This window comes from Crocuta crocuta, unplaced genomic scaffold (assembly GCF_008692635.1).
Source record: "Crocuta crocuta isolate KB4526 unplaced genomic scaffold, BGI_CrCroc_1.0 scaffold179, whole genome shotgun sequence".
Classification (NCBI taxonomy): Eukaryota; Metazoa; Chordata; class Mammalia; order Carnivora; family Hyaenidae; genus Crocuta; species Crocuta crocuta.
This window is the reverse complement of record NW_027551568.1, coordinates 17,826,645-17,898,395: the sequence shown is the minus strand read 5'-3', so window position 1 is coordinate 17,898,395 and position 71,751 is coordinate 17,826,645. Positions and strand designations below refer to the sequence as shown.

At 39.5% G+C, this 71,751-nt stretch overlaps 1 long non-coding RNA gene across 1 annotated transcript; it reads right to left on the bottom strand.

Annotated features, from left to right (window-relative positions):
* Positions 1-24,301: 24,301 nt before the first annotated feature.
* On the bottom strand, positions 24,302-71,440 carry LOC144220257 (uncharacterized). The gene is made up of 3 exons (XR_013331668.1): positions 71,367-71,440; positions 28,227-28,342; positions 24,302-24,368 (listed from the first exon to the last, which is right to left on the bottom strand). It is a non-coding gene; the product is annotated as an uncharacterized LOC144220257 (long non-coding RNA).
* Between the last annotated feature and the right edge of the window lie 311 nt (positions 71,441-71,751).

Sequence of the window (71,751 nt, the reverse complement as noted above, 5' to 3'; positions counted from 1 at the left end):
TCTCTCTCTCAAAAAATATATATAATCTATATATATTTTTTATATATATATTTAAAAATATATATATTAAATATATATTTATATATAAATATATAAATATAATACATAAATATATATTTATATATTTTTAAATTTATTTATTTATATTTTTTATTTATTTATTTAAATTTTTAAATATATATATAAAAATATATATATAAAAAAAAATACATTAAGTGTAATTGTACCATAAATAAATGTGTGTGTGTATGTGTGTGTGTGTGTGTGTGTGTGTGTGTATGTACTGTCTATGGAGATTTACTCATGATGCATCCCCTCTACAGAATGCCTTCTCCTTCTTCTCTAGCTGGTTCATCTGTACCTACTTCCAGAACAGTTGAAAGTTAACCTCAAAGAGAGAAAATCACATTCTTTTTTCTCCAGCACATACATTGTACCTCAGTTAGGGTACACACCACATGCTGTAATTTAGAAGTTTATATAGCTATAGCTATCTCATCTACTTAGAGCACAAAGAAGATATTTAGTAAAGATATGCTGATTGAATAAATGTATGGAATGTGGAGAGCCTGATTGAATAAATGTATGGAATGTGGAGAGCCAAAACCTCATTGCAATCGTCTTAGCCTTACCATGAGCTGGCTAAGAGGGTTAACAAACTATGGCCCCAGAGTCAAATCTGGCCTATAGTCTTTTTTTTTTTTTTTTTCCAATTAAGACTTCACATTTTTAGAGCAATTTTAGGTTCATACTTCACCTTTTTAGAACAGTTTTGGGTTTGTAGCAAAATTGAGAGGAAGACACAGAGATTGCCCATTCATTCCTGCCTCCATGCAGGCACAGACTTGGCCTTTATCAACCAGAGTGATGCATTTGTTACAACTGACAAATCTACATTGATACAACAAAATCACTCAAAGTGGCCTGTTTTTTCATAGCCATCAAGCTAAGAATAGTTTCTGCATTAAAAAATAATTTTTTACACTTATTTATTTTTGAGAGACAGAGCATGAGTGGGGGGATGGGCAGAGAGGGGGGAGACACAGAATCTGAAGCAGGCTCCAGGCTCCCAGCTGTCAGCACAAAGCCCAACGTGGGGCTTGAACTCACAAACCATGAGATCATGACCTGAGCCAAAGTAAGACAGACACTTTACTGACTGAGCCACCCAGGCACCCCAGGTTTTTGCATTTTTAAGGAGTTGCTAAAGAAAGAGAGAGAGAGGAAGAGAGACAGAGAAAGAGAGAAGACATGAAAGAGATTGTGTGTGGCCCTTAAAGCCCAAAATATTGACATCTGACCCTTTACATAAACTTTGCTAATCCTCAATAGCTAAAACAAGTAATCAAGATAGATCAATTGATATAAAACACTGATGAAAGAAATATAGGACTGACACAAAGAAATGGAAAGATATTCCATGCTCACGGTTTGCAAGAACAAATACTGTTAAAATGTCTATACTACCCAAAGCAATCTACAGATTTAATGCCATCCTTATCAAACTACCAACAGCATTTTTCACAGAAGTAGAAAAAAACAATCCTAAAATTTGTATGGAAACACAAAACACCTTGAATAGCCAAAACGATCTTGAAAAAGGAAAACAAAACCAGAATTATCACAATTCCCAATTTCAAGTTATATTACAAAGCAGTAGTAATTAAAACAGTATGGTACTGACATACAGATCAATGAAATAGAACAGGAAACCCAGAAATAAATCCATAATTATATGGTAGCAGTACAAAAGAGGAGCAAATATACAACGGGGAAAAGACAGTCTATTCAACAAATGGTGTTGGTAAAACCAGACAGCTACATGTAAAAGAATGAAACTGGACCACTTTCTTTCACCATACACAAAAATAAACTCCAAATGGACTAAATACCTAAACTGTAAAAAAAAATATTCTTGAAGAAAGCACAGGCAGTAATCCCTCTGACATTGGCCATAGCAAGATTTTTCTAGATGGGTCACCTGAGGCAAGGGAAACAAAAGCAAAAAATAAACTATTGGGACTACATCAAAATAAAGTGTCTGCACAGTGAAGTAAACAATCAGTAAAACTGAAGGGCAACCTACTGAATGGAAGAAGGTATTTGCAAATGATATATCTGATAAAGTGTTAGTATCTACCATATATAAAGAACTGATACAAACTCAATAACCAAAAAACAAATAATCCAACTTAAAAATGTGCAGAAGACATGAACAGCCACTTCTCCAAAGAAGACATTCAGATGGACAACAGACACATTAAAAGATGCTCAACATCACTTATCATCAGGGAAGTGCATATATAAACTACAATGAGATACCACCTCACACCTGTCAGAAACGCTAAAATCAAAAACACAGGAAACAGGTGTTGGCAAGAATGTGGAGAAAAAGGAACCCTCTTGCACTATCGGTGGGAATGCAAATTGATACAGCCACTGTGGAAAACAGTATGAAGTCCAAAAAATTAAAAATAGAATTACCCTGTGATCCAAGAATTGGACTTACCCGAAAGATACAAAAGTATTAATTCAAAGGGATACGTGCACCCTGATACCCTAATATTTATTGCAGCATTATGTACAACAGCCCAAGTATGAAACAGCTCATGTCCATCCATAGATAAAGAAGTAGTATACATGGAATATTTTTCAGCCATAAAAAAGAATGAAACCTTGCCATTTGCTACAACATAGACGGAACTACAGAGTATAAGGCTAAGTGAAACAAATCAGTCAGAGATAGACAAATACCATATCATCTTACTCATATATGGAATTTAAGAAACAAATGAATAAAGGAAAAAGAGACAGAGAGGCACTTGAGTTGTTCAGTCAGTTAAGTGTTCAATTCTTGATTTTGTCTCAGGTCATTATCTCACAGTCATGAGATTAAGCGCTGTGTCAGGATCTGTGCTGGGTACAGAGCCTGTTTAAGAATCTCTCTCTCTCCCTCTGCCCCTCTCCCCACCTCATGCTTTCTCTCTCTCTCTGGAAACAAACCAAGAAACAGGCTGTTAACTAGAGAAAACAAACTGATGGTTACCAAAGGGGAGATAGGCGGGGTGATGAGGGAAATAGGCGGTAAGAATTAAAGAATACAATTTATCATGAAGGGAAAAAAATAAAAGTATCTAGATCACAAAAATAAAATAAAATACAAAATAAACAACAAAAAAGATTGATCAACTGATTTCATAAATATAATATATGTAAATAATTTTTCTTCTCAACTCTTGTTTTTCAACCTAACCCTGTTTCTGTCCTCAATTACACCATGGTTTTTCCTATTATTCCTCCACTCAATATTTCTTAACTTATTAGTGAACTACAACACACATACAAAAGAAGCAAAAACCATAACTGCAGAGCACAGTGAATTATTACTAAGTGAGCACAACCATTTGACTACTACCCAGGTTAAGAAATATAAGATTTCCAACAAATCAGAAGCCCTCATACCCCTTCTCAATTATTCCTTAAAAGTAACCATATCTAGGATTTCTAACTGCATAGATTAGTTTTACCATTTATATAAAAATCTTTACCCTTATATAAATGGAATAACATAGTATGCAGTTATTCCTATCTCAGTTCCTTACTCATAATTAGGTTTGTGATATTCTCCTACTTGGTTGTGGGTAACAGTTGTCTGTTGATTTTCATTGCCGTATAATAGTCCAATATGCAAGAAAGAGAGAGAAAGAGAGACAGAGAGATTAATTTATTTTACTGTTGCTAGACATTGGCCTATTTTTCTAATTTGGGATGATCGTGAATAATTTTGCTTTAAACATTCATTTGCATGCATTTTGAAGATGTCTGACCACTCTTCATACTTGGTTGAGCTCCCATATGATCAAGGGTCACTACCTCACCTCCTTCTGCTCAGCTCCTTTCCTATCATTACAGATCCTAGCATCATCTCAGGGAGGAAGAACAGCATGTAGTCAGAAGCTTGTAGTCTGGAGCTAGACCACCTCAATTTACATCCGGATCTCCCAGAGGCACCTGGGTGGCTCAGTCAGTTAAATGTCCAACTATCGATTTCCACTCAGGTCATGATCTCATAGCTTGTTGAATCGAGCCCTGTGCCGGTCTCCTGCATCGATCTCTCTCCCTCTCTCAAAGTAAATAAATAAACTCCAAAATATTGTATAAAAATTTATAAAATAAATTTGGATTTCCCATTACTATCTACGTCATCTTAAGTCACTTAACCCTTTCTTCATCTTGGTTTTTATAGCTGTAAAAATCAGGGAATTAGAATTAATTGAGTTAATATCTGTTACTGGCCTAGAGAAGCTTTTAGTACATTTTAAGTGACACACAAACACACACATACATGCACACACACATATGTATATATTTCATCAATACTTAAATCCTTGCACTGAAACAATCATTTTGCATTTAGAAAATTACCTTCAACTTGAACTGTTCACATGATACAAGTTCACTATTTTCTTCTATTTGAGTGATATAAAAAAATCTAACTGTTCAGGAATTGGAAATCCAAATTAAACACAAAAAATTACCATAGCCTCAAGTTTTTGTTTGGGAATATATTCTTTATATACTCTACCCTCAATGTTACAATTGAAAAGCCAGACATCTTACAGCTGCTCAATAAGAATTTACTGAGTAAATGAAATAGATACCACATCCCTAAAAAAGGAATCAAAATATTCTGATGATTGTAGTATCATAATTAAAATCAGTTAACCAAATATCCAACTGTTTAACTTAACCAGTTTGCTAAACTACTTGAGAAATATTCTCTATTCAAGTTAAAAACCAAGTATGTATTTATTAAATCATATTCTTAGCGCTGTTCTGAACTCTCTGAAAGAACACAAGAGAACTATAATATACCATATTTTCCCTCAAATACTTGTAATTTTGTTATTTACTCATTTGTCCTGTATAGACATATGTTGTCCTATCAGGTTCTAGGCACTTGTAAAGTTATCCTTCTACATATAAAGTGATCAAAGAATATATGATAAGAGCTAATCAGGTACTAAAGTAGGGCTGTTTTTGTTCCCAAACCAAAGTAAAATGCACTTCACAGAATTAGACAAGCTGAAACAGCACCCCTGAACCTCATTTTAATTAGACCCATGTTCTACATGGATGACATTAATTTTCAGATCACATGATGCAATATGTTGATTTGGAGGCATGTTTATAAATAAAATTTTCATTTTATCACATGTTGTTCCTAAGTCGGTGGAAAACTTCCATTTCTCTTGAGTCTGATCCCAAGCTAACCTATTTAATAAGTGAAAGAAACTAGAGGGACAAAGAAGAAAAGGAGTATAGGCAGTAGTGTGCTAGTAAATGTTTAACACTAGCTCTCTGAAGCATAGGGCCTGATTTGTATCATTTCCCCACTTTAGTGGAATAAATACTCTGAGCATGGCTGTTTTCAAGCAAGCTCCCAAGGAAGATGTCACTCAACATGGGGTTGGAAAGAGTTGCCCACCATCAGCTTTCATGAGCCAAGGCAAGCTGGTCCCAGTGCACTACTGAGTGCAGGGGGAAAGAATTTCAAATTCCCTTTGAAGAACTACCCATCCTCCTTTGCAAGATGGACCTGACAAGGTGTCCCACTATTGTCTGGAAAAGTACTCAAAGAGCTAGGACTGGTCAAATAGATTCTCTCTCCCAAGGATCTGAATCTTGAGTAAGACACAAATAAAGAACAAATGCTTTCTCCAATGCTTGGAAAAAAGTCCTTAACAGTAATTGCTCTCGAAACTTAGCCCCCTACCCAACGCCCAGGCTCTAGTCCACCTAATTTATGATGCCTAGGTCTTTCATGTTTTCCCATGATTATATGAACTTTCTTAACTCTCCCAATACATGTTTCCCCTTACTCTGCCCAGAGTAAGTCTCTGATTTATACAAGGAATAAAACAACAGACTTAATATGTATTAGTTTGTGATAATGTGTGTTTCAATACTTGCTTCACAATGGTCTTCTCCCTGACTCATTCTGAGTCGTACCAGGACAGAGGCAGCATAAGAGCCAAATGTAATTTATTCACAAAGGCACAAGGTGACACCCTATCTTTCCCACCTTTTCTCATTATGCCAACTAATTATATCTAACATTAATAGAGAGTGGTTTGGGTGGTGGAGGAATGCTATGTTAGAAACTAACCTATATTAAAAGCTAAGCTGCTGTAACATGGGGCTTGAAACATCATGGAAGCTTAAAGTGAAAAGGACTTTATCTCTTTGTCACATAACAGGTCCAATGTGGGTGATAGAGTAGGGTGAGTTGCTCTGCTCCACTTGGTCATTCAAACACTCTGTCTTCTACCATCTTTCTGTTCCACATTTCCTTTGACATATTACCCATGAAGTTGGGTTTCTATCATAATCCATTTCCAGCCATCAGGAAGCAGATGGAGAATAGGGAGAAGCAGGCTCACATCCCAAGTCAAGAACTTTGTCATGAAAAAATGTCATTAACTGGTCATCCAAGTATCTAGATACAATTTAGTTACAATACAAGAAGAAAAGGAAGCCTGCATAGAGAACTAGCCATCTTAGAGTGCCTGGGTGGCTCATTCAGTTGAGCATCTGACTCTTGATTTCAGCTTGGGTCATGATCTGAAAGTTCATGGGATCAAGCCCTGTGTTGGGTTCTGTACTGACAGCATGGAGGGTACTTGGGATTCTTTCTCTCTCTCTCTCTCTCTCCCCGCCCCAACCTGTCCCCCATGCTCTATCTCTCACAAAATAAACAAATTCAAAAAGAAAAGAAAAAGAAAAGAAAACTAGCCATCTCTCCAACAAGAACATTTTAGAGCCATTTGCTGCTGCTGTCTTTAAAAAAGAGCCCAAGCACAGACCACAGATACGAAACGTGTTCCAAAAGATTAAAGTAACAATAGTTCTAGGGTGCCTGGGTGGATCAGTTGGTTGAGTGTCCAACTTTGGCTCAAGTCATGATCTCACGACTCATGGGTTTGAGCCCCACGTCAGTCTCTGTGCTGACAGCTCAGAGCCTAAGGCCAGCTTGGGATTCTGTGTCTCCCTCTCTCTCTTCCCCTCTCCCCCCTGCACACTGTCTCTCTCTTTCTCAAAAATAAATAAACATTAAAAAATTTTAAAAAGTATTTCAACAGTATACATACACACCTTAGGTAATAAGCTCACATAGGCCAACAGTTTTAAACCAGAGTAGAATAGTGCTCTGGGATATCTTAAACATTTATAAAATATATCATAAAGTATTTGTTACCAATAATCATCAAAGTATTATAAATTGAAAATAATTTATTTTTGAAAAATTAGGGCCAATTCAAGATCATTCTGATACCAGTGTTTCCTAAACTTTGAGCATATAGTAATATCAGAATTTTCTCTCTCACCATATTATTACTGTAGCATATCTGTACTATTATGTATTATGAGACACTACTGTTATTTACTTACATCTTCTCCTTTAAATGGACTCATTTTTTACTTAAATACACTCATCTATGAAATAAACTTTTTACTACTATAAATGAAAAACAGGTTATCACCTGACAAAACAGAAAATAAACTTAAAAATAAATACAATTCCCAGGCAATATGGTTACATTTTAGCTAGATGCTGTTGCTAGCTGACAACTCTGAATCAGAGCTTGCTCTGTTCAGAAGGGAGATACTAAGAGCTGAGAGACACTTAAAGAAACACTAGCAACAAATTGAGTCTTTTCCCTTGATGTAATCTGAAGAATTGAAAGAGAATTTAAATAGGATTAAGTGACTATGTGCATCAATGTTATTCAATTCCTATCTACGAACTACCTCAAATCACTCTTTGAGGAACCCAGCCCTAAGGAAAATGACTTTCGCATATGCATTTTTTGCTCATGGTTATGCTTTTTTGAGTGAGAGTGAGGGGTGAAACTATAATTAGCACGTTGAGAAGTTCTAACAACCTGCCAGTGCTACCAGCTTTGAATAGCATCATTCATGTGTATCCAGGTGGCAGAGGGGCAAGGCAATGCTGCCCTAATCCAGCTTCTGTCTCAGAGCCATGAGGGGTTTGGGGGAGGGGGAGAAGAAGTCACAGAAGATTTGTCATTCGTACACGTGGGTCCCAAGTCTGAACCATCCTTCCCTTGTAGATGCTGTTCCTTTGGATGAAGTTGACTTCCTGACTTCAGAAGACTGTTTTCCACTTCCAGATCTCTTTGACATGCTCTCTGTAATGTTTACATTAGAGGCTGCCTCAAATGTTTAAGTCAGCCAACCCCTCCTCCCATGAAAAGAAGATGATTTGAATATCTGGTCAGGGAACCTGACCTATAATTATGCTGAATATCTGACTGTCTTTGATATTCCTAAATGTATATGGCATCCTAGGGAAATATTTCCTTTCAGAAAAAGGCCGTCAGTCCCTTCAAGTGGCATCTGGCTATTGCAAGTCATAATGGCTGCAAAGAGGATGCCTTCGATTCCCCCCAAAACTGGAACAATAAAACTCTATGGCCACAGATAGACCAGATGATGAAGGTACAATGGAGCGGAATACACCACTCCAAACTACAGCACTTTGGTGTAAGTATTATCCTGAGCTGAAGGCAAGTGAGAGGCAGCAGAAGTAAGAAAAAGTTTCTGCCCTCCCTCCATTTGCCTAAAAGCAGCGTATAACATGCAAAGGTGTTCCCATCCCCCCTCACCCTCTACCAGGAAAGACAGCAGGTAATCACTGCAGCTCCAGACTTTTATCAGCCCAGAGACTGCACCAAAGGAATCTACACAGCAAACCTTGCTAAAACTTGCCCTTACCTGTCATTAGTTTTCCGTATATTTACCTTCCCACAATGGGCCATCCCTCAACGCTCAAAGGCCTTTCTCTTTGTGTTGTCATTTCTCCACAAAATTATTGTGCTTTACAAAGATGGTACTGAGCTTAAGTTCTAACCACCCTCTTGAATTACTCATTCCCAAAGCTCTTGTGTGTAGTGTGACACATATGTTAATAAACTTTTGTTTTTTTTTCTCTTGTTAATCTGTCTTTTGTCAATCTAATTTATAGGGCCCTAGGCAATCAACCCAAGACGGGGAAAGGAGAGCAGAATTTTTGTCTTCCCCTACACAAGGTTGCATGGACTGGATGTATAATTTCTTAGCAATAAATCAAGTTTTAATTTAAATATCTGGTTATCATAGTGAGGCACAAATTTAAATATGAGTAAATTGCTGCATCTGACAATGAGATGCACTCAGAGGTACCTGAGGAAACAGGGGTGATGATGGAGATAGAGGATGATATCATGTATTATATGTCTACTCTGTTCTAATTATCGTGCTATGTACATTATAAAGATCAGCTCATTTGTTTCTCTCAATTCTTTGAAGCTTCATAAAGGAACGTGATGATGTCTTACTCCGTTTTTACTCCACAATGCTAAGTCAATTAGACATTCAGGGTCAGCATCCTCTGTAGGTTTCAGATACTGTCTCAGTTTCGAACATCTATCATTTGCCCCCTAAACCACTACCTTTCAAGTTGGAAGTGATGAAGAGGTTATAGCAAGATCATATATAACACACTCCTCTGCACCCTCAAGATCCTGATGTCTCTAAGGGTTCCCCTTCCTCACCACTGAGAATCGTTATTTGGTAAGTTGCTGTTACAAAGGGTAGTTTGAAACATGCTTCAGGTAAATACTGCAGTTAAATGGACAATCACTTCAATACCTGGATCAGTAAATGGCCCATGAAGATCTAATATCTCAGAGACCTGGACTGCATATCTAAGATTGTTCCTTACATTTAGAAGTGGTAGGAAAACCTTGTTAATATCATGTTACGCTCTCTACCTTTCTGAGTAGAGCCAAGCTCTCAAATTTTATGTGTCTCTCCATTCCTTCTAAAGTAATTTTCTTGGTGTCCCAGGGACATAAAGAGGAGGACATCTCAACATGCCCTCTGCCTTTAGAATTCTGTGATCCCATAATATAATCAGAATAGAAATCATCATTACTATCTGTCAGGTAACAGGCCCCAAAATCTCAAAACTTGAAAGAATCATATTACAGCCTTTCCAGTACTTCTCAAATGAGAAGAAATGGCCTTATCTATAGAATTATTTTCCGCTGCAATTTTTAGCCAATATAAATAAACCATCCTCAACACCCAGAGCAATTGTATGGAGATCCTTAATTTACATTTAGAAAAATATATTTAAATCTCCTCACACATGTGTATGTATTTATTGTGTATAACTAAATTGCCTGATGACAGAAGGCTTAAAGAATGTGAGCAGTGGGGAAGAGCTGTAAGCGGGAAAATGTTGCGTTAGTCTGGTTCTTTAATTACAAGCTGTTTGCACTGTGGGTTGTGTATCGATGTATTTTTGTTTGTGTGTATACAGGTTGATCCTGGTTATTTGCAAATGAACTTGTGAATAGGAATAATAAAGATGGTTTCATTATTCCTTCTAAAGGGAATCTTGTGATTTGATCCTTTTTCCAAAATCACGGAGATGTAAAATTTCAGGGTTAGAGAGGAGGTTATGTAGTCTAATTACTCACTCAATTATTGAATCTTTCCTACAACGTATGTGACAAGTAGTCACCCAATGGCTATCTGGGTGCATTAAGTGAAAGGGAATTTCTGGAAGAGCCAAGGCATTTGCAGTAGATGACTAATGCTTCAGCTCTGCATCTTGCTTTCTCTCTTTTCAAGAAGGCGCCTTGGTTTTCCTTTGGAGAATTTGCTCTTCCCCATTTAATGCTGTCTTAATGAGACCATCAGTCGAAGTGTCCTCTTCTCAGTTAGCCAAGGAGTGCTCATGTGACCCAAACTATGACAATTCAAATCCATCTCCTAGGGATTTAAATTCTTAGTGTAAGGGAGTAGGAGAGAAAACTGGTTTGAACCACTTTATCCTAATGGCAGCACCATAAAGATCCCAGTTTCCTAAAATACCAGATTCTTCAACTTTAATTTCAAATCTGCGAGCATCAAACACCTTCTCATAAATTTTATTTTTGCCTAGACCTAGGCAAAGGCAATTTATATTAATTACAATCAGAAATTTTTATCTGACACCCCACTGTATTTATCCATCTGAAGGAAATATAGACAGGCAAAATCCCTCTTCAGTATTATAGTCCTTCATATGTGTAACTGCTTAGAATGTTCCTCTTCAATCATTCCTTATTTCTTTATATAACCTTTTAAGAGACCAGCTCACCTTTCCTCAGCTTCTGCTATGTGTCATGTTTCTTAGTCCTCCCTCATTCTCCTTTTCTCCCACCGCCATCAGGTTCTACTGAAAATATCTGAAATGCAGAACAATAAATGGTTGGCCAGTTGCTATTCCAATATGTTTATAGCAATTTGTTAAGTTTATGCAGAAAGAAGCATGAAATTATACATATAATAACCAATAAGTTGACATGTAGTGAGTGGAAGCCAGAATTCCCCATACCACAAAATTTCACCCTTCTGCATATCCTGTCACTCACTTGTGGTGACTGAGGTATCTCAGGCGCCTTTCACCTGGCTTACATTTTGATATGTGTATACAGTGTGGTACTTCTTGCCCTCCTCATCCTCAAGGTCTCAGTTATTGGCATTACTTTCTAAGACCTATGGAGAAAATCCTTCCATTTCTGGCATACATCCAGTGTTTGGCTATCTGAATTTCTTTCAAAATATATGGACATATGTTGCCAAATAACTGGGAAGAGGGAAGAAAACTCCCTTACTGTCTTTGCATATTATAATTGTTTTCTCCTGTTAGCTCTCTCTCTCTCTCTCTCTTTTTCTTACTTTTTTTTAAATGTTTTATTTATTTCTAGGAGAGAGAGAGAGAGAGACAGCGTGAGCAGGGGAGGGTCAGAGAGACAGGGAGTCACAGACTGAAAGAGACTCCAGGCTTTGAGCTGGCAGTCAGCACAGAGCCCGACGCGGGGCTCGAACCCACAAACCGCCAGATCATGACCTAAGCGAAAGTCGGACGCTTAACCAACTAAGCCACCCAGGCGCCCCTCTCTTTTTCTTACTTTTGAGACAAGGTAGAGAGTTGCTTCTGGCTTGCCTTAGAGTCTCTCTTGCCAGTCAGTCCACAGACCCTCTCTGTGGTACATTCTTTGAGCCCACTACTAGTCAACTTGCTCACTATAGCATGACCTGATTCTGGATGGATTTCAACATGATTTCAAGTCCTTTCAACCCTTCCACTTGATCTTCTCTAAACATGTTCCAGCTGGTCTGTTCTACTCAATTCCATAAATATGTACTGAGTACCTACTAAGTGCCAGGCTCTGTGGGTACAAAATTGAATTGGACATGGATCCTGCCCTTTAGGGCAGATGGACACATAAGCAATGTGGCAATGAAAAGTGATGAATGCACACATCATCACTTTTGTGATGGCACAACATGGCAGTGATTAAATCTGCCTGGTGAGCATGGAGTGGAGAAAGGTGTCATAGAAGAGGTGACCTTGAGCTGGCTTTGGAAAGATGAATAGGAACATACCAGGCAGACAACAGGGCATGCCACACACTTAAAAGTGAATGTGTCATTCCAGGTGTGCATAGAAAGGGGAATGCTCGCTTTCTTCTATCCTCTGTAATCGCAGACTCTGATCATATTCGTCTTTTTGGCAGCCCCAACGCACGGCAGGCTCACAGAGAGCTAAAGCCACTATCTTTCTCGCATTGTTTGGTCACATTGACCTTCATCGCTCATGCCAGTGAGTCATTACTCTTTATCAAGATATGAAAGCAAGCCCTGAGCTCCTTCATCTGATCACTGCTCCTTGCTTTTGGAGAAGCAGCCTTGTCTCTCCTGCACTCAGCAAGAGAACTCGTCCGTCTTCACCAATTTTCCCTCCTCTCTCCTTCACACAACCCCTTCTAAGACAACATCCTCCAAACTTTGCAGGAGGCAGAAACCAGCTTTTGACAAGGTTTACGGAGGGTTAGATGCAGTTTCTACCCAGCTGTTGTCCAGCGTTCTCCGAAACCAATCAAAAGAAAAGAAACCAAAAACATGTTTGCAAAAATCAAATTAAAGCCAAGCTCTGATGGAGTCACAGCTATCTACGCCCATACGGGCTGCCTGCCAAGAATGTTTTTAATATAATAATCGCTCATCCATAGACCCATAATAATTGATATTTGCAATTCGATAATGCTTCTTAACAATTTTTTATTTGTTTCCAATCTCCCTGCTTCCCTCCTCACCTCATCCGCCAACAACCTCCTGTGTCAGCACATTCACGGCTCTTAATGACCTCTCAGCAGCTACTGATCAAAGTCAAATTTTAATTACGATTCTAATTTTGGAAGTTTGCTTCCTTTTAATCTGAACTTTTAGAAGGGAGTCAAATGTGTGCTTGGAACAACTCACAGAAAAACCATCAAGCTCCAGGACTGTTTAATTGGAAGAGTTCAAGTAGTTTTGAGCGTCATGCTTCCTACCAGCTTGTCTCCAGTAGGTGATGACTCCCACAGGATGTGAAGTACATGACTAATGTCTGTGGTCCAGCCTGAGGACGGTGGCGTGAAAACGAGATGCAACCATGTGACAACAGAACATTACTGTCATCATTTCCGAAGGAGGGCTTTTCCTCCAATCTTCTTCCCACAGTTTGGTCTGAGCCAAACCTAAAGCCTTCTCTGTGCCTTCATACTATTCCCATTATCAAGGATACCTTGATTTATTTAGCCTTTCGAAATTCTAACCATTCTTAACAAGACTACCTCAAAACTCCACCTTCTGTGCAGCCTTTCCTGATCCCTCCTGATAGAAAAGACCTCTCCCTGGAAATCCTGGAGCATGTATTGTCATCATAATTAATGTCAAATAGCAATCATAATAGTAGCACTATGTTGGCACATAAGCAGCATTATCTAACTTTATCTTCCCAATAATCCAACTGTGTACTGTTATCATCCCCATTTTACAGATGAGGAAACTGAGTCTCAGATATATCAAAATGTGTTCAAAGTCAAGTAACTATTTATTTATTTATTTTAATGTTTTATTTATTTCTGAGAGAGAAAGAGAGAGAGAGCATGAGCAGGGGAGGGTTAGAGAGAGAGAGACACACACACAGATTCAGAAACAGGCTCCAGGCTCTGAGCTAGCTGTCAGCACAGAGCCCTATGCGGGGCTCGAACCCACAAACCATGAGATCATGAACCGAGCCGAAATCGGATGCTCAACCGACTGAGCCACCCAGGCACCCCTCTAGTAACTATTTAATGAGAAAGTGAGAATATGAATGCTAGGTCTAGTCATAGCAAACCACAGGATTTATATTCCTCCTACATATATACAATAACCTCAATCAGAATGTAAGTCTATGCAAGAAAAAAATTATATCTCATACTCCTTTGAATCTCCTAATGCTCACAAAGTTGTCATTGAATAAATGTTTTTGGATTGAATGATTCCATCTTAAAATAAATGCAAATATATTTAGAAACTTGATGGCACCTGAGTGCCTCAGTAGGTTAAGTGTCCAACTTCGGCTCAGGTCATGATCTCCCAGTTCTTGAGTTTAAGCCCACATGGGACTCTGTGCTGACAGCTCAGAGCCTGTAGCCTGCCTCAGATTCTGTGTCTCCCTCACTCTCTGCCCCTTCCCCACTTGAGCCCTTTCTCTCTCTCTCTCTGTCAAAAATGAATAAACATTAAACAAAGAATTAAAAAAAAGAAATTTGCTTATCAAGAGGAATAAATGACTTTTAAAAAAGTATTTCTCTACTTCCTCACATTTCTTTTGAAATTTAGGATTTCAAAAAGATAACTAAGGCAGTGCCTATACAACACTCTAAACCTTTAATAGGAAGACAAAAGTACAGACTTACATCAATAGTATCGTTATTAGCCAGCCATTATTAAGTACCTAATATGAGGATGTGGACATGAAAAGAAATGCTCTGGTCATCAAAGTAGCTCAGCTTCTAGTTTAGGGGCACAATGAAAAGCCAGTATTTGCTTCACTAACCCTGACTGCCTTCTGGAAAGGTTAGGTAATGATAATAAGAGAGTTTTTGTTCTGGAAACTATTTGGAAAAATAAATGTGTGCATTTAGAGTAGGAACCAGAGGGAGAACTCAATTGTTATGAATAACAATTTATAACACAGAGAGGAATTACAAATAGATTCTAGAATGGCAAGAGAAGAAGGCAAGAGAGATCAACTGTCAGTAGCAAAGTTTGAAGAGAGAAAACTATGTGCTGTGAATTTTGAATAGTTTGATGTGGGGTGCAAATGTAGAGCCTTTCTTCTATGAAATCGTCAGGGAAGTGTACAGTGATCAGTCATAAGTTTATGTCCATGATTTTTCTGGGAAATACAAATATGCTTAATTGTATATCTGTGTCAAAGCAACACAGTCCAGGGACATCACAAAGGATGTAGGGGCCCTGATAGATCCACCAAAGCTAATGGGAAAGAAGAACTTCTGTTCAAGATGATCACAGAATCCATGCCCCACCCCTTCCCACCCCTTCCTACAGGGGAGCTTGTGTTTATTCTTTTCTGCCTGGCTTTGACTTCCTATTTCTTTATCACAGTCCTGTCCCTGGACCCCATTGTTTGGATGTAATTCTCTTCTAACTTCTTGGGCCCTGTGCTGGGCTAAGTAGTATCCTCCAAATATTTGTGTCCACCTGGAACTTCAGAATGTGACCTTTCTTAAAAACAGGGTTTTTGCAGATGTAATCAAGTAAAGGTGAGGTCATATTGGCTTTGGGTAGACCCTAATCTCATGACTGGTATCCTTTTAAGAACAGAGAAATTTAGGGATACCTGGGTGGCTCAGTTGGTTAAGTGTCTGACTCTTGGTTTCAGCTCAGGTCATGACCTCATGGTTTCGTGACTTCGAGCCCCACGTCAGGCTCTGTGCTGACAGAGCAAACCTCCTTGGGATTCTCTCTTCCTCTCTCTCTGCCCCTCCCTCAGTCACACCGTCTCTCTCTCTCTATCAAAATAAATAAATATAGTTTAAAAAAGAAGAACAGAGGAAGGTGGACACACTTATGGAGGCAAAGATTGAAGTGATATGTGTATAAGCCAAGCAATGCCAAGATTGCTGGCAACTACCCAAAGCTAGGAGAGAGGCACAGAACAGATTCTCTCTCAGTGTTTCCAGAAGAAACCAAGCCTGTCAATTATTCTAAAATTAATAGAATATATTCCTGTTATCTTAAGTCACACAGTTATAGCAACCCTAGAAAATTAATACAGACCCTTATTTTCCTAACTCATGGTCTTGCACCCTCTAATACTCAATGAGACAATCTTCTACTGACCCAGACTATAGAGACCAATTCTATTATTGACCTGCCCAGGGAACTGCGAGAATTCCACTGAGATTCCAATAGGACATTATTTAGTTTTTCCTGAGACTCTGACAAGGAAACAATGAGGCATATCTTTTCTATCACACTTCCTAATTCTCTATAAAATAATGGCACACAGGACTCTTCACAGGCTTAGAGCTGCTGAGTGATAAAACCACTACAGGAATTTAGTAGCCCAGTCATTTTGACAGTAAGTACAACGTGGCAAACTTCATTTATACTTGAAAACACAGATAACAGGACTGTCACTGTCCACGAACTCCTATGTACTTACTTCATACACAGCAGACAGGCAATAGACACACTTGATTAGAGCTAGGATGTTGCTCTGCCACATGGGCATTTCTTTAAATGACCTGGTTCAAGAATTGTCACATGTGACATACTCAAGATGAATACTATGCAGCTTGATAAATGACTATTCATTCAGTCACTTGACCAATATTTATTGTGTGCATATTAAAGCCATCGTATTTGGGACTTAATTTTTTTTTTTTTTGAAGAAAACAGGGGACTTGAGGTACAGTTGAAGAGAAAAAGACATGAAGCCTCACTTTTAATTCATGGAGATGAATGATATGTTGTCGACCCTCAGGAGCTCATAGACTTGACTGGAGCTTCACACATCTGGGAATGAGCTCAACATCCTTCTACAAATTTAGATTGTCCAGTTCCATTGTTCATTTGGTGTGTGAGTCTAGCTAACTGCCCAGCATCCGCAACTCCACATAGGTTTGTTGTTCTCTGTTCATCTTGTGTACATAGTTACTCCAGTAAGTGATAAAACCTGTTTCTTTGAGGGAAATGATCCTCAAGTGAGAAATAAAACTTTAGGGTGAGAAGAACAAGGCGATAACTTGCTCTGTGCTTCTAAGCACTTGGAAACACCTACAGACATGGAATTTAAGAGAAAACAAGTCTCCTATTCAGATATTGTCATTGTAGAAACTGGAGATTTTAGAAGATGCCATGATGGGCCACAGATAAATAGTAAAAGTCTACTTTAGTAAAAATGAGAGAATGGGGGAGAGCAACAGAGGATTCTTTAAGTTCTTTGAGCAGAGTTAAGTGATGAAGGTCTACTTACTCCTTTGTTTTGGGGGTAAGACATTTGGAAAAAGTTTGGAAAAGGACCCCTATCTTCCTGTCCATGTATTTCCATGATAAAACTTCTATTAGAGTAAAAATGCTGACTTCTCTGTAAGATACACTTCTGCCACTCTGTAGGAAACATTAGGACTGAAGCTGCTACCTTTACCTTCAACTTGGTGGCTCTGTTTAACTCAGTAAAAGCAAGTCTTATGGAACTCAGCTGAGGCACAGACACCCACACTGTACCTCCAATCAGCTTAATCAGTCACAAAGCATCTACTTCTCAGTTGGCTGTAAACTCAGGAAAGAAAACATGTGGTATTATTAATCTATTCCTTAGACACTCGCTCCTTGCTGACTCCCCTCTGCACTGTCCACCAGATTGTTCCACACTTCTTTACTACCTTAACTCCACACGCCTCTCTGCCAGTTTGTTCCATTATGGGGAAAAAAAACCTATAGAATATTTCAAATACTGGGAATCTGTGTCAAACCACATGGGCACTCCTCTTCCATGGCATGGCACGTCATGAATGTACCTCTGAGACAGTTTTCATTCTACCTCGAGTTTTAGTTATTTGAGTATTTGTTTTAACAGTCTGTCCATGCATACCACCACACCATCTGCTCCAGCCTCATCCCCTCATCCACACTCCTGAACTCCAAGCTCTGCAATAATAAAGACTTACGTCAAATCATGCTATACCTGTTCTAGTGTTTGTCAAAAGGGAGTGCATTTGCAATGCATGTCTTCATTTCATTAAGAAACTTTATTCTGACATCAGTTGGTCCTGCTTCACCAATTTCAAGGTACATATATATCATCACAATTCCAGTTAACTGTTAAAATACCCCTGTGCCTATTTTAGCAAGTCTTAAGGCTCTCCTATACCACATACCTAAAAACCACTATATTTAGATATACCACTATATCTAAAAGTGTCCAGTTTAGAGGGGTCTACTCAAGTAGAGGGTTCAGTTCTGCCTCAGAATGTCAGTGAAAGAGAGAAATGGAGGATATTGCCAGGCAACACCCAGGTGTCAGATGATCTCTGTCACTTATCTGTCCTCTTCTCCCTTGGAAATTGGAAAATATGGTCCCTTTTGGGACCTTGGAGTTCTTTCCTACCAGTCAGTTGAAACCATCTCAATCCATCAAAGAGATTTGAGTTGTATCCTCTTCTTCTACAGATAACTTGGTTCCTGTGCAATTTGGCTGTCCCTACTCTTATGCAATCAAATCCACTTTCCAAGTGGCTTAGGAGCAGCAACTTTGGACAGGGCTGAAAATATCTGGTTCCATACTAAATGCATCCACACTCATCTTAAAATTGCAAAACTCAGTAACTCTGCCTTGGAAATACAATTGTTAGCGAAACTCAACTGAGTTTTTTTAGTTTTCTCAGTAAATGTAAAGATCTAATTGGCTTTATTCAAGGATTCATGAATCAGGCAGTATACCATGTAGCAAACAGAAGGGAGCTCCAAGGAGTTGTACAAAATGGACTGTGTTATAGGCAAAGGGAGGGTATGACAAGGAAGTTAAAAGAGTGGATTATTTCAGGCAAGGCTATCTTCCCTTAGGAGTAGGCAGGGGGTCTTGTCAGGCAGATTACCTCATTAGTGCTGACCAGGAAACTCCAGACTGATTGGCTTAAAATTCCACTCCTGGGAGAAACTGAAACTGCAATTAGGTTGGGTATTAAGTCTTACTGGAGCTTAGCAAAAGTGACTCCATTTTGAGCCTGATGTTTTTTTTTGTAACACAATGATGCTCTAAGCTGACTAGCTGGGTTCACCTAACAAAGCAATGCACAGCCTCTATCACTAAAATATAAAGTTAGGTAAAATAAAATAAATTCTACCTCACCAGGTACCTCAATAAAATTCCTTATGTCTACAAAATACGTGTGTATGTACTATCTGTTTGTTGGCCAACACCGAGTTTAGAAATTTCTTTTTTAATGCAAATGCCTTTAGGAAGGATGTATGTACTCCAATTCTCCACAGGATCCACCCAAACATGGAAGCTCAGCTTTCTGCCTGGCCTCTATAGACATTTGAGTTTGAGCACTCTGCTTTATGAGTCTACATGATCAGCTATGCGCCTGAAGGTATGGGGGATAAAGACACACACACACACACACACACACACACACACACACACACACGAGACCTCATGAGCTGAAGAAAGCATANCTCTTCCATGGCATGGCACGTCATGAATGTACCTCTGAGACAGTTTTCATTCTACCTCGAGTTTTAGTTATTTGAGTATTTGTTTTAACAGTCTGTCCATGCATACCACCACACCATCTGCTCCAGCCTCATCCCCTCATCCACACTCCTGAACTCCAAGCTCTGCAATAATAAAGACTTACGTCAAATCATGCTATACCTGTTCTAGTGTTTGTCAAAAGGGAGTGCATTTGCAATGCATGTCTTCATTTCATTAAGAAACTTTATTCTGACATCAGTTGGTCCTGCTTCACCAATTTCAAGGTACATATATATCATCACAATTCCAGTTAACTGTTAAAATACCCCTGTGCCTATTTTAGCAAGTCTTAAGGCTCTCCTATACCACATACCTAAAAACCACTATATTTAGATATACCACTATATCTAAAAGTGTCCAGTTTAGAGGGGTCTACTCAAGTAGAGGGTTCAGTTCTGCCTCAGAATGTCAGTGAAAGAGAGAAATGGAGGATATTGCCAGGCAACACCCAGGTGTCAGATGATCTCTGTCACTTATCTGTCCTCTTCTCCCTTGGAAATTGGAAAATATGGTCCCTTTTGGGACCTTGGAGTTCTTTCCTACCAGTCAGTTGAAACCATCTCAATCCATCAAAGAGATTTGAGTTGTATCCTCTTCTTCTACAGATAACTTGGTTCCTGTGCAATTTGGCTGTCCCTACTCTTATGCAATCAAATCCACTTTCCAAGTGGCTTAGGAGCAGCAACTTTGGACAGGGCTGAAAATATCTGGTTCCATACTAAATGCATCCACACTCATCTTAAAATTGCAAAACTCAGTAACTCTGCCTTGGAAATACAATTGTTAGCGAAACTCAACTGAGTTTTTTTAGTTTTCTCAGTAAATGTAAAGATCTAATTGGCTTTATTCAAGGATTCATGAATCAGGCAGTATACCATGTAGCAAACAGAAGGGAGCTCCAAGGAGTTGTACAAAATGGACTGTGTTATAGGCAAAGGGAGGGTATGACAAGGAAGTTAAAAGAGTGGATTATTTCAGGCAAGGCTATCTTCCCTTAGGAGTAGGCAGGGGGTCTTGTCAGGCAGATTACCTCATTAGTGCTGACCAGGAAACTCCAGACTGATTGGCTTAAAATTCCACTCCTGGGAGAAACTGAAACTGCAATTAGGTTGGGTATTAAGTCTTACTGGAGCTTAGCAAAAGTGACTCCATTTTGAGCCTGATGTTTTTTTTTGTAACACAATGATGCTCTAAGCTGACTAGCTGGGTTCACCTAACAAAGCAATGCACAGCCTCTATCACTAAAATATAAAGTTAGGTAAAATAAAATAAATTCTACCTCACCAGGTACCTCAATAAAATTCCTTATGTCTACAAAATACGTGTGTATGTACTATCTGTTTGTTGGCCAACACCGAGTTTAGAAATTTCTTTTTTAATGCAAATGCCTTTAGGAAGGATGTATGTACTCCAATTCTCCACAGGATCCACCCAAACATGGAAGCTCAGCTTTCTGCCTGGCCTCTATAGACATTTGAGTTTGAGCACTCTGCTTTATGAGTCTACATGATCAGCTATGCGCCTGAAGGTATGGGGGATAAAGACACACACACACACACACACACACACACACACACACACACACACACGAGACCTCATGAGCTGAGAGAAAGCATAACCTTACCAATATTTGTCTGTTTCTATTGTTGATTCTAGAGCTATTTCAGCAACTTGTCCTCTGAACAACCACAGATAAAGAGATGGAAATTGAAGATAATCTACATAGGAATGGAAGACACCACAATCACCCCCAGGAGTGAGGCTTTCCCCAGTCCTGCATGTTACTGTGATGGTCAGATTGTCTGTTGAATGGCTAAAAAAATTTTTACTCTACAGGGTTGTTTTGAGTAAGTTGACCATTGTCCTGTGGGTGTCCATGGGTCCATCCACAAGAGATGGGGTGTGCTGGGGGGTGAGAAATAAGGAGAGCCTGACTCCACCACCACCACCACCACCACCACCACTACCAGATACCATCTCCAGGGAAGGAAGTTCTGTTTCCATCTGTTTTACCTATTAGTGGTCTCACTAGGAGAAAATGCAGCAGTTGAGAAAACCACTGGGATGCATTAAAATAATTTTTTAAAAGTCCTCTTTTTAGAGGACTCTACACTTTATTTTTCTTCAGAGAAGTTGAAGAGTAGTGGTCCTCAATGTGGATGTGCCTTAAGATCATTTGCGGGAGGTTTAAAAATACTGATGCCTGGGTTCATCCTCCAGAGATTCTGATTTAAAATTTGTCTCGGGCATGACCTGAGCATTGAGGTTTTCTTAAAGCTCCTGGCAGATTCAAGCATGCAGCCAAGGTTGAGAATCCTGGCAAGAGAGAGAAAAGGATAGATTTTGATGTCAGGAAGGTGGGGTGGATTCCCGACTCATCTCTAACTCTCCATAATACAAGCTAATCACATAAAATCCAGATCCTCCATTTTATGCATTTCTAGACTTGGAAAACTTATAAATATGTATGTTGTTGATCATTTGCACTCTTTTTTGCCCTCAAAATAGTTTCGTATGCCTCAAAGAAATGCAGGTAGTATAGTAAGGAAATGGTGAAAAAGAAAAATGAAGCTAGAGTAGACTATTCCTCTGTGGTTGTAAGACAGACCCCTATACTTCCTGGAGCTCCTTAGCTGAGTAGGAGTGAAGAAGAACATATAAGTGCTTGCACAATCTACAACAATCTACAAGCTGTTGACTGCTCAGAGAGTCGTTACCAATAGGGTTTTGTCCTGTGGTCCTCCAATGAGGTCATGGCACAATGTGATAAAATCCTCAAAAGCCACAGTAAAAGCAATAAGGAGCTCTACAGGGCTGAGCTTCACTTTCTTACACCTATAACATGGGGACCATAACAGAGATTGCTAATACTTAGTACATAATTGGTCTCACCTTCCTCCCTAACAACAGAACGGTGTTTTTTTGGGGGGCAACAAAGCCCGCAGGTAAGAAGAAAGAGGAGAAAGATGACGAAAGGGTAAAGAAGGAGGAAAAAGAAGAGGAAGAAGAGACAGAAGAGCAAGAGGAAGAAAAAGAGAAAGAAGGAGAATGAGCCCCTTACTCCATTTGCTTGCAAATAGTTGTAGTCAATGGGATGCAAATAGAATTCCTTAAAGACAAGATTTTCAAGGAAATTCTTTAAATGGGGCTACGCTAGGCAGGAAAAGTGTTCTTGTTTCTTTCTCATTTATAACAAGAACGTGATGGCTGGAGCTGCAGCAGCCACTATAGAGCCACAAGGGAGAGCAGACAGAATTGCAGGTATCTTGGTCCTGAACAACCAGCATCTCAACTATAACCAGTGACACTGGACTCCTGATTAGATGAGATGCTAAAATTACACTTTTATCATTTACAATCAGATTTCAACAACTTGCAACCAAATTCAGTTCTTAATAAAATGCAGGGGCAATTATATCTTGTATGTTCTTGTGAGACTAAAATTAACATAGGCAGTATTTCTGGCATTTCTTAGTGATAATTATATTCATCCATTCTATCAGAATTTATGAAATGCCTACTCTATGCCCAGCATCATTCTTTGTGCTGAAGAACCTGACCCTACCCTCATGGAGATTATATTCCAATAAAACACTGCTGCTGTTCTCCCAAATGTTTCTGATTTTGATCTCTATATACATTTCTGAAAACTTTTTGGTTTATGCAAAATCAGGATTTATACATCACCACTTTCTACAACCCATTTATAGCAATAGATCCACACATCTATCTATTGGTCAAATAGGATTTGCATGTATGTGTGTGTGTTTACATTGCAGGTACCAAATATATCTAAAAACCAGTCACTGCAGGGCACCTCAGTGGCTCAGTCAGTTAAGCATCCACTCTTGGTTTCAGTTCCTGGCATGGTCTCACAGTTCATGAGTTCAAGCCCCACATCAAGCTCTGTGCTGACGGCACAAAGCCTGCTTGGGATTCTCTCTCTCCCTTTCTCTGCCCCTCCCCTGCTTGCTCGCTCATACACACGCTCTCTCTCTCTCTCTCTCTCTCAAAATAAATAAATAAACTTAAATTTTTTAAAAAACAAATAAAAATAAAAAACAGTCACTGCTCTCAAGAATCATGAATTTCTACTAGGAGAGATAACAAAAGCCAGCAAGACCAGAGAGGCAATATGCTCATAACTAGCATCTACTAGTTATCTCACTTAGGTGCCATTTTTCAAGCACGTCACAGGAAGTATCTCATGTATTCCCCCACATCTCTTAAGAGAGTGGCTAATCTTATCTTCATTTGTACCCTCAGTAAACTGCCCCAAATCACACAACTCCCAAGTAGTAGTGCCAGAATTCAAACCCACGAAGTCCAATACCAGAGCCCATGTACTTCATAACTACTTGAAACAAACTTCAGGTAACTGCAAGACACCAAGGAGAGGCAATGGTGGCCATCAATGGGGACATTTGTTTAAAAACTATTCATGGAACTTCTTCTATATGCCAAACATTGATTGGGACACAACTCCATGAGTAAACAAGCAAGGAAAACTGTCCATCAGAGGGATCTTGACTTACATTGTCATGGCATCAGTAATCACTGGGACTGAGGCAAAGGCTCTATGTCAGGCACAAGGTGAGATGCTTTTGGTATATTTTTAAGTATTTTCAATACCTGCAAAGAAATCAGACTACATTCCTCAGTAAACCACACCAGTCACCAGGAAATCTCACTGTTAGTGACTCCATCCCCCTGCCCTCCCCAAGTCACTTGTGGAACAATGAGGCCTCTATTCCCTTTCTCTCTCTCCCTGCCCAGTGATGACTGACTTTTTAAAATCTCCTTTTCCCTGCCCCCTTAAAAAAACAGGGGTCAAAATGAGAGTCTGTGAGAGTTTGTCCAAATTTGGTGGCAATGGAGAGGCAGTGACCAGCATAACAAACTAAAATGGTATTTCAAGGATGGCCCTGCTGGGAAGGAATTATTTCCAAAGTGTGATCACTAATGAGAGAAGGTCCCACAAACTCATCCCCAGTAGAAACCCACAGACACAAGCTATGATCATGCTTTTAATCCTGAGGGCTCTTTGCTTTCACAAACTGCAGTCACCCAGGTCAAAATAGGGTCATCTGTCTTTGAGAGTAATCTTTTCTTTCTAATATACTTATTTTTGAGAGAGAGGTAGAGAGAGCATGCGCGAGAAAGAAAGCATGTAGCAAGAGAGGGACAGAAGAGGAAGACAAAGAGAATCCCAAGCAGGCTCTGCACTATCAGTACAGAGCCCAATGTGGAGTTCAAATTCATGCACTGTGAGATCATGACCTGAGCCAAAACCAAGAGTCAGACTCTTAACCCACTGAGCCACCCAGGTGCCAAGACTAAAGAATATTCTTAATGTCGTATCTTCACTGTTTAGAAAAAAAATCCATGAAGCTATAATATTGGGGGGAAGGGCAGCAAGCTGGGCAAATGCACAGTACCCATTACAAATAACAAGTATCATTGTGAAGCATTTATTTCTGTATGTGCCTGTTGCTATGTTCAATGCCCCACAAGCATTTTCTCCTTGACTCTCTACAACAATCCTAGGAGGTGGGGTCTTCTGTGAATCCCATTTCATAAGTGATGGAAATGAGACTTAGGAGCTGTGGAAAGCATACTGGTGGTTCCTTAAAAGTTAAACATAGAATTACCTTATAACCCAGGAATTTCACTACTAGATGTATACCCCAAAGACTTGAAAATGAATACTGAAACAAATCTATGTACACAAATGGCTATAGCAGCATTACTCAACATAGCTTTTTGAAATAACCCAGATTTCCATCAATCAATAAATGGATAAACAAAATGTGGTGTAACCATATAATGGAATATTATTCAGCCATAAAAATGTACAAAGTACTAATATATGCTTCAAAAACATTATGCTAAATAAACTGGATACAAAACATCACATATTGTATGATTCCATTTGTATAAAATGCCCATAATGAGAAACTCCATAAAGACAGAAAGTACATTAGTGGTTGCCAGGGACTAGGGGGAAGGAGAAATGAGGAGAGACTGCTTAATAGGTGCAGGGTCTCCTTTGTGGGTGATGAAAATGTTTTGGAACCAGATAGAGGTGATGGCTGCACAACACTGCGAATGTACCAAATGCCGCTAGATTATACACTTTAAAATGGTTAATTATATGTTAGGTGAATTTCATCTCAATTTTAAAAGTTTTTAGATTGTAAACGAGACGAGATCTGTGGTGGTCATGGAGGTATGCTGCTCATGCCTCCCTCTAGGAGGGTTGGCTGCAAGGAATGTGGTTGGCTGATAGCCTCCAGCTGCTGAACTGTTGACTCCTCACCCCCTGTCCCCTCAACGCGGAATTTATGCCCCAGTGCCTTGCTCTCTGTGATCTCTGTGAGTTGTTCCCAATCAGTGATGGAGCACAGCAGGGGCCCTAGGGCTGTCTGCTCCTGTCCAGCTCAGGACTCACCTGGCAGGCATCTTTGCTTTCCACTGAACGGCAACCCGATGTTCTTTTCCTTCACTTCCTTTCCTTTCTTCTTTCCCATGTCAGCCTTGTATTTCACCCTCCCCCCTCCCCCCACCTTCTTTGGCTCCTCATTACTTTCTCCGTCACAGACATCTGCCCCCAATAGATCTCCGGCACAACTAGCCCCATCTCAGTGTCTGCTTCTTAGGGAACCCAAACTGACACAAAGCCCAATAAATTGCCCATTGTTACACAGACAGCTGGTGGCAAAGCCAGGACTCAGTAGCTAAATTACTAACCTTCTGAACGTAAGTACAAAATCACATTTATTTGATGAGGCGAGCTACCTAAATAGGGTTTTCATGTATTCCTGGTAGAGTGGCTCTGATTTGCTCATTAAATAGCTGTGATTTTGAGCAAACTGCTTACCGTTAGTATTTCTGTTTTCAAAAATGTAAAAATGCAAGTTTGCCAACTTACAACTTGTAAAACCCTTCTCCCTCGTGTGTCCATGGCTGACCTCATTGACCTACCCTTCGTCCTTCCTCACTCTAAGATACCAGGCATCCATTGTAATAGCTTGAGATGTATATATCTATATAAACTTATTTGCTTCTGATGTGACAAGGTCCACTATAGCCAGCTCAGCCTCATGTAATTAAATCATCACATGCTTTTTGACCATGGAGCTACCCAGAGCAATAAAGTCTCCAAGCAAGACCTCCACTCCTTCCTGTGCAGCATCCTTACCACCATAATCAGCCTAAACCAGGCTGATTAAATGGATCAGGATGAATTGAACTTATCTGACTTTCATGTTTATGTCAATCAGCATAATTTAAGGCACATCTTTCTCTTATCCTTATACCACTGAACCTGAGGTAGGGTGCCATCTTTGTACCTCCTAGTCATTTTTAGATCATTGTCTCTTTCACTGAAACTATCAGCTTGGAACAACTCAATTAGACTATGCTACCAGTACCACCCTCCTTCTTCATCTAGCTCTTAGTGACTCCTCATTTCTTACCAAATGTACCACCTGGCTCATTATTACTCTCTAGTATTATTCTTGTTATGATTCTTGGTGAGCTTCAATATCCACAGGAACACTCCTTTTATCACTCTGCCCTCTTGGTGGGAAGTTTCTTGATCTCCTCCTTTTATGATACTGTCTTCTCAACATCAGCTGCTCAGTCCTCCAGACATTTCCTGAACTTTTGCATCCCCATAATCTAATCTTCACTTTAAGTATCTTCACTTCATACTTTGTACAGCTCACTCACTTTTGTGTCATGACTCAAACATTAATAAACCCCACAGCGTCCATAAACAATCAGCGCCAGTGCTCTCTCTTCTCTTGTTCTCATCTCCCTCCATACCCAACTTCAATTCCATGACTCCTTGCAAATAGGCTAACATCCCTTCCTTTCTCTTCCTCCATCATGATTCCCTGATTAATTTAATTCTCCACTTTCTCTGTGCCTACACTAGAGTACTTGAACTTAACTGAAGAAAAACATACACAAATGCTCACCCATGTCACTTAAAACCATTACCAGCTCTCTCAGGAGGGTCTTTAAACCTACCTGACAATCCTCCTATAATTTCCAATTCTGTTTTCTCTCCCATAATTCCAGGTGACAATTTCATATCTTCCCTTTAAAATTCAAGCACCCCCTGTCTCATCCTCACTATCCCAACAAAGTCACTTCCAAATGCACTGAAAAAATAGAAGCAATCAGAAAAGCAATCAAGAACTTCCTTGAGGGACCACTGCCATGTTACCCCCCTCCTCATTCCTTTTTTCCCATGTTTTCTTACTAGCCCTTACCCTATCCCAGACCTATTATTTATCCAGTCAATTCTTTATTGGTTTTCCATCCATTTTCCCCTGTAGAATCTAATTTCCAAGATAGTAGAGATTTATCTTTGTTCATTGCTATATCTTGTGCAGTGCCTGACATGCAGTAGCATTGGTAAGTATTTGCTAATTGTGTATCCATTATGTTGTACGGGCACAACTCATAGTTCACAATCACAAAAAAGTAAACTTACTCTGTCTCCTTGGTCCCTTTAAAACTGCTCTCATGCTTCTAGTTCCGGCAGGAACTTCTGCAAGACTCATGGTTTTTCTGGTCATTCTTCAGTATGCAAAGAGATTTCTCTTGTCTCTGTAAGTCACAAAACACTGCTTCAATTCAGCAATTAAAATGTATAGTTCCAAGTAAGAATATATTTCAATTGAAATGAAAGCTTCCTTTTCTCTTGCAACTCAGACTGGTCTGAAAAAAGGGAAGAAAGAAATAAAGGAAGGAAGGAAGGGAGAGAGAGAGAGAGAGAGAAAGAAAGAAAGACAGACAGACAGACGGAGGGAGACAAAGGGGAAGGAAGGAAGGAAGGAAGGAGAGTTGGGGGAGAGGAGCAGAGAGAGAGACAAACAGAGAGAGAGAAAGAGAGAGAGAATCTTAATTAAGCTGGCTCCACGCTCAGCACAGAGCCCCATGTGGGGCTCAGTCCCACCAACCTGAGCTGCATGGAGTTGGACACTCACTGACTGAGCCACCCAGGCACCCCTGTCTGACAGACTTATATACTTGTTGTCCCGTGCAGCAAGCTTGCCTTTGTTCTGGCAGTTGAGCATTCAACCAGCCATCCCATCCACACTGTAACTTCACAGCAAATCTGAGTCTCCAAATAGTCATGTCATAATAGGTAACACTTAATTTGGCACTCAATATATGCCAGAGCATTTGAAGTGCTTCAAATATATTAATTTCCTTAATCCTCAAACAGCCTGTAGAAGCATATACTATAATCACTTCCATCTTACAGATGGGGGACTGAGACACCTCCGTTACTGCAAGTCCCCAGTGATGGGTTCTTGCTCCACACTTTGGGATGCGGCTTCTGATATTTTTAGCCTCAGCCAAAGCAACTGAACTCATTAACTAATAAGTATAGAGTAGATAATTTCTAAAGTCTTTTCCAGTACTTATAATTTTGAAATTTAAAATTATATTACTCTCCTATCTATCCATGGTAAAGCATGGGAGTGGTGGTGGTGGTGGCTACAGAAGATTGAAAATGGGTTTTCCTGGCCTAAATCCCTGGATGTTCCCCCATCTGATTCTAGCCAAGGCTTTGTAGATCAGCAGGAGACTAGCAAAGCTAGTCTAGATGGTATGTACTCATGGAACTGTGATGTTATAACTCTTCCCTGGTCCTATTAACAGATGTTTAATTGACCATTCAAACTTGCACCAAATTGCATGCAGCAAATGAAAGCATAGTGCCAGAGAACTGGACATGAAGACTTGTTTTTTTTTTTTTTAAGTGTATATTTAAAAACCAAATTCCCAACTGTTTATGTATCTCTGCTCCCATACAATTCCAACATTATTTTATTGAAAAGATCTCAGAAGAGCAGGAAGCAAAATTAACTCCATGATAACTAGTTGGAGGTTTTCTGATATGGGAAAAAGAGGCAATAGACATGAATTTTTTGACAGTATTTTGGTACTCCCTGCTGAGGCATCTCCTGCTTGGAAAGGGAAAGAACTGGGGACTCAATTGAGTTCAGAGGATATTTAAAATGGCTTCCTCATCTGGGGTCTGTGATCATCATGGAGTTTTGGTGCCATTTGTTAATGTCCAGCTGAAGAGCACAGCCATGATGTAGGAATGAGTACAGTGAGGGAATATTAAATGTTGGAAGGCTCCTCAGCCTCATGTCTTGGATTTTGAAAGGTCTGCAGAATAGTCGGAGGGCAAGAATCCCCTGTCTGCCAGTCTGCTGCTGTGACTGTGGGGTAGGGGGCACATCTGTGAACCCAGAATTAAAAGCCAAGGGGAATCCATAAATTAACTATGTAATAATAAGATGGATCTAGAAAGAAAATGATGCCAGACCCTTACCCCTCTATCCCTTCTACTGTCATCTTTATTTCATTCTATTGTAGTTATCTTTTAACTCTTTTCTCTGCTTTTAGACTTTCCTACTCCTATCCGAACTCAACTTCACAGCCAGAGTCATATTTCTAAAATGCAAATCTGATCATGTCACTTCTCTGCTCAAAAACTGTTGCTCCCCACTGCCTACAGGCTAGAGTCCAAACTCATTAAAATGGAAGTCAATGCCCTTGAAAGGCTGGCACTGACCCACCTTCTGGCCTCATTTCTCAATGTAATATTTCTAAACCCATCATGATCTCTCCTTTCTCTCTGCGAGCCTTTGCACATGCAGCCCTCCTGTCTAGAAGTCCCTGCAGTTAGGAGGGGATCTATTGTAAGTAACAGAAAACTCAGCTCAAATGAGCTTTAACAATGAAGCTGATGTATTGGTTCACAGATTAGAAAGTCAAGAGGTTGACAAGATCCATATTTGATTGAACCAATGGCTCACTGGCATTCTCAAAGGCCTGCTTTCATGCCATCTCTCTTTTCTGCAGTGTCCATTCCAGTATCTGGGAAGCTCATGTTGGGGTAATAGGATGAATATCAGCAGTAAATAGGTCTTCATGGGAGGGAGCATACACACTTTGAGGAAAAAGTGTTCTCAAAGAAAAATCTAGATGCTAAATAGTGAAATGGAGGAATAAAGTTATTGGACATCTTTCAGTCTAAATAACTTTTAGATATCTTCTCAGTCCAGTTCAGGTATTCCATGAGCTGTGAGGAACACCCCTTTTCCCTCATGCTAGGTTAACAGTTTGTTCTTTCATAGTTATCTTTCACCTAATGCACAGATTTTTCATTAATACTCCTACAAGTCATGGGGTGCCTGGGTTCCTCTGTAGGTTGAGTACCTGACTCTTGATTTTGGCTCAGGTCATGATCTTATGGTTCATGTGTTCGAGTTTCACGTTGGGTTCTGCACTGACAGTGCAGAGCCTGCTTGGGATTCTCTCTCTCTCTGCCCCTCTCCTGCTCACTCACTCTCTCTCTTTCTCATAAATAAATAAATAAATAAATAAATAAATAAATATTGAAAAAAATACTCCTACAAGTCCTGAAAGTTTTCATATGGTTTACTATGTGCTGACTATCTGATATACGTTAATCTACTTAACACCAACAGTAAAACTTTGAAATAGATATTTGGTATCCATATTTTATTTATGAGGAAAATGTGATGAAAAGTTAAATAACTCTTCCAAGGTAACACAGTCAGCAAAACTCTCTAACTTCTGCATTCATATTGCTTGCTCCATACTGTATAAATGAAAACACATTACAAAATAGCCACTCGATCACAGTCACCAGAAAGATGTGTTGGATGGATCATAATACTTATCACATGGTCTTGCATTTATGGATCTCCCTTCCACACCAACCATAAAACTCTGATAAAAAGGGATTGTATTCTGTTTCCATTGGAAGCGCTGGAGTGTCCTGATTAGAAACTGTAGAGACAAACTGCAGAGAAGTGGTTCTTCCTGAGTTCTTCCACTTTCTGGGAGCAAATTTCTCCAGAAATTTGACTGTGGGCAAATTTCTCCAGAAATTTGACTGTGGGCAAATTTCTCCAGAAATTTGACTGTGGGCAAATTTCTTAACCTTCCTATATCCAACACCCCTCATCAATAAACTGGGGATAATAATAGTACATCACAGAGTCATTATAAGTACTGAATAAGGTACAGAAAAAGTCCAAACACAGATGCCTGAAACATTGAAAGACCTCAACCAATTTTACCTAAAAAGTATTGTTTCTTCCCTTTCATCCCCTTAGGATAGTGCCTGATACAAGGCAAGATAGTCAATGAAATATGATCAGTCATGGGTAAGAACCTTAATCCTGCAGAAAACTTAACTTTTGCTCCAGTTTTCCCCACTGTCTTCTAGCTCTATAGACACAGAAATATTTTCTGCATCTGCAAGCAACCCAGGACCTGGTTAGCACAGAACAGTGACCTTTTGGTGTCCTGGATAGGATACATGGGAGAGGAAAAAAAACCTCATGTAATAATGAGATGGAAATTAAAGATGGTCAAGGGATCAGGAGACTTGGATTCCTAGAGCTGTTCTTAACTCTGGGGGACATTGAAATGACATCAATAGAACTTGATAACATCAAATGTATGGATTGATTAAGAAAGAGAAAATCAGGATCTATTCTGCTATTGGTCAAACATGTCAATGCAATAGGCCTTGCTCTTCCACCTGTGAAACAGGGGATAGCATCATTAGCCTTTCTCGTGTGGTGCTCTAAAGATCAGATGAGCTTCCCATTTAATAATGAGCACTCTATGAGAAAGAGCCAACACAACCATTCAAGCTGAAGAAAGAGCAGCAGCTGGTGTACGTGTCCAGAAAGGTAGGGTCTCATACTTTACTTTGAGGACTTAGAACTTTATCCTAATGGATGGGAAAACACTGAAGAGTTGGTGCAGTGCAGGGCATTATATTTGCATTTTAGAAATATTTCTCTGATTATAGTTTAGATAAAAATTGTGGAAAAATGAAGTTTGCAAAACCAATAAGGGGTTATTGCAGAAATATAGGCAAGAATTAATGGGAAATTGGACTGGGGTTGCAGCTATGGGAAAGAAGAAAATGCATGAATTAAACATGTTCAGTAGAACTTGGTGACAGACTTAATGTGGGCCTTAATGAAGAAAGAGGAATTAAGGATAATTCCCAGATTTTCTGATGTATCCAACAGGGTGAAGGCAGTGTCACTTTTAAAGATCAGCAAACCAGTAGATCAAAGTTAAAAATCATCATTCTTTTCAGAAATTAAAACAAGACATAGAAGAGATTCTTACCTGTGGCCCGTTATAATGTAGACTCATAGATTTCATTAGAATGATTTTGTAGCAATCATTATAGGATCTAGTCTAGAGAATAAATATGTGAAATTAAAAGAAATGACAAAAGAAGAGCCTGTCAAGTCCATTTATTCATTCAGCCAGTATGTCAGGTACTATTCTAAACCACCTGTTTAACAATAGTAAAGAAGAGAGAAGGTCCTTGCTCTTAGGAAGCCAATGCTCTAGTGGGGGCAAAATATGTAATAAACAAACAAATAGGAAAAATATCAGATAGCAGTGAAAATTCTTCAGAACATTAAGATAACTTGATGTGATAGAAAGGCAGGGGATGTTTTTTAGGGGCAATAGGAAGAGAAAATCACTCTGATGGAGAAGACAATGAAGTTGACACTTAAATAACAAGAGGGGTCAATGACCTTTATAATCAAGAGAAAGGGCACAATAAATAGAGGAAACAGCAAAGGCAAAGGCCCTGTGGCAGGAACAAGCTCATGTTGTGGTTGGCCAACCACAAAAAGTGATGAAGAGAGTGGCACAAGGAATTGAAGACATAAGCAGTGCATTGTAACCTAGGGCTTAGAGCTGCATTTTATTGTGCACATGAAGGGAGGCCATAAGAGAGATTAAATCATTTTGCATGTTTAAAGGTACCCTGTTTGCTGTGTGGAGAACGGGTCGTGGGGGCCAGGAGGAAAATTTAATCCAGGTAAGAAATGTTTGAGGCTTGCTGATTAAGGATCTGCAATTATTTTAGTATAACCATTGATATTAGCGAGTGAAGGGTCCCTGCACAGAGAAACTTACAATGAGAAAGGGAAGCATGCGCAGTGCAGTGAGGAGGGAGAAGGTCCACGGAGAAAAACTGCCCACACTGCATCTGAAAAGAGCCCCATGCCTCCCTCAAAGAACGGAGAGTGACAGATTCCTATTGGGCAAAGAAAATTGGCAATCATTTGGGGGGAGGAAAGGAAAAAGGGAGAGTCAGAGAATCTATGAAGAGCACATGTCAGTTTGAGGATATATTTATACTTGGTTTCATTTTGAAATATGTATTTGCTTTGTTCATAAATCTTTTATTTTGAATTATGTGTGGTGAGTGCTAGATACAGGGTAAGATAATGATCTTTGAGTATGCACCATAAAGTCTCTGAAGGTCTGAATTTACCTCTGAGAAGTGAACATGGCAAGTCATCACAAGAGATGAGGGGGATATAAAAAAAGACACATTTGTTGGGGACTCGAGCACAAGGAAAGGGAGCTTAAAACAAAAGTAGAAGATGGTCAAGACACAAAAGGAAATGTATACCAACTCCTTAACAATGAAGCAAAAGTCTTGGAAAAGCAAATTTTGTGCAAAACGCTCAGAAAAAGAAAAGAAAAATTAGGAGGGAGACTCAGAATAGATGGAGGAACACGAGAATGTCAGGAAGAAAAAGAAGAAGGGGCACCTGGGTGGCTCAGTCGGTTAAGGGTCTGACTTCAGCTCAGGTCATGATTTCATGGTCTGTGGGTTCGAGCTCCACATCTGGCTCTGTGCTGACAGCTCAGAGCCTGGAGCCTGTTTCACATGCTGTGTCTCCCTCTCTCTCTGCCTCTTCCCTGCTCATGCTCTGTCTCTCTCTGTCCCTTAAAAAAATTTTTTTTAAAAAACGAAGAAGAAGAAAGAAAGAAGAGTTGAGGTATCCTACATTCTGGAGCAGGTATGAACCCAATGCTGCTTCTTTTTCAGTCTGTGAGACAATGAGAATTTCCTTTAACTTTTCTGAGCCTCATTTCCTTTATCTTATAGATAGGGATGATGGAAAGTGAAAATGGTAATATGTATATGGGAAGGTTTTATAAGCACTAAGAAATGGCAATGGAGAAATAAGTAATTCCAGAGAAGTCTTGAACAGCACATGTGCACATATATCCATAGAGATACATCTACATGTGCACGCACGTGCACACACACACACACACACACACACACACACATTTTATAGATCACTCCAGCACCTGGGTGGTGAATAATTTGAACAGGATATGAAACTAGAGAGACTGAGTTAAAAAGAGTATCAAAGCCACTGGCACAGAGTAGAGAGCCCAGAATCAGACCCATTGTGTATATGGAAATTTGATAAATGAGTGGATGCTGAAGGTCGATGAGAAAAGGGAGGACTATGCAATAAGAGGTGCCGGGGCAACTTGGTATCTATATGGGACAAACTAAAAACTAATGTGTACCTTAGACCATGTGCAGAAATATTGAGAATGTTAAAAATTACATAGAACAACATTCTCATTGGGGCGCCTGGGTGGCTCAGTCGGTTAAGCATCTGACTCCGGCTCAGGTCATGAACTCACAGTCTGTGGGTTCGAGCCCCACGTTGGGCTCTGTGCTGACAGCTCAGAGCCTGGAGCCTGCTTCAGATTCTGTCTCCCTCTCTCTCTCTGCCTCTCCCCTGCTTGCTCTCTGTTTCTCAAAATAAAGACATTTAAAAAAAAAAAAGAACAACATTCTCATTTTTAAGGGATAATTTTTAAAATAAGACACAAAGTAAGCAACCTGTAGAAAAAGGAATGAGAAATCTGACTATTGAAGTTATAAACTTTAGCTCATCAGAAGAATTCTCAAATAAGAGGAAAGATAAATCTCAAACTTGGATGAGATACCCACACACACACTCACACACACACACACACTCACACATACACACACACACATCCCTGACTTCATCTACCTCCTACCAAGGAAACTATTATTCTGTAATTTGTTAATTATTCCCTTGTTTTTCTTTATAGTTTTATCACATATGTAAGTTTATGCATAATATGGTTTTGCTTGCTTTTGGAATTTAAACAAATGGAATCATAATATTTTCTTTGGGGCCATGAAAACCATAGTTTTATGGTTTCTAGCTCTATTCTTGTTGATTTAGGTAGCTACTTCATTATCATAGTTGTATCGTATTTCATGGAACAAATATACCACAGTTTATTTATCTATTTCTCCTATTGTTTACCTTTGAATTTTCAAGGGTTTTACTCTTATACACAAAGTAGTTGTGCACATTCTTGTACATGCCTCTCGAGCTCACAGGTAAGATCTCTTTACAGCAGGGGTTAGGAAACATTTTCCACAAAGAACCAGATATGAACTATTTTAGGCTTTGCAGACAATATGGTATCAGTTGCAATTATTCAGTGCCATTTAGCATGAAAGCAGCCATAGATAATATGGCTTTAAATAAAACCTTATTTTAAAATTTTAAATGAAACTTTATTTATATAAACAGACAGTAGACCAGATTTGGAACATGGGCTATGGTTTGCCAACCCTTGCTCTAGATGATGATTTTTAAAATAATCGAAAATATTAATTCTGAGGAACAGAGCAAGCAAGCAAACAAGCTGCAATAAAACATGATTCCGTTTGTTTACATTTTGAAACCTAGCAAAATTATAATACATCATAATGTAATTCAGAGATACTTATATGAGTGGCAAAACCACAGAAAGCAAGGAGGACATTAACAACATGCAGGATGGTGGTTTTCTCGGGGAATGGGGATGAATGCAATCAAGGACTCCTCAGAAATGTTGATGATATTCTAGGGCTTAAACTGATAAGTGGATAAAAGGAAGTTATTCTGTTATTATTTTTTAAGCAAAACTTTTAAGTCTTCTAAATCCCTCTATTATATAAAATGAAATATGTATGCATGTGTGCATATGTGTGTGTATGTGTACATTTTATTTCACAATAAAAACAAAGAATTAAAAAAATAACTGTTATAGTGGTCCAAGTGATGGTAGCTTGGTCCAAGCTGGTGGGGACTAAGACATGGGGTCAGATTTATAATACATTTGAAATCCGAAGTGACAGGACTTTGTGACCATTTATATGAATACGAGTGTTGGCCGAGGGTCAAGGGGAGTACTCAAGGCTGACTCCTGAGTATTTGTGTCTGGTCTGGATAGACATGCCATTCTTTCTTTTTTTTTTTTTTTAATGTTTATTTGTTTTTGAGTGAGAGAGACATAGCATGACCAGGTGAGGAGCAGAGAGAGAGGGAGACACAGAATCCGAAGTAGGCCCCAGGCTCTGAGGTGTCAGCAGAGAGCCTAACACAGGGCTTTAACTCACGGACTGTGAGATCATGACCTGAGCCGAGGTCAGATGCTTAACCAACGGAGCCACCCAGGCGCCCCAACATGCCATTATTTCTTGACGTGAGCAGACTTGATTGAGGTAGAACAGAGTTCAGTCTTGAGTGAACTGGTGATTGCAGTGGGATACCCAACAGGGGATGGCCCTGGGCAGCTGAGTGGACAGGTCTTGCTCAGGAGAGGTTGAGACTGAGACTCAGTAGGGAGTTATCTCCCATCTCCCAAGATGGCATTTCGTGCTGTGGGAGTGGTTGGAACATGCGGGTACTGAGCACAGAGGAAGGTCGTATGCTTCATGGTGAATGTTGTTGTCTGAGTCAAATCCATACATGACTACCCACCAGCCAAAATGACTTGGGAAAGTTACTAAATCTTCTCTGCTTTAGTTCCTACATTATGTGAAAACAAATGCAATTAAGGTTCAAGGTCCTAGCACGTAGTAGGTGCTTGATAAAAGATAACTCTTAACTAATATCATCAAGGTCACAGAAAAAGTTGAGCCAGGGAATGGGCAGAGAGAAATGAGAAAGATTATCTATTCAATTTTGCCCTTTTTATTCTTGCTGGGGAGAAATATCCACCCTTCTCCCAAAACTGTATCTTTTATTCCCAGCCTGAGGCAAGAGGAAAGCAGTGGGGAGAAACCAAGGAAGGAGGAAGAAGCAAGGGAACACTGGCTCACCAGATTATATTGCATTTTAACACAACATAAATCTCCCCGAACTTGTTTCCTGCCCATTAGCATCACATCCTGCTCTCTCTCTAAGTAGTCTGCCCAAGTCCCTAAATGTATCTGGACCATGCATAAACTTCATTTTCCCTTCCTCTTTTCTCTACTTTTCATTAAGCTCATCCACCCACATCATTTTTCCCTCGATGAAAGCCACCAGGCTCATCTGGAAAAATATTAAGCTCTCAGTTTTGTCTGTCACTGGGAAACATTTTCAGATATTTGGTATGAAGGTTGCTGAAGAAAAACAAATTGTGTTCTCTCCTACCTGCTAGCATTGGCTGCTGCTATACCAAATTTAATGAAAGATTGCCATCAGGTGTCTAAATGCTTAAGTGACCCGAAGGTCAGAGGATGCCTTCTCTGCTATTGTACAACCCAGAGTGAATCACAGACTCCTACTGCCCAAGCGGGGAAGGAAATAACAGATAAAATCATGAAACTCTTTTTCCAATGTCTTGTCCAGATTTTTATGTAAAAAATTTAAATATTAAATGATTTAAAATATTCTCAATGAGAAAATGTGAAATCAAAAACTCACCTTTTCCATAACTCACTGCTACATGTTGTCACATACTCTGAAATTCCAATAGTTTCTCCAAAAATTATCAGAAATGATACCTTTAATTGTGAACTGGTTAACCAGAAATATCAGTTCTTCTCAGTGAAAGTGAAATGATATGAAATACTGAAATGCTCTCATCTTTCAGAATACGTCAGTTTCACACATGTAATCTATTCCTTTATTCAGCCACTATTTAATGAGTGCCTACTAAGTGGCAGAGACTGTGCCAGACTCCAGGCAGAAGCAGTAGAAGAAAATAGATGAGGTTCCTACCTAGTTTGCATTACAGTTAAAGTTGTGAATTTGAAGTAGATTGACAATAAACAAAGGAAAAAGAAATCTGATTATGGGGCAGAAGAGCTATGAAGAAACAGGGTGGGGTCCTAAAGGACCCTGAAGGCAGAGTGTTGGGGAAAGGGGTCAAACCCTCTAAGGAGGTGATATGGGCACTGATGTCAAAAAGGTGGGAGTCAGCCATTCATATGGTGATGGTGGGAAGGCTGGACATGTGGGAGTCTCCCAGGCAGTGAGATCTGCAAAGGCAAAGGTCCTGGCTGGGAAGGAATTTGGCTTGTTCATGGATCACAGAAGAAGGCGCTGAGGGGTGCATAGAAGGAAGTGAGTGCAAGAGCACATTTGTGAAGTTATGGGCCATAGGAGGATTATATACAGTCTTTGGACTCAGGCATTCTTACCCACTTGTGCTCAATTTCAGCAAAAAATGGCTATGAGTCTGGTAGCTATTTTGATTTCTCTTTCTTTGTTAGCTGTGTGCTATCATCAATCCGGTTTGCCTATGCAGTGTTTTACAAATCCCCACCGAGAGCTCCTGGCCTATTTTAAAGGCCCTCGATCTATTAAACCTGGCCCATTGAAGAAGCCCCCTCCTCCTAGGCCCTGGATTCCTGCTGCCTCCCTCTCCTCCTGCAGCCTAAAGTTTTTCCACTCCGCTGCACAGTTAGCTTGTTAACACCTCCAACCAGGCTACTCCATCTCAGACAACTTCAGATGCTCTCCGTGGCTCAGACTGCTGAACTGAAGAACACAACTGAAGGGTCCTCACCCTCTAGCCTCAATTTATACTCCTGCTTCACTGCTGTATTGGTGTCCTAGAGCTGCTCGAATGAAGTACCACAACTAGATGGCTTACACATCAGAAATATACTGTCCCCTAGTTCTGAAGGCTAGAAGTCCAAAGTCAAGGTGCTGACAAGTTTGGCTCCTTTTGAGAGCCATGATAGATGGATCTGTTTCAGAACTCTCTCCTTGGCTAATAGTTGGCTGTCTTCTTCCTGAGTCTCTTTATATCATCTTTTATTTGTGTCTGTGTCCAAATCTCCTTATAAGGACACAAGTTACAGGTGTCCTTATAGAGCCTGCCCTAATGACTTCATTTTAACTTGATTATTCTAAGGGTGCATGGGTGGTTCAGTCCGTTGAGTGTCTGACTCTTGATTCCAACTCAGGTCATGATCTCAGGGTTGTGGGATCAAGCCCCATGTCAAGCTCCACATTGAGTGTGGAACAGGCTTGAGGTTTTCTCTCTCCCTCCTTCTCTCTCTCTCTCTCCCTCCGTCTCTCTCTCTCTCTTTCTCTTTCTCTCTCTCCCGCTGCCCCTTCCCTGCTCACTCACATGCATGCACACTTTCTTTCTCAGGTAAAAATAAATAACATAACTTGAGTACTCTACAAAGACTCCATCTCCAAGTAAGGTCATTTTCTGAGAACTTGGAGGTTAGGATATCAACATAAACAATTTGTAAGGGACACAGTTCAACCCAGAGCACCTCCCATACTGCATCCAACACTCATCCTATGCTCTGTTCTCATTTAACACTGTGTCCCCATATCATCCCTCAATCTTTTGACACCACCAGGTGTTCCCTCATTTTTTTCCCTCTATAGACGGAATTCCCTTCTTGTCTTACTCAATTTGGCAACATCTTACAAAAAAAAAAAGACAATCTCAAAAGTTATGACCTCTGTAAAATCCCTCAGCCTTGCAATTATACAGTTGGAAGAAATGGCCTCATCACTCTTGTTTTTCATACCAATTTGTTAATAACTGGACAAGACTTATGATACATTATATTATTTAGTTTGGGGCATGCCCATCTCCCCAGGTAGAAGGTGGCAAGCTGCTGCATGCCCTGCCCACAACAGACTCTCAAAAAATTGTTGGTGGACCATACTTACATGGCCCTGCTTCCACTCTTAGTCTGTTGGTTTTTCTTTTTAGAAACATTTTTGTTGGAGACCTCTGACAATGACAAACGGTATTATCAGAATAATGATGGAGACAATGTAATGGATCATGTTGTCAGACTCTGCAGTTTCTTTTCTACATGAAGTATTGATCAGCTACGTGATTGAAAGAAAATAAAAGTACTATCCATTGGATGAGCCGTTGGACTTGACAACTTTTAAGCTGTTTTCCACCTCTCAGGAGTGTAACAGAACTTTCAGCAGCTTCAATCCCATCCTCCCACCTCATAAAGAATCCTTTATTACACAGATTATAAACGTGCATTGGAATGAATAATAGTCCAAAGAGTTAGCCCATAAGTAAAGGTGTCCCATGGTCAAATGAGTTTGTCTGAAGCTAACTTTCAAATCTCACTCTTGAAAGTGACAATGATGTCAACACATTACAGATTCTGGGAGGCCCCTGGGGGGCTCAGTCAGTTAAGCATCTGATTCTTGGTTTCAGCTCAGGTCATGATCTCATGGTTCTTGAGTTGGAGTCCACACCTGGCTCCACACTGAGTGTGGAGGCCGTTTGAGATTCTCTCTCTCTTTCTCTCTCTCTCTGTCTCTCTCTCTCTGCCTCTCTCCTTCTGCCCCTTCCCTGCTCATACCCTTTCTCTTTTAAAATAACTAAACATTAAAAAAAGATTCTGAAAAATCATGCAGCAAAGACTTTTTAAATTTGTTCCAACATTTCTCCTATGCATTTGATTACAGAAACTTATATACATACAAATATATATATACACATACTTATAATGCATAAATTTATAAAATATTTATTTGCACATAGAAGTATATACACATATTTTATGAAATCTATGTATATAAATGCCTATATAAATGCAGATAGATATATAGATAACAACAGTGCAATGCATTTCATCTTAAGAAACTCATGTTATGGGACACCTGGGTGCTTCAGTCAGTTGAATGTCTAACTCTTGGTGTCAGCTCAGGTCATGATCTCATGGTTTTGTGGGTTTAAGCCCCACACTGGGCTCTGTGCTGGCAGCATGGCGCCTGCTTGGGATTCTCTCTCTCCCCCTCTCTCTGCCCCTCTCCTGCTTGAGCTGTCTTGGTCTCCCTCAAAACAAATAAATAAACTTTAAAAAAGTGGTGGGGGGTACCTGGGTGGTTTGGTCAGTTAAGCATCTGACTTCAGCTCTGAACTGTCATGACCTCACAGTTCATGAATTTGAGCCCCAAGTCAGACTCTGTGCTGACAGTTCAGAGCCTGGAGCCTGCTTCAGATTCTGTGTCTCCCCTCTCTCTCTGCCTCTCCCCTGCTTGCACACTCTATGTCAAAAATAAATAAACATTAAAAGAAAAACAAACAAACTAATGTTCTGTGGAAACTGTGTTAGGAAAAACAGGTCCAGTAACATTCACTGGACCTAGTAACAAAGGAGTATGTCTTATTAGAAAAGGGCATTTACATTTCTTATATTTTTTAATATTATATACATATATTTTTCTCTTATCTACACACATGGATTAGAGAGAGCAATATAAAACTCATTTCTCCACCTAATTCCTCCCTAAAGACATAACAGCAGCAAGTCCTGAACTTCTGAAGACATGGTAAAACTAGTGATTATCATTTCAAGGTAAAATTGTTAGCACTTTAGGTAACAGATTCTCGAAATATTTGCTCAACAGACGTCTGTGATTTTGGAAGAGCTCTACATTAGGTCTCTGACTCATGAGGATTTTGCAAATGATGATTGTGATGATCGGTTTTATGTGTCAATTTGGCTGATGCTTGCCTGAGGTTATTCAATCCAACACTAATCTAGGTGTTGCTCTGAAAATATTATGTAAATGGGATGAAAGTCCATAATCAGTTGACTTTGAGTAAGAGAATTTGTTTTAGATAAGTTGGGTGGACCTGATTCAGTCCATTGAGAGGCCTGCATTGCCCCTGGGACCTCCCTGATGAAAGTGGAAGTTCCAGCAGTGCCCAACAGTCTCAGAGTGATTCCCCGAGTTCCAGAGACCCATCCTGATGACCTCCTTACCGATTTTGGTCTTGCCTAAACAGTCCCCACAATCGTATAAGCCCATTCCTTGCAATAGATCTCTTAATATGTATCTCTTGCTAGTTCTGCTTCTCTAATTGAGCACTGATTGATACCAAGGTGATGTGTTTTCTACAGCCACACACAATCTCTTTAGCTTTTTTGATCAGAAGCATTGTAAAGGTAGGAAACAGATCCCTTTCATCTCCATGGCCAGAGTATCTGTTGGACTTGGTAGAGTTGAGCTCAGTAAAAGTGAACTGAATGAAATCGATATAGGCCTAATGCATGAGAATGGCATATTTAAATAGACTTCTTTGTGCTTCTGTGTGGTTTTATAATAACCCACTGAAGTCATATATTTTGTGGTTTTGCTGATGAAGGAAAAGAATTCCATTTTTTGCTATTCTTCTTTAGAATGAAAGAAATATATAAAAGCACTATAAACACAAGCCTTAGCTAATTATTAAGGAAATTACATAGAGGAAGCATGGGAAACAAAATGGTTTCAAGGTTAATAACACTATGGCATTTTTATATAACTATAGAATTTTGTAACAAAAACTTTTCTGCCAATTTTTTTTTGATACAATCACTTAATTTTACAAATAAAAATACTGGAGGTATTTTAAAAATCATTTTGTTACATTCTAAATTGCAGGTACATCATAAGTAAAAATCCAGGGTTTCAGTGGAGCTGTACTGGTAAGGAAAAAATAAACTAGCATAATTTTCATTGAGTGTATATATGATAGATGTTTGTATTCCCAACAAACATGTTCCTCCTTTAACAATAGGTCAATCGATTATGATGAAGTGAAATAGGATTATGAATGTACAGAGGTGTGAATGTATGGGAGTGGAGAGAGGGGAAGACAAATGTCACTTGTTCAAGAGTAGAGAAATGAGGAAAATAACTTATAGTAGAGTTCTACTCTATGCCAACCTATGATACAGGGAAATAATGAAGTGGGTTATACATCTTATATTATTTAATCTTTACAGTTTTGTAAGATACATTTTATTATTGATATTTTACAGAGGAGGTTCAGATAGATTGAATAATTGAGTCAATAACTAGTTAGTCAAAGGGGCAAGATTTGAATTCAGGTCTGACTCTGAAGTTGATGCCATTTTTTCACTACTTAAGTATTCCCCTTGCCTTTTTCTCACATTTTATAGTATGTAAACTTTTTAACATATGTTTGGATTTGGGTCATAAATAAGTAACATCTATTTCTCACATCTATCTTTCAAGAATGGAGTAGAAAAGTTAGATAGATGGAGGACATGTATCTCATTTATTGTAGGTAAATGTGGAAGGAAGAAGCTGGCTTCAACGTGCAGCCACATTAAAACTTCCCAAAATTGGGGCACCTGGGTAGCTTAATCAGTTGAATGCCAACTTCAGCTCAGGTCATGATCACACAGTTTGTGAGTTCAAGCCCCATGTCAGGCTCTGTGTTGACAGCTCAGAGACTGGAGCCTGCTTTGGATCCTGTGTCTCCCTCTCTCTCTCTGCCCCTTCCCCATTCATGCACCGTTTCCCTCTCTCAAAAATAAAATAAACATTAAAAAATGTTTTAAAAAAAGGTTAAAACAAAACAACTTCCCAATACTACCCCAAATCTAGACCTTGGAAAAACCCACCTGGGGGAAAATGTAGGCATTCAGATCAGACATCATTACTCAGAAACTTTGAACTATATGCCTTTTTCCAACTTGAGCCCTTCCTTTGGAAACCAGGCTTATACCCTGATCCATATGTGCTAACTCTGTGGAAGATCAAAACAGAAAACACCCATGCTATAGGCAGACTAATCCAAAAGGAAAAACTGGAAATGGATAATTCTGCTGTCCTAAATTACCACAAACTAGTTGGCCTAAAACAACAGAGATTTATTTCTCATAGTTCTGGAGGATAGGAGTCTAAAAATCAAGGTGTTGGCAATGCTCCCTCTAAAACATTTCTTCCTTGGTTCTAGCTTCTGGTGTTTGCGGGCAATCCTTTAATTCTTTGCTTATAGATGCCCCATTATACTCTCTGTTTCCATCATCACATCGTTATCTTCTCCCCTTTCTCTTTGTGTGACTGTATCTTCACATGCTGTTCTCTTTTCTGTCATCCTTTCCTCTTCTTTCTATAAGGTCACCAATCATATAAGATTAAGTGTCCACCCTGTTGCAGTATGACCTCTTTTTAATTTAACTAATTACTTCTGCAACAGCTCTATTTCTGAGTAAGATGTCATTCTGAAGTACTGAATTAGAACTTCAGCATATAGTTTGGGGGGACACAACTCATCCCATAGCAAAAAGTCATCATGAAAATACATAAATATATAAAACAACAATGTCCATGACCTAAAAGAGCTCCAGGTTTAAACAACTAAATCTTTATACTCCTAGAGAAACATTAAAGTCCAAGGATTAAATCTCTTTTCCTTTTAGTGTCCAATGATATTACAGTCCAAAAATTCTGAAACTAAGTTCTGATATGTATCTCATTCTGCCTCATTTCATCCATATACATCTCTCTCTGATGCATTCCTCCAGGAGCTGCACTCCCAGGAAAGGAGGTGATTCCTTCAGGAATTAATTCAATACAAAGAATTCGTTCAATACAGTCTCCTTTATGCCCTTTCCTCTCAAAAGTCTGAAGAGTCGATAGGACACACAAGATCATCACAGCAACACCCCCACATTCACACAATTCAGAGAACAAGCCAATGCCCAACCTCAAGAGCAAAGTTACACAGATTCCCCAAACCAGCAGTGGATACAATCCAAGGGAAGTGGAAGAAATAGCATTGAGACAGTAAAACGTATTTCTAGATTATATGCTTTCTGTCACACCTACCATCACGATTGTGGAATCTGGAGTGATATTACAAATGGAGGTCCTCATACCATTGTCCAAACATTCAGATGTTATAAATCAAGTTAACAAGCTGAAAGAAAGTATATTCTTGTCTTCCTATGTAGACAAAAATAATAACCTGGAGGTCAAGTTAGAAGTTTGAATTCTCAAACTCTTTTATGATTTTTTTCCTAATCACACTTTAAAAAATTTTTTAATGTTTACTTTTGAGAGGTGGGATACAGAGAGAGAGGGAGACACAGAATCCAAGCAGGTTCCAGGCTCTGAGCTGTCAGCACAGAGCCCGAAGCAGGGCTCAAACTCATGATCTATGAGATCATGATCTGAGCAGAAGTCAGACGCTTAATTTGATTAAGAGCCACCCAGGTGCCCCTCTAATGACACTTTTAAGAGCAGTGAGACCCTGGGGAGCCTCCTCTATTCGGGGACCATAGAACTCTTCTCAGGCATTCCCACTTTTTTTTTTTTTCATTTTTTTTGTGCTACCTCAGTTTTCTTTCTTTCTCTTTCTTTCTTTCTTTCTTTCTTTCTTTCTTTCTTTCTTTCTTTCTTTCTTTCTTTCCTTCTTTTTCTTTCTTTTTTTTCTTTCTCCTTCCTTCCTTCCTTCCTTCCTTCCTTCCTTCCTTTCTTTCTTTCTTTCTTTCTGATGTTTCCAGACATAAACTCATTTCCTGAGTTTAATGTTAAGTACTGTATGTTTACCTAATACATCCTGAATTCTGTTTATCTGCTCTCCCATGCCTTTGTCCTCTTCCCCTGTTCATCTGCTTTCTAAGAGAAGTGATTCTAGATACAAGAAGCCATCTCTTACAAGTTTGTGGACTTTGGGTTTGTGATGATCTCATACAACTTCTTTTCTTGCTTTGTTCATAGAAATTTTTTCAATGGATCAAGAACACCATTAATCTCTATTTATTAAGTAAACACACCAGTCTTCCATGATTGGAGCTAGCATCCAATCGTGTGTTCAGGGAATCTGAAATAAGATACAATTGTCAGAACTTTCCATAATTGACAAGTCTAGAACTAAAGTACAACAGCGGAATGGGGGACGGGAAAATTAATGACTCTAGGATTCTGTGAATAAGCCACATGGAACCAAGAAGGTGGTCCTTCCAGAGTTTTACCATTGACCATCTCCATAGGTAGTTCATGGAAAAGAGAAAAGAGAGGCAAAGAAGAAAGAAACACAGTGGGCCTGCAAATCTGTGGCTTTTCTATAACCAGCAGAAACAGCTTAAAGGCTTGACTCTAAAGCATAGTTCTTTGTGTTCCAGTAGAACTTACTTGGCCTTTGCATTTTGAAGTTCTTATCTGAGGTTCTAGGTGAGAACACAACAAAGAAACAACAATAAAGCTGATTTTACAAATACTGCAAGGTAAAAAGTCAGCATAAGGTAGATATGCTCATTCCGAAGTGAGCTTTAACTAGAAATAAAAATAGTCCTTTCCTTGGAATCTAATCACTGTCTCAGTTGAGCCTGGAAAGTCAAAGTCAGCTTTAGAAAGCCATTCACTCAATCCCAAACTGATTAGGCTCAGCACAGCCCAGGTGAGTTTCAATGACAAAAGTATCAGCAAAGCTACTGATGGGTAGCAGAATATGCCACCCCAAAATATTCCACTTTGACATATTGATTATTTTGAATTAAAGTCACTTGAGAGACACACAGTGCAAGAAGGACACTCAGACTCTCCTTTGTTCCCCTGAAAGCAGGAGATAACTCTCTCATGAGAAGGACATCCCCCTTATATGAAGAGTAAGAGAAACATCCATATCATCAGAAATTGGGAATTTAGGACTGAGCAGGCTGTATAAACAACCCTTGCTACTTCTTCACTAATTTACTACCCCAAGTCCAGACTTCTTTGCATTGTCAACTCTTTACAAACTTATTATTTCTTTGTCTAAAAAGTATAAAAGCTACCTTTGGTCACTTCTGTAAGTCTCATATTTTTAATGAGGCTCCCACATGTCCAAAATTAAATTTGTTTTTCTGTTGTTACTCTGTTTTATGTTAATTTATCATTGGACTAACCAAAGAACCTATAAGGGAAAAAAGGAAAAGTTTTCTTTCCGAATACTACACAACTTAAAAACGTTCCTTTATGTTCTTCCTGCTCCTTACCATCACCAAGATGGATGAATTATTTCCAAAGGAATTAAGGTAAGTTGAAGGAAGCGTAAACATTGTTCAATATTGTCTCTATTTTACCAGTGAGAAAACCACATGCATTTGTATCATATGCCAAACACACACTGATTATACCTAGGATGAGCAAAGATCTGCACTGTTACTTTGAGCTAAATAAAAACAAATGAAGTCTTTTTCTGCCCTCAAGGATTATATTATTTTGTAGGAGGGAGAAAATAGTTTTATATGATGGCCTGTTGGATCCTGTTTGATTCTGATAATCCATGAATCTATAAATTAGTGATTTTTATGAACCAAGACAATTAAAAGTAGGTTACATTGGAAAGTTCTATACGAGTAGGAGAAAACATTCAGCTGAGGGAATGGAAAAGATTTCAGAGAGGAAGTGACATTTGAAATAGGACAGGGTGGGTTGAAGTTTACATACTGACTCATATAACTATTTTTCTATGACTCAACTCAATTTGCTCATGAGCCCTGATTCCTACCGTTAGTGGGCCAACAGACTCAATCACACTATTTCAAGGTTGTTTTGTCATTTTTTTAAATTGAAACTTAATTTCTTTTAGTTTAATTCTCTTTTGCTTTAAACAAATTCCCAGGGTGTTTCCTTTTGTTGTTTATTGTTTTAATTTGCCTTCAGAAACTGCCTATCCTTTCATTTCTTCCTCTCCCTAGACGTCATCTAAAATCCCAGAGGGGGCTCCCATCATGGTGTTATTAGAAGAAGCAGTTGTCAGGTCTGTGTTTCCCCACAGGCCTCACTGGTCTTCACTGTGGTCTAACTGCTCCACTAGGGCACAGGGTGTCCTGAACCAGAATCCACTGAGATATGCATGGGGACACCTGAGCCTTTCGGGGATGGCACTAACGTGCACCGCTGTGGCCCATGGTATCTTCTATGACTCACATGCACGGACTGCCCGTCCCTATAACCATCCCCAAACCCCTCCTGCTCAATTAGTTTTCTCAAATTTTCCACAACCCTGGGAATTCTAAACTGCTGTCACTAGACTTTACTGAAATTTGGGAGACCCTATGAGGCTACCTCAAGTCCTACTCCTTAAGCATTTTCATGAGCCACAACTGTGGTACTGCCCCCCAGAAGGAAAGCCAACAGTTTCTGAATTCATGTCTGCAATTCTTTATCTTTTTTCCCCTTCCCTCCCTGCTTCTGCTTCACTTTCTCACCATCTTCCTGCATCTTGTTCTCTTCCCTCCTCCTTTCTTCTCTCCCTCTCTCTTTCTCTCTCTGTTTGAACAGCCCTAGAATCCAGAGGACCTTGTTTTCCATCCTGGACAACAAAAGCCTCTCTCAGTGATGGTCTGCCTTCTTTACAAGCTACAGCTCTGATGATCTCTGACAGACAGGTTTGCCTCTGCACATGTAAAGCCCATCTTTGGAAACAGCCAGCCTCCTGGAAACATTGGTCTTCACTCGTAGCAGGAAGGACCAGGAAAACAAAGCAAGCTATCAAAGTTGTGTGGCTGTTTGGGGCTGTGCACAGTCCCTGTGGATGACTGGCTGACCAGGCTCAGTTAAGACAGGGATTAGTTACAAAAGACTTTTTCATTCCAGTTAAGCTCATCTCAAAGTGGCCAAAACTGCTCTATGTTGACATTTTTTAACACTGTTTACCTTACCAAAAAATGTCACTTTTATCATGCTCCTTAAACATTACTTGAGCCCAGCACTTTAAAATGCAAAGGGTAAAACATTCCACTGGGGCCACAGACCACCAGCATTTGAAGTTTGAGCTTTCCATTGCTAGTTGTAGCTTTAAAGCAGTATTGTTAGATTTGCTGTCTAAACTTCTGGGACTTATCATCTCTTTTAACTACCTGTAAAGAGGTACAGTGAGAGGACTTTGGAGGAGCTACCTGCTCTTTCCACGTCACGGATCCACTCCCCCACCCTGGTTCCCAATCACCACATGACTTTAAGTTGGCTCTGACTAGTCTTTCAAAATGTATCAAGCCACACTATTAAAAGACTTACTCTGGGCAGAAAGAATGAGAGCAGTAATAAATATACAGTATGAGGGATAGAGGGAAGGATAGCAAGTACTAGAATTTGATTTAAGTTTTGGTTTGGACCATACTGTGAAGAGACATGATTGTAGAGTTTATTCAAAAGACAAGGAGGAACCATTAAAACGTTTAAGTTTGTGAGTAATGTAACTGAACCAAGTCTAGAAAAAACTTAATGGTCTGAAACAGTCCGGGAAAAATCATAATTTACAGACACAATATATGGACACAGGGGGCACTGCGTCCTAGAAAAATGTCTCTTTCTCAAAACCAGAACCAATGACTTTTACCCAAAAGACCATAGAACTCTCTCTAGTAAAAATGGTTATTTATACCATTAGGTATAGACATACTCTTGAGGAGTACAAAACACATCATAGAAGTGTTGTAAAAGAGCATTAAATATAGGTCATTCACAAACCCCCCTGGCTGATCACACCAAATGCATTCAAATTATGCTCCAATGACTTATACTGTGCCAGCCTGGCGTGACTTCCTAGTGGCAGTGGCTGAGATGTGCTTTAAAAATAGGTTTTCTTTAATTGGATTCAAAATCAATTAAAATCCCATTAGAAACATAATTGTAGTGATACAAATCATAAAATGGTATCTTTTAAAATAAACTAAAAAGGGGGGGTATGCCTGCATAATTAATACTCAGTACCACATAGACTACATCATACTTTTCAGTCACCACCTGCCTTGGTGAGGGTAGATGCTTCAATTACTAGAGAAGGAGCAACCAGAAGAGAATGTCAAAAGCAGGTGTAGACACCAATAAAACATGCAGATCCCTGTTAGTTCTCTTCTGAGACAGCAAAGAGCTCTATAGATATCCCAGTATGGTTTAGGAAATATTCTACATCTTTCCTAAACATAATTCACCTATGAGGACATACCAAGCAATATGCCCTTCCACTTACTTTAACCCGTTATTCAAAGCCCAACTCAAATGTGATTCTTTTGACAAAGAGAACCCTGATTTCCTCAGCTGAATGCACTGAATGACTCTACAGAACAATTCTGATAGAGTCCTTTGGCTTATATCCCTTCAAAATTGCTTTAAGTATAGACTCTGTCTTGTTCTCAAAGTGTGGTCCTTAAACTCATAGCAATCACCTGGGAGCTTATGGCAACAGTAGAAATCGCCAGGCCCCACCCAGACTGACTAAATCAGAATCTACAGTGTGACAAGATGCTCGGGTGGTTTGTCTAGACATTCAAGTATGAGAAGTGGTGCACTTTGTCTTGTTCTTAGGAGAGTGCCTTGAAAAGAACCAATTCTCAATACATATTTTTAAATAAATGGCTTTTAAAATTCTGAGGTATTAACAAAATTACATTAAAAAGATGAGCACATTTTTTTTATATTGGGGGCCCCTTTGCTTCAGAGTGGTAAGAATTAAATGAGACAATTACATATAAAGTGCTTATCCAAGGCAATTACATGTAAAGCACTTAGAGTGGCTATCATCTAGTCGGCTTATTAAATGTTAGTTAATACCGTCATTATCAAGATTGTTATGCCACTGGTCTCTTTAGCCATGTAGGCATGATTTCCTTGTTTTGGCTAATGTATTTCCAGCACAATTTGGTTGAATTTTGCATGTCATTGTAGAGCAGGAAAATGACACAATATTGCCCAGCCATTTAAAAAAACAGTAAGAAAGGCAATGGAAAATGTGAGCTTTTTCTCTTGGAGCAGAATGACTGCGAGCCTTAATGTAGGGAATATAATTACTACAGTCATTGTATAGAACACTTCTCAAGTAGCCACTGGGTATCTGAGAAAACTCAGAGCCCACAGGAGAAATATGTCCTATTCATCACCATGCTGTGAGGATGAAATTTGGGGAAGGGGGAATCTTCTTTTAACCAAAGTAAATTCCAATTTTCAGCGATTTCCTCATCAACCCTGCTTTTAAAAATATCTTTAAAAGAAGATACTTTTTAAAAAGCCCTTTGTGTTGAACGTAGTAGACATTCCCAGTTTTTGAATTGATCCTTGAAGTAGGGGGCTATATAAAAACGAAGAACATAGTTTAATTGTCCTTTTATCAGATAGGGGGTGGGGGCACATGATAAGATTCCCTTCAGCAGCCTATTGACTCTTTCAACCTTGCCTCTTGAAACCTTTCTGAACACAGGAGCTGATACTGCAGGTTTTATATTTATAATGATTAATTAATTCTGCACTAAGCAATGTTCTTGACTGCAAGAACAAAATCCACTTTAGAAAGCCTAAATGACAGCTTGCCTAAAATAATTAACACCCATACTGATAGAATTGAAATGTTCTTACTCTATGCAGGCAGATTTCGGCAATTTAATTACTAGTATTTCTAATTGTTCTCGAATTATAATAAAAATAAGGAGAGTTTGATAAAGCAGTAAAAAATCACAAGCAAGAAATCTAAAATGAGGAAATAAGATTTATATGTAGATACACCTAAAACTATTAAATACAACGTAGGCACAAACATGCATTTTTTTGGTCGCTGAACTGTGAACATAAAAATGGAGTGATTTCCGTCTGGGTTTGGGGCACAAGCTCTTTGAACCCCTTTGTGGTTCTCTGGAACTATTAAACACTCCCGTGAAGAATTATATAGGAATTGTAGTTCCTGATTGTTGAACTTTAGCACTTTCTTGAAGCTCCTTGGCCCTTACTGTCAATTTTACCTATTATCCTGTTCATTGTGGGGCTTAAAAATTTCCAAATTTAAGAGTTCTGACATGTGATTCATGTGACATTGGTAAATAAAAGAGGCAGAAGCATGTGATATTGTCTCTTGCTTTTTCCCCTGAATTTCAGAGTCGAGTTCATAAAATTACCTTACAAGTGGAAGCTCTCAAGCAAAGCAAACTCAGCATTGTGCCTGCCAGATTACGTGTCTATAAAGTGACAGCTTTGCTGATAAAAGACTTTGATGACATCCTCCCAGTCCCCATTCTTCCATCTCCCTGTTTTGTATTCCCTAAATATCTGGTAAATGAATTCTAAATATTTTCTTCTGTCCCACATGGAATCCTAACTACCTTTTTAAAAATTTGCTTATAAAACCATAAAAGCTTCTGAGTTCCTACTTTGAGTGAAAAAATCACTTTTTTTTCCCTTAAGGGCAAAAACAGAAGTTTTTAGGTTTTAGCCTTTTCCAAAGGCTAACCAGAAGTTAGCCTGGTCTTTGTGGATTTAGCAGTTGTAGTCCAAAATTTCATTCACAGGATTAATTCATAAAATCCTCAATCACATTTTTCCTTTTTCCATATACTGTGGCATCTTTGCTATAGCTGCCCACCTCCAGGCCTTCCATAGCTTGGAGAGTCATCTAAATTGAGAGAGCAATGCCCTAAAGTTACACTATCCAATGTGGTAGCCACTACCACTTGTGGATTTCAAGCACCTGAAATGTGGCTAGCCCTAATTGAGATGTTTTGCATGCATAAAATGCATATGAGATTTCCAAGACTAAACACTAGGAGGAAAAAAGAATGTAAAATACCTCATTAGTCTTTGTTTTTAAGTTTATTTATTTATTTTGAGAGAGACAGAGAGAGTACAAGCAGGAGAGAGAGAATCAGTACAGAGCCCAAGTGGGGCTTGACCCCATGAACCTAAGTCAAAATCAAGAGTCCAATGCTTAACTGACTAAGCCACCCAGACGCCCCCCTCATTAATCATTTTCATATTGATTACACCTTTAAGTAAAAGTATTTGGGGTATACTGGGTTCAATAAAATATATTATTAAAATCTCACTATTAATCTCACTATTTCATTTTACCTTTTTTTAACGTGGCTACTGGGGAATTTTAGATCACATACCTGTCTCATATTCTTGCCTGGCATTATATTTCCATTGGGCAGTAGCATTTTGCACACAGCTACATACATAACAGTTTAGAAAATGCTCATCTGTATGTTTTTAGTGTGGAAAAAACCTGGGCTTTAGAATCTGAATTCTGGGGGCGCCTGGGTGGCTCAGTCAGTTAAGTGTCTGACTTTCGCTCAGGTCATGAGTTCATGGTTTCTGGGTTTGAGCCCTGAGTTGGGCTCTGTGCTGACAGCTAGCTCAGAGCCTGGAGCCTGTCTTCGGATTCTGTGACTCCCTCCTCTGCTCACGCTGTCTCTATCTCTCTCTCAAAAATAAATAAAACATTAAAAAATTTAAAAAAAAGAATCTGAGAATTCTGGGTCTAGATCCTGTCTGTGTTTTTTTTTGTTTGTTTGTTTGTTTGTTTTTAAGAACTGGAGGGTATTATGTTAAGTGAAATAAGTCAGTCAGAGAAAGATAGATATCATATGTTTTCACTCATATGTGGAACTTGAGAAATGTAACAGAAGACCATGGGGGAAGGCAAGGAGGAAAAATAGTTACAGAGAGGAAAAGAGGCAAACCAAAAAAGACTCTTAAATACAGAGAACAAACTAAGGGTTGATGGGCAGGGGCAGGGAAGAGGGGGAAATGGGTGATGGGCATTGAGGAGGGCACTTGTTGGGATGAGCACTGAGTGTTGTATGTAAGTGATGAATCATGGGAACCTACCTTTAAAACTGTATGTTAGCCAAATTGACAATAGATTATATTTAAACAAACAAACAAACAAACAAACAAATGCAGAATACTTACCTCTCAAGAGTCACAGCTATACTCTAGCTACATAGAGTCATGTCTGAATATGTACCCCTTCCCAGCTACATAGCTGAGGGCCAGATAATCGATGAGCCTCAGGGTTTTCTTCACCCATGACGTGAAAGGGATGATTCAGGTTGGTGACCATCCCCCTCCCTCCTCTACCACCACCATTAAAGGTCATGGTGGTGACAGAATGGTGCTCAACCAGTAGAGGCCATTAAAATATATTCTCAGATGTTAATCACACTCCTTTTGCTTTCTACCACTTACTGCTTACCAGGTGCCAGGTGTTGTTCTAAAGAATTCCAGGTACATTTTACCAGTTAATTCTCACCACCGTCACCACCACCACAATAATAATAATTACAATAATAATAATGATAATAGCTAAATCAGAGATTTGACCAAGCCCTGAGCCAAGTGCCTTACCTGTGTAATCTTACAACATCATGATGAAGTATACACTCTAGAAAGAAATCGGGATGTCAAGCATCATTAGTTTCATTTTGTGGATGAGGAAATTGAGGCTCAGAGAGGCTAGCTAACTACTCAAAGTCACATAATTAGTAGGAGACTGAGCTGAGAGTCAACCTATTGGTTCCAAAGCTGTTCCCTTAGCCATTACATCAAAGTCTATCTGCACCTCTTTCCCTTCATGGCTTCATCCCTTCCCATCTTCCCTTTCCTGTCTTTTCCTTCCTCTTTCCCTCCTATCCTTCATTCCATTTTGTCTCCTTCTTTTATTTCTCACTTCTCTCCAACTACTTGCAACATGTCAGGTTGTGTACTTGAATATGAGTTTTCCCTCTCCTAGCAATGTCTAGCTTACTGCATTAAAGAGCCATATTTTTAAACTTTTTAAAAAGCATCTCTACCCATATTTTCCCTGCCTGTGATGTAGTATTTGTACTTCCAGCTGTGAATTAAGGTCTGCTGTGTTCCCTCTTGTGGTTACTGCTCCTTTAATATATTAATCAGTGGATCAGCGCCGCCACAGAGGTTCTTCCTGGGAATTGTGGAATCTGAGGACTGTCAGACATTTAGGCCAAACAACTAGAATAGCACTGCTGCTGGATTCCAAGCTGACAAGAATATGCATGAAATCCCATTACAAATCATGGAATTTGGTACTAACCATCACCTTGGACATCACCCAGTTCATCTCTCCACATTTGACACATAAAGAAATTCTATCTCAGAGAGAGTTTCACTTGATTTTGATTTTCATGTCGCTATTTAGTCATGAAGGACTTGATTCAACCCACTGTTATTTATACTACAGTAGTCTAACTCCAAAGTTATTTATCTTTAATAAAACTCTGCTCTCAAACACGGAGCTCCATTTGGAAAAGAAAATTCAAAGAAAGAATAGCGATATGAAAATGTGTGTGTTTGAATCCCACTACTACTATCTTTATCTGTTTATCTATGTCTTGACCCTGTTTTAAACTGTACCCATGTCCCCATAATCAAGGCTTGGGGTTTCAGTGTAGCAGAAAGGAACCTGCCTTTCTCCAATGCTTGACCTTCCAAAATCCAATGCAAGATCAAATGCTTAGTTTCAGAGCTGCAAATCCAGCCTGTCTAATGTTGTACAACATTGGAAATGACAAAGATACCAAGTCTTTGGTTAGTTTTGGTTCCCCACCACCAACCCGTCCTTCCCCAAAGGTAAGCCTGCAGAACAGGTTAAATCAATTTTACTTAGAGACCAGAACTTTGCTATTTTCAAAATCGATCTGGGAAAGCATGCAAAGCTGGATGAAACCTTGGAACGTTTCCCAACCCAAATTCACTAATCATTTCTTTGCATACCTCTAATAAAGTTTTTCAAACGTCAAAGCACCCCTTCCTGTTTAAAGCAGTGAAACATTGTGCAACACCAGGGAAGGGAACTATTAGAAAATGCCTTCACAGGTGGTTTTTTTGATTTGAGAGAACATTTACAAACTTCTCCTGTGGCAGCTTACTCCCATCATATTTCATACAACCCTCCCCCACCCAGGCCATTACTCATCACATTCTGGAATCAATTATTGCTATTATGTCTACTAAAGAAGGTGGTAGAAATGATCGTTTATTGTTCTACATCTTTAGTATGCCACTGAGAAATGAACTACAAATTTATTAACCTTGAATAGACTGTAATAAATTTGACAGAAATAATGTTAATTTGTAGCAACCACAGCACACATTGACATCCCTCTAATCTCTGAGGCTGGTTACCCGTTCTCCTGATCCATGTCTCCAGCAGGAGAATCTAAATCTTTCCCATTCCATAGCATCATTTGCTCCTAAGAGAGCTAGATATATTTTCTGGTTGTGCTTTCTGGTGAGTGAGCAGAAAGAAATCACCAGCGTCGGTTTCTTCAAAGAACATCAATAGAGTATCCGTCTACACCTGGAAGGGCTCTGGGCATCATATAAAACCAGGTAAGCAAATACAGTCCTGCCCTCTAGGACCTTAAATAGACACCTATGCTGTGGATGCACATAGGTTTCAAGCATATACTTCTGCCCCATGAGGTGGACCCTCAGTCAGTTACAGAACTTACAAATACTGGGTTTTTACAACACTTATTTCTACAGTCTCCATTCATGTCGCACATCCTATAGAAAGGCATTGCATACTTATCTAAGAGAGTATGTTTTTAAAACTTGTGTTGACTACAATTTGGCTTCAAGACTGAGCCATAAATTGAACTTGAATTATAACTTGGTGCCTGTCCATAGCTCCTACCTCTCCCATCAATCAAACTGTGATTCCAGGATGCAGATTTCTGAGGGACGCGGGGAAGATGTCCTAGGGAATAAATACTGTACAATAACAGGCATATCCTTTTTATAATAGAGAGTTTAATGAAAAGGAAATAGATCCCTATGTCTCCTATAACCCCAAACCTAACAAACTGAGTTTGAATGTGTCCCCTTTGAGAGAGTAATCCCTCTTTGATGCCTGTTGGCCTCACCTGTATGTTAAAGGGATGCTAATCTCCCTCCTCTTAATTCTCTCTCAGTTATTTCTAAAGGTCTCCGGGATGTGTAACATACCCTTATGAAGATCAGACATGTTTCACTCCAGCCCATGGATTGAAATCTTGTTCTTCTAGAAGCTCCCCCACGCTTGTTGCCTCTAGGGTCTTCAGTGGGATCAAACATGTTCACTTGGGAGTCAGAGGCAGGCTGTCCATCCTTTTTACATTGTGAGCGGAGGGGCTGAGAGGTGCCTAAACAGTGCTGTGACCTTCTCGGGCCTCACAAAGTGTAGATGCCACACCACGTTTCACACAGAAATGAAGAAAAGCTCCACTCCCCTGGGCTGTCCACAAAACAGACTCTGAAATAGTGCTGCTTGGACCCCAGGCCTCCCAGAATCCTCTCACAAATCAACAAAAAACTGTCCATGAAGCTGATCCCACAGGCACTGGGGTTTTTCCCTGATGCACTTCACCCCCTCCCTGCCTCCTCTCATGCAAAATCAGATTATGAAAATGCCTGGCTCCTGAACCACCGTACGCTCTCTAAGTGCCTAATTTGAGCTGGGCAAAGTTCTAAGCGCCTAGTGGGTTTGAATCCTGACTCTTGCCACATCTGTGTGATTTCAGGCAGGTTTCTAAACTTGTCTATGCTTCGGTTTCTTCAGCTGTGAAATAGGAATAATCCTAGTAATGACAATAGTCTCTATGTCAAAGGGTTGCTGTGAGGACTAAAGAGCTCAGGCAGAAAGCCCTCAATGGAACGCCTGACACATAAAAGGTACAATATCATTTCTCCTTGTTAATTCTCATGATAATACTTCTAGGACTAATATTATTGTCAATTGCGGATGAGGAAACCACGGCACAGAGAAATCATGTAACTTGGCCAAGACAGCCCAATTAGGAGGCGATAAATCTGGGAGTCAAAGTCAGAGATCCCAGAATCATAGCTCAAGCTTTTTAGCATCGTTCTCTTGCCATGTGTATCAAAACTCAAATCTGCAGATGACCTGTCAAGAGTCTTATATAATTCCCATTTGAGGGGCGCCTGGGTGGCTCAGTCAGTTAAGTGTCCCACTCTTGATTTCAGCCCAGGTAATAATTTCATGGTTCATGAGATCAAGCCCCGTGTGGGGATATGCATTGACAGCATGTAGCTTGCTTGGATTCTCTCTCTCCTTCTTTCTCTCTTCCCCCTTCTCTCTCTCTCAAAATAAATAAATATTTAAAGAAAAAACAGTAATTCCTATTTAAGCCTCCTACTTGATTATCTCCAATTTTCTTGGAGTGGAAACAACAAGGAATAGTAAGAAAAGACCCCTGAGCACCAAAGCCTGTAGCAGAGTCCTGTGCAAAGGTGTCTTCTCTTCATAAGAGCTTTCATTGTTAAGTTTTAAACTAGCGTTGTATCCTCTCAACGCCTGTGATCACCAACGACTGTTCCTCTCTGATTTCTTTGTCTTGTGTTTGGTTTTGTTACCCTCCAGCATTAATACTGTCTTCACTTCCCACTTCTCCACTGCAGCTGGGCACCTGCTCCTAACTTTCTCGTCTGTACTCGATTCCATTATATAACCTGTAATCGAAGCTCTGAAGCAGAAAACTTGGGCAGTGCAGCTCTCCCCCTAGTGGTGATGCAGAGAATAGCCTAAAATTGCCAGGGTTGCAAATGAATCACTTCTTGTTAAAACCGACCTATTTCTCTGAAAGTTATTACAAAAAGAAGAAGCAGATGAGTGCGGAATGTCAAATGAAGAGGATGAAACAGGTTTCCGATGCCCGCTAAAAGCTCAGGCACTCCAGTCGTCTGGAGAAGATGAGTGGAATTAACAAGATGGAGCAGGGAGCGGGACAAGAAAACCCACATTCCACCACCCCACCCCCCTTCCCCAGGCCCTTGCATTCAAAATCCCTGAGGCAAAAGGGAGCAAGTCTTGTTGGGAGGGAAGTGGGAAATAAAGGAAGGCCAGTGAAGCCATAATGCAGAGGAGAGAAGAGAATTAGCACGACCAGCACAGGAAAGCCCTTCTAGTCCAAATTAAGAATTGGGGGAGTTGCGGAGGCGGGGGCAGGGGTGGGGGTGGGGCTTAGATGAGACTAAACCAATAGCAGGAGAGACCTGCTCTCTTAACAGAGATAGTAAGAGATATGTTTTTATTGGAAAGCAAGAGACATTTCTAAGTCTGCCTTCCCTACTGGTGAGAGGTCAGCACCATCTGGAAATGACTGAAGTTACTTATCAGAATAAGTGTCATCATTCCTTGGCCATCTTCCCCTCTGTGAAGGATAAATGCTTATCCATTTACATATCCCAATGGCGTGGGAGTGCCAGAGAAGCCTGGAGTTTAATGTTACCCAAACTCTACCATCCTTTAGGTCCTTTGCTGTTAAAGCCCCGGGCTGCGATCTGTCCCTTTCTCCCTTGCTCTCTTACTTGGAATCTGATAGTCAAACCTTGTTTTACATAGTCAAAAGAGAAACTGTGAGCTCCCCCTCTGCCCTCCAACCTGCTCAGGTTATATGGAGATAGATGCAGAGATGGCGGTGATATTCCACAAGCCAAGGAATGCCAAGGCAAACTACCAGCAGAGAGAGGACAGACATGGAACGGATTCTCCCTCACAGCTGTCAGAAGGAGCCATCCCTGCCAGCACCTTTGATTTTGGACTTCCAGTCTCTGAAACCATGAGACAATAAATTTTTGTTGTTTAGAGGTGCCTGGATGGCTCAGTTGGTTAAGCATCCGACTTCAGCTTAGGTCATGATCTTGCGGTTAGTGGGTTTGAGCCCCATGTCGGGCTCTGTGCTGACAGCTTGGAGCCTAGAGCCTGCTTCAGAGTCTGTGTCTCCCTCCCTCTCTCTCTCTCTGCCCCTCCCTCACTCACTCTCTCTCTCTCTCTGTCTCTTTCAAAAATGAATGAACATTAAACATTTTTTTAATAAAAAAAGAAATTTCTGTTGTTTAAGCTACCTGGTATATGGTACTTTGTTAAGGCAGCCCTAGCAAACTAAATACGGTTTTAATCAATCTTCTATATCTGAGGAAACATCACCACCATTTCCTAAAATAACAAGGTCAGAAAGTTAAGAATCATCCGTGATTTATCAATTTTCTTCAACACCCGCCACCTATATTCAAACCCTGAGTAAGCAGTCTGTCAGTGGGTAACATTGCCCTCTTCCCTCCATTTCTGTTACTAGACCCGAATCCAGCCCTCCATTACTTCTTGTCTGGACTATTGTGTCATATTCCTGATTCCCTATGTAAAGCCTTCCAGGGGCTTCTATCACATTTAAAATATAATCCATACTCTACCCGATGGCATCCTGGACCTCACATGACCTTGCCCTGCTCATCTCTCTGGTTTCCTCACTTTTCCACCTTATTCCCCATGCTTCAGTACACTCATCTCTTTTCTACTGCTTAAAATCACCAAGCCTGTTCCTACCTCAGGGCCTTTGCACTAGAATTTATTTCCTTCTGGAATGTTCTTCATCCAGGTAACTGTTTGTCTGGTTTCTTGTCTTTCAGACCTCACCTCTTCAGTGAGCTGTCCCCTGACTACCTCATCTGAAGTAATCCCTCAGTCCCTCTCTATCACGTCATCATCGTTTCTTCTACTTGGTACATTCTATTACTTGCTATTTTATTTTTGGTCAATTGCAAATATTGATTGAACTCTGACTCTGTGCTAAGAACTCTTCTGGGCTCTGTGGAATACAGTTGTGAATGACAAAGTCTTTGTTCTTACATTGTTTACATTCCAGTGAGGTAGGAAAGATAAATCACTTGTCCCTACCTGATATTTTATTCTGGTTTATTCGTTTTTTTAATTGTCCCACCTACCCTTCTCCCACTAGAATATAAACCATAAGACCTCAGGGCACCCTCTACCTTGTTCATCTCTGTCTCTCTAAGGCTAAGCTTATATAGATCCTGGAACCATTTTATTTAAGTAAAAATATAAATAAAAGGGGAAAAGAGTAAGTGGTATTGTGCTGACAATACAGAGCTACAAACATAAATCTACCATTAATGGATAACTAAATCTCAGCAAACTCATCTGTAAATATGGGAGTAATAATAACAAACTTCAGGGTTATTACTTGCATAAAAGAAGACCCTGTTTGTAATATTTTGTACAGTGCCTCACACACAGGGGGCATAGAGTAAATGCCTCATGAATGAAAATTTATGAAAGTAATTAGGAAACTTTCTTTGAAACCTAGAAATTATGACTGTGTTCTCAGGTAAAATTTTAGATTTAACGGGTCCCTGAATTCTGTGGACACCTTCTCCTCCCTGGCACTCTTACACAACCTCTTTCCTACAGGACTTGTGATTTTTCCAGTTTACATCACAGGTATTCAGATGCATGCGTCACTGCAATAGGCAAGATCTACTTCTCTTACAAAGAATTATATACAGGCTGGTATTAACTAACTATTTCTGCTCATTATAGGCCATCTCTTCAACTCCTTTGCAATCTTCTTGGGAAGAGAAAATGGCTCACACTCATCTTCTGTCAGCCACCTAGCCTCCTCATCACTGCTACATAGAATATCCTTATCAGTTCTGGGTACCATGTTGGTCCTCAGTCACCAAATACTTGCTAATTGAGGGGGACTGACTGTGGTAAGCAGCCTCTTAGATAGCCCTCAGCACTCTTCATGTTTCTGAACATTTATAATCTCCCCTTGAGTGTTGGCTGGACCTAGGGTTTCCCTTCTAAAGAACAGAATACTGTAAAAGTGATGGTATGTCACTTCTAATACCAGGTTACAAAAAGACTTGTCCTCTCTGTCTCTGTCTCTTTTTGTCTGTCTCTTTCTCTCTCAGAGACCTCATTCTGGGGGTAGCAACCCCTCATTCTGCCATGTTGGGTAGCCCTCAGGGGAAGTCCACATTGTGTGGAATTGATGTCTCCATTTGACATCCAGGTAGGAGCTGAAGCCTCCCCACAGCCATGTGAGTGAACTTGGTAGTGGATATTCTCAGACCAATCAATAGCCATTTTAATGAACCTGGATGTGATCCTAAACATGGAGCCTTGTCCACTTGAACCCTGAAATGACTGCAGCCCCAAAAGATACCATGATTTCAGTCTTGTGAGATCGTGAGTCAGGGGCATCCAGCAAATCCATTTCTAGGTTCCTAACCCAAAGAAACTCTGAGATTATGAATGTGAGTTGTTATAAGCCACTAAGTTTGGGAATAACCTGTGACACAGTACTTGCTAGTTGCTCAATAAATATTCTTTGAATAACCAAATGAAAGCTTTTGACCCTTTACTGACATTTAATTCATATGAAATCAGGGATTTATAAAAGCAGCTTCTTTTGCTTTTGTTTTACTCCAAAATGTGGAACCACAGGCAATAAATATAAAAATTGGATCCATTATTCAATTAACAAAATTTCTTGATTGCACTGTCATAAAGTAAATATGATACAGTTCCTGACTCCAAAATGGACTTTCCAATCTAGCAGGCATACATACTCATGAGTGTCTCCATGCAGTGTTTCTCTGAATTGAATTCTGGGTAGAAGAGAACTTAATAAACTGATAATTATTCTTAAAAGAGTGAGACAAGTCTATATGTAACTCCAAGCTCTCCACTAATTAATGAAACATCTGGAAGAAGTAAAAAACCTCCCCAGGTCTTCAGTTTCTTCAGTAGTAAAACAGGCACCATGATACCTACTTTTGTAAGGATTTATATATTACAAACCCCAGATTCAGAATTTCAGCCCAAATATACTAAAAAAAAAAACAAAAAAACTTATGGTCTCATTTGCCATGCTTCTTAAAATGGTATCATCAAATGGGAAAAAAAAATAGATGATCAACTATGAGGATCTCATAGAAAAGCAAGTGACTCATGGTTCAAAGAATAGAGCCCTACAGTCAGGAATCCCTGACTAAACATAACTATAACCAAATCTATAAAATCAACCGGGAGATGGCTTAGATCTCAGACTTTTTCTCCACGTCCCCCAAACACATATGGAAGCAGAAATCACTTATAGTTTGAGAAAAATAAACTTGAAACTCAACCCCATAAAATAAACGTAAGAAACTTGTAAACCTGAGAAATGGAATGGAATGAAATGGAAATTTAGAAATCTAGAACTGCAGGAGGGGGTGGTTAAAAATCCAAAGTGTATCTGAAAAACCTTAAAATAAAAGTCTATTGAAAGAAAATCAGTGTTGCCAAACTTATTTATCAAACGTGTGTCTTTTATTCTCTAGGTGCCTGTTTACCTTTGGTTTACACACGATTCTAACAAGTATTAAAATTCAGTATCTCAGCGCTGAAATAGTTGTGTAGTCAGGCAAGCTAGAAATACTGGGAAGCATGAGTCTGACAGAAAGAAGACAAATGACAACAAATTAGACAAAAGCCTAAGAAAATAATTAGAGTAATCTGAGGCCATTTAATGAAGGGGAAGGAAGTCCTACATAATCCAATAGTATCAATGTATGCATCCCTAGATTATGGAAGTGCATAAACTGAATCTTCCTAAAGATGCTAACAATTATGTTTTACATTTTATCTCCCTAAACTTGGAAGAGTGCCACAACTTAAAAATTTTTTATAGTTGGCATTAAAAATTATACATAATGTCATATTTCAGTCATCCCTCAAATTCAAATATAAATTACTTTTAGTGACAGCAGGCTAAATAAATAAATAAATAAATAAGTGTAAAGGGATCGCAGACACCTAATGAATCATTGAGGGACGCCAGACTGTGTGAAAGAGACCCTAGCATTTGACCTTGACATCTAGACAGATGGGTGTGACCATGCTCCACATGTCCCTTGGGACTTGCAAACAGACGGTTCCGCAGCTGAGCGTATACCTGGGTTTTTCTTTCGATGTGCAGTGATAGGTCAGAGGCACACTGTGGCTGACTTTTTTACAATCTCACACTGGACTTGCCCAGTGGAGTGTAGGTAGAGTCCCTCCATCAATTTGCCTGGTATTGTAACTTTTTCCGTTTGTAAGTCTTTTAACCAAGAAGTACTTTTCCACCTAACATTTTTCTCCCCAGTGGTTCTTTATTAAGGGCTTCACGCCTCATTGAAACATTCTGTGCTGAAGATTCTCCACATGCTCCTGCAGATCCACCCTCCACTCTGCTCTGGGCCCCCAGAAGCTGACCTCTACCGTCTTCTTCAAAAGACCCCCTGGTCCTCCAAGCTTCTGAGCAGGGTAGCTGTGAGGGACAGCACCAAGGGGCCAGGGAGTGGGAGAAGAGGAAGACTGTCATTTTATCCCCCTGGATTCCTCCCTGCATTCCTCCCTGCTGGACCATTTGTTAGAGGAGAATTCTCTCCCTCTCCCTCTCTTCTTTTTACCAATTTCATCTGCATGTCAGAGAAACTCGTTTTACTTTCACTGGTTCATGAGTTCTTGACAAATGTATATACCCACGCAGCCACTGCCACAATCAAAAAGAAAATTCCACAAAATGTTCCTAGTGTCTCCCCATGCATTCAGTACCGCCCCTAGCCCTAGGCAACTACTGATCAGCTCCCCATCATTATAGATTTGTTTTACTTTGATTAGAATTTAATAGGAATGGAATCATAGAGTATGAACTCTTTTGTTCAACATAATTATTTTCAAATTTATCTATGTTGTTGAGTCCATTGATATTTCGTTACAATTAATTGCTTTGTTGCATTCCGTTGTATGCCTGTCACAACTAAAGACCAACGGTGGCTACTTTCGTACGGGCCTTCCCTATAACTCATTGCTCCCAGGTTCCTTGTTGATTTCCCTTAAGTTGTCCGCCATCTTTGTAAATAGCCATTTCATGAAACTTTAGTCAATGATCCCCTGTAGACATACCCACTCTGCTGCTGGGCTTCTAACTGATCCATCATCACTAAGGAAACACAGTATTAAAAGAATATATAAATGCTTGTTTTCAAAAGTGATAGATTTTTTAAAGTTTTTCTTTATTTATTTTAAGAGATAGAGCAAGTAGGGAAGGAGCAGAGAAGGGGCAGAAAGAGAGGGAGAGAGAGAATCCCAAGGAGGTTCCTCACTGTCAGCATGGAGCCCTACAAGGGGTTTGATCCCACAAACGGTGAGATCATGACCTGAGCTGAAATCAGGAGTCAGACGCTTCACCAACTGAGCCACTCAACGCCCCTAAAGTGATATATGTTTTTATTGGCACCATTCTCTCATTCTTCATTATGACCCTCTATGGCAAAGTAGATAACATTTTCTAACTTCAAAAAGAAATGTGGATTATCCAGCTCTTTGCCTATGGTACATGATGAAATAGTAGGTAGAAAGAATGATGCAGAAGAGACTGAAGCCTTGAATTTCTAAACTTCAGAGTCCTTTTAATTACTTAAAAATAGTCTTTTTCTTCAGGTTATAAAAGATACATGTGTTAAATGAATATTTGGAAAATGCAGAAAATGTAAAAAATAAAATATAAACATCCATAAACCCACCTTCCTGAAGTAAACATAGCATATTTCTTTCCAGTCTTTTTTTTTTCTGATGATCCACATGCAGCTGTTTTAAATAAAATTAGATTCCTAGGGGTAGTCTTGTTTCTTGCCTTTTTACACCTAACTGTATATAGCAGCGTTTTTCATTATCATTAAATATTATCTACAGACATTATTTTTAATGGTCACATAAATCTTACTTTGTATAACTCGTGTGTTCAATTATTTCCCTATTGTTTGTGATCCTTTGCTTCTAACAGGGATGTAAATTTTGCAGAGGTGAACCAATTCAACTCATTGGCCATTATGATGGTGTTCTTTGACATTTGGAGCCGGCCTGCTCCTAAATAGAATTTAAAATCAAGGGATTTAACAATTGAAAGAAAGGTACTTGACAGCTAATGGAGGCATTTGGGGAATATTCACTGGGCCTAACAAGGAAAATAATGGGGTTCTCAGTCTCCATCTCCAGGTAACTTCCAAAGACTGCCCTGCTAAGGTTCAATTAAGATGAGAAGGATCAGGTAACTTTGCAAGAAGACCATAATTCCTGCATAACAAATGTCAAATGTTGCCATTTTAGCTGTTCTGAGTGACTGCTTTGTTATTTCTAAGGGTTTTAAAGGTAGTATTTGTCAATGGCAGTACCACTGACTTTTCAAAGTAATTAACTTTGTATCTAAAAATAAACTTAATTGTTTAACCACTGGTGTATTAGGCACTGGGAGGAATGTACTACTTTCTTTGGAAATAAATCGATTCCTTCAGTCTTTAGATTTATTTCTCCTAGAACCATGTTATTGTGTTGTAAAATGGCCCACCCCTCCCATTATCTCCTAAGTAGCAGTTAGGCTGGGGAGAAAACAGTTATATTGATATATGAAGTTGGAGGCAGATGCCAAGCTAATTGATCTGAGTAGGTTAAATGGGAGAAAATACTTCCAAGAATCAATAGAGGTGCTAATTCGGCTAATTGTTGGATAGTGTTTCTTTTTTAAGTGAGTGATTTTCCCAATTACTGTTTATCATGTTGATTTTTTTTTTACCCTAAGTTTATCAGTTTTAACTTTACTAAACCTTCCATGATATTGGTTTCCACTGTGTCTTTGTCCCAGAGTTTTTATCACCAACCTGGTGACAGGTAGTTTTCCTGGATATGCTGATCTTACAGCATAAAAACTACGCTTGGTCTCTTACCCAGGCAAATCCAGTGGAGTCAATTTTCTGCCAGTGGCATTCAAAACAAAAACAAGAGTCCTTGTCTTGCCAGAGTTGATGGACCAAGAAATAGAAGTTGAAGCATATTATTTAAATTTACAAGGATAACCAATAGACAAACTGAAGATTAATATCTTTCTAATTAAAAAACTGGGAAGAGAAAGGCAGAGCAAGAAGATAATGAACTAATTTCTTACCTGCCCATAGGTGTTGGGAGAAGGTGTGTCAAATACATATTGCTAAGATTGATAGCTCAAGACTTGGTCAATAACAGATACAAGGAGTGGTTGTGGATACAATAATGGATACAAGGTGTTGGGCGAAGAAATAAAGTGGCAAAGAGAGAGAATGTTTTCTTTTTTAAAACTTTTATAAATAATAATTGTAAAATTATCATAATAGAAACACAAAGGTGTTGGAAGTTTGGAAAGAATAGTGAGTAGATAAGAAGGAAAGAGAAATCCTAGACTCCTACCTTGTGAGAACTAAAAGAGACCTAAGAGAACTAAATCTTTTCCCATTCCCCCACTTTACAAATGACAGACAAAGAGACAGATGGTTGAATAATAGAGGATATTACAAACAATGAGACTCAAAAAGGACAAAACAGAGTATATTCTATTGATATGCATGATATTTTCTTGGAATAATACTTGGAGAGTTCTTGCTAACCCCCACCCCCAAGCCGCTTCACTAATGCCTGAAAAGATGGGACTAAACCTTTCATTCCAAAATGAGGGATACCCTAGGGGAAAATTTACACATTAACTCAGGGTTTTGCTTGAGTAATTTTGACCTGAATTGGAACAAAGTTTTAAATGTCTGATATTAGAAGAGTACAAAACTCTGAATACAGAGACGGAGCAAGCTCTGTCACTATGAGCTCCAAAATGAATGACCAGAGGCATCTGATACAAATATTTTAGATTGTAACTGTTTCCTGCTGTGTTTCCTGCTGTCCACTATCTGTCTCTGGCCTCCTTCTTTCTTTCTGTGCAATGGTCCATGATGTGCGAATTGTTTTAATGGCTAAAATCAGCATCAGAATAGGAATTTCAAATAGTTACTGCCAGATTTGGCTGGAATCTTTGGCAGATTCCCCTGCTGGAGTGTTCACTGTCCTATCAGGGTGGTGATGATAAGCCTGAACCAACACATCAACTGATGCCTAACCTGGAAGAGAAAAGAACTTTTCAAGGCCTTTCACAGCAAAGTTGGAGTTCACTGATGAAAAGAATTCACGTAAACATCAGGGCACCAACGAAAGTCTTCCTGCAAGTAAATTGTTATCAGAGGACTTAGAACAACAATTGTCACTTCTCAGATGGTCAGCCTGGTCAGCTATGAAATGGAGATATTGGACTTGGTCCTGCCCCTTTTGTAGAGACCAACATGTGGGAAAATAAACAAGGCAAAAATTCATAGAAGCACCGTGAGAAATCACCAAGCAAATATGAAAATAATCTCAGGGGCTCTTGGTTGGCTCAGTCGGTTAAGCGTCCAACTTCGGCTCGGGTCATGACCTCAAGGTTTGTGGGTTCGAGCCCCATGTCAGGCTCTGTGCCGGCAGCTTGGAGTCTGGAGCCTGCTTCAGATTCTGTGTCTCCTTCTCTCTCTGCCCCACCTCTACTTGTGCTCTGCCTCTCTCAGTCTCTCAAAAATAAATAAGTGTAAAAAATAATAATTAAAAAAATAATAATCAGAAATGATTCCAAGGTGTTGAACTCTGAGATCAGGGACCCACAGAGCATTGCATGGAGTGCTGCACATCGTAGATATTCAAACGTGTTTTATGTATGTGTAATGGAGAACACAAGACAAAAACAGACAAAAATGCAAGTGAAAATACAAGTGATTCCATAAGGCAGCATATGATTAGCAAGGCATATGGGTAGTCAGTGCCACGATTTCAGAGGACATCAAGTCCTCCAGAGGGACTCTGGAGTGAAACTGGAAGAGAAACTTCAGTTGGGCTTTGAAGGAGAGGTCAGGTTAGCTAGCTAATGAAGAAAATAGAAAACAAAGAGTGGGGCAAAATATAATTGGTAAATTTATCGAATGCTTCCAGTACATCCAAGTATGATTGTCTGGTCGTCCCTTGTATATATTCTATAGTCCTAACAAAAACTTTCTGAAGGGTAAATATAAATATTAATATATGTTCCCAATAATTTGTATCTTATAGCTAAAACATGATTCAAAGATGCTGAGTTGCCTTGAGATCGCACAGCTAATCATGAGGAAGCTTGTATGACTGACCTCAAAGCTATTATTCTTAACTGGAAAGCAGGTGTGCACATTGGAAACTGCAGACCACCATTCAGTTGACAGTAAGATGCCACTGAGGCCTCACAGGGTGTTCAGTCCTGACATCCCAGAAGAGAGTATTCTTTGTAGCCCAAACTCTGTGACGATGCATGTGTGTGTGTGTGTGTGTGTTTGTGTGTGTGTGTGTGTGTGTATATTCAATCCTTATTATGTACAGACTCTGTATTTGCAAATTTATTGACTAAAATCAATACTTGTAGAGCTTTTGTGGCCATTTGTAGACATGTGCAGAGTGACAAAAAATTTGAGTCGCCTGATATGACTCCTTCCAGCTGAGGACTGACAAGGCAACACTCTGCCTTCTTACTTTAGCTATCATCCTAGAAACAAGTGTCTTCTTTAGGATCTATTTAGTGCCGTGCTTTTCACATTTTTGTGCTTTTGGTCGGTGATTTTGTTATTGAAAATGGTATCCAAGGGCAGAGCTAAAATTCTGTCTAGTGTTCCTAAGCACAAGAAGTCTGGGAAGTGATAAGGTACATGTTAGGTAAGTGTCATTCAGGTAAGAGTTGTAGTATAGTTGGCCATGAGTTCAATGTTAATGAACTAACAATATATATTAAATAAGGAGACTTTAAATAGAAACACACATAAAACAAGGTTATAGATCCATTGGTTGACAAAATGTGATCAGAGGCTCACAGGAAGCTAACCCTGTATTTTCCCTAGGAGCAATGGTTCAGTGCTCTCCAACTCATGGTTTACACCAACTTTATAGACATAACTACCACAAATAACAAGAATCAGCTCTATCTCCTTAAAGAAATCACCTGTTGCATGCAGTATCACTCATGTTTACATATCACGAATGAATTTCCTGGATTTACTAACTCCTTTTGGGGACAGAAAAGTAGTTAGAGGCAGAGATAGAGGTGGTGAATGGAATGGATAGGTAGAGTCCTGAGCTAGATGGACAAGCATAGATGGCGTCAGCCTTACCAGCTAAAGAGAGCTGGGTGTTTGAGGTTATGGGTATTAGAGACTCTAAAAGGAGGCTAGTTGGACCCCAGTGAGAATGGACTTTAGCTACTCATTATTTTGTCTTTACAAGCGGGACTCCTGGAGGTGCTGCCTATTGTACTCAATGAGGAATTACCCAGTGGGACTTCTTGCTGTCTACAATATCTTGTTAACTCTCCAGTCCGAGCCAGGGAACTCTGCCAATCCCCCGTCAGTGTCTCTTCTGCTGTGATTTGCCTATTCCAGTCTATGCTTCTAACCATTCCATGGGACAGTGCACATCAGGTCGGAGAATGGACTGAGTGCCCAGAGCCTGGGGTCTATTATCACAAGTTCAACACTTCTTTGAGGGTTTATGTTTTACCACAGAAACTCAGGTAAATTTTGCACTACAGTGTACAATGTACCTGTGCCTATGAGTGCAACAAAAAATAACATAAACTTAGCACTTTAAGAATAATAGTTAATGTGTATGGAACAATGACCATAAGCCAGGCACTGTTCTATGCACTTTACTTTCATTGCCTTTGTTAATTCTCACAGCATGAAATAGTATGCATTATCACTGTCATCTCCATTTTACAGGTGGAGAAACTAAGGCTTAGAAAAGATAATTATTTTGTCCAAGCTCACTCAGCCAGTCGGTGCTGGAGGCCAGGTTCAAACCCGAGCCACCTGACGCCAGAGCTCTGCTGGATCCTTGAAGGTCCAACCACAGTCCCCTCCTCCACAAGTCTCTCCATGTGCCCTATAGTGAACTCAGTGTCCTCAGAAGTCATAGAATTCACCTCTGTGTCCCTTCCTTAATTATATACAATAAAACCTTGGTTTGTGAGCATAATTTGTTCTGGACATATGCTTATAATCCAATGCACTTGTATATCAAAGCGAATTTCCTCATAAGAAATAATGGAAACTCAGATGATTTGTTCCACAACCCAAAATATTCACATAAAAATTATTACAATACTGTAATATAACACAAAATAATAAAGAGAATACAAAATATAAAGAAAAATAAATTAACCTTCACTTACCTTTGAAAACCTTTGTGGCTGGTGTGAGGGAGACGAGAAGAGGAGGGTTACTATTTAGGATGACTTTCACTACCACTGATGGAACCATTGCTATCTGTTGGCTCAATGGAATCTTCTTTTCATGCAGCTTTAACAAGGAACCTGTTCAATGGCACTTGCTTTTGCCTCCTTTTGACGACTTCGCAGAAATGTGACATTGCATTAATGATCCACCCACAATCCCGCAGCAAGAGAAAGAGAGAAGAACCACTGGCTCAGTTATGATCATGTGACATTCAGCATCATGTACTACTAGTATTATAAGACATCATTCGTTTATCAAGTTAAAATTTACTAGAAATGTTTGTTTGTCTTGCAAACACTCTTCTTGTTCTTGTTTGCAGAA